The 63,859-nt window shown below is 47.3% G+C and overlaps 3 protein-coding genes across 4 annotated transcripts in view; 1 reads left to right on the forward strand and 2 right to left on the reverse strand.

The window, feature by feature from the left end:
• Positions 1 to 499, forward strand: part of CHD3 (chromodomain helicase DNA binding protein 3) — a 122,735-nt gene extending 122,236 nt beyond the window's left edge. The window contains exon 40 of the mRNA XM_070954356.1: positions 1 to 499. This exon is cut by the window's left edge and continues 426 nt beyond it. The gene's annotated coding sequence lies outside the window, so the exon portion shown is untranslated.
• Positions 500 to 2,960: 2,461 nt separating this feature from the next.
• RNF227 (ring finger protein 227) lies at positions 2,961 to 9,066 on the reverse strand. The gene is made up of 2 exons (XM_070954355.1): positions 8,493 to 9,066; positions 2,961 to 4,253 (listed from the first exon to the last, which is right to left on the reverse strand). The coding sequence occupies exons 1-2, from the start codon at positions 9,064 to 9,066 to the stop codon at positions 4,201 to 4,203; spliced, it is 627 nt and encodes a 208-aa protein (XP_070810456.1). The 3' UTR covers positions 2,961 to 4,200.
• A 21,690-nt stretch (positions 9,067 to 30,756) lies between these two features.
• On the reverse strand, positions 30,757 to 60,096 carry KCNAB3 (potassium voltage-gated channel subfamily A regulatory beta subunit 3). 2 transcript variants are annotated; one of them, XM_070954298.1, is made up of 14 exons: positions 59,840 to 60,096; positions 54,522 to 54,565; positions 53,737 to 53,774; positions 52,373 to 52,452; positions 48,225 to 48,269; positions 47,616 to 47,660; positions 47,122 to 47,165; positions 45,871 to 45,957; positions 39,177 to 39,262; positions 38,957 to 39,077; positions 37,316 to 37,410; positions 35,836 to 35,956; positions 31,999 to 32,087; positions 30,757 to 30,846 (listed from the first exon to the last, which is right to left on the reverse strand). In XM_070954298.1, exons 1-14 carry the CDS (start codon positions 60,094 to 60,096, stop codon positions 30,757 to 30,759), a joined length of 1,242 nt encoding a protein of 413 aa, XP_070810399.1. The 2 variants fall into 2 exon arrangements, with proteins under 2 accessions (XP_070810399.1, XP_070810401.1); XM_070954300.1 differs by lacking the exon at positions 45,871 to 45,957.
• Between the last annotated feature and the right edge of the window lie 3,763 nt (positions 60,097 to 63,859).

Raw genomic sequence — 63,859 nt, forward strand, 5'->3', positions numbered from 1 at the left:
CCGCGTGGGGCTTGGACAAGGGAGGGGGGCAGCCTGCTATTAGGGGGGGGGTCTCTGCTGTCCCCCTACCCGGTGTCGAAACTTTCGAGAAGCACTGCAAAGGGACTCTTATAAATATGAATATATATATAATGTATACACACTCATGCTGTATGTTTAATCCCCTTCCCCCCCCCCTTTTGGGCCTGTCTCCCCGTGGGACGGGGAGAACGCAGAGACCCTCCTCCCCAACCACGGTCTGTTTGGGGAGCCCCCCTCCCCTACCTCTCCAGCCAGAACTTTGGGGGAGTCTGCCCAGATATGCCCCCGCTTTGGGAGGGCAGGCCCGTTTCTCCCCTTCGCCCACCCTCCCCCTGTGAAAGCAAGCCGGTTTTTTTGGGGGGGGAGGAAATGGGGGGGGGAGAGGCCAACCTGCACTCCACGACGGGTTGCCGAATTTCGAGTCACTTCTTGTTTAAATCTTGCAGAATAAAGGCACTGTTTCCTTGGCTACATAAAAGCCCAGTCGCGCCGGCCTCTTCTGTCTAGGGTGAACACACACAGACACACAAACGAATGCACACCACGCAGAGGCATTTTAGTTCTGTCCCAATCTTTTTTTTTTCCGGCCCCAAAATTGGGAGGGGTGCAAATAAAGATGCAGTTGGTTATGGGGGGCGAAGGAACAAGCTTGTTCAGGTCTAGCCGTTGGGGTCCCTGGCGGCGTTTCTCAAAGATCGGCGACTTTTTAAGACAGATGGACTTCAAGAGTTCCCATAGGATACTGCAAATGTACTTATTGGAAGGACCCCCTTTTCCCAGGGACATTTGTGATCCAGCAGAGCAGGGAGGCGGGGGATGTTAGGGGATTCCCTCTCTTGAGGAGGTCCATCTGGTGGGACCGAGAAGGAGGGCCTAAACTCCATGGTGGCTCCCTCCCTGTTACTTGAAGAACTGTCATGCCCCCATCAGCCTGAATCTGCTGGGGAGGGGAGTGGGGAGACGAGCTGGAACCTGAGGAAAATGGGGAAGGGCAGGGCCAGTCAGGCCAAGACATTTCAGGATTAGGACAGTTTGTAGACAGGGAGGAACACGAGGCAGAGCTCAGGCGATGAGGAAGGACCACCTCTTTCCTGATCCTCGAGCAAGGAGAGTGGAGAGAAGCCGAGAACAGCGCAGACTGAGCAGGCTACACAGGAGGAGAGTGCCCCAACCCTCTTCACAAGGCACACCTGGGGAACGAGGCTTAACGAGGCACACCTGGGGAATGAGACGTTGTGGGGGAAGGGGCATTTGTCAAGAACAAACACCGAGTCCCTGAAGCGTTGAGTGCCGACGTTTGAACTTTCCAAGAGTCCTTGCGCGTTCTTTCTGGACTAATTAACTGGATCCTTTGCTTTCCCCTGAACGCCTTGATTTGCCCTGCTGGATTTCTTGCTGTGCAGCCTTGGTTGTACACAGTGCTGGGCTGGACTATTTGCAGCCAGAGGCTGCTGGAGGTTTGTGTGTGTGCCTGTCATCACTTTGTTCTGGGGACTGGCCAGAAACGTGGGAGTATTGGGGAAATTTGGAGCAATAAAGGGACAGTTTGAACTGCCAGCTGCTTGTGTTATCTCTGTGCTGTGCCCAGGGTCATCACAATCTACCAGGCCTATCAGAGTGGGGAGATGTTATGGGTCCCGTCTCTTAAGGAGACCCATCTGGTGGGACCAAGAAGAAGGGCTATCTCTGTGGTAGCTCCCTCCCTGTTATTTGAAGGACCATCTTTTCCCGGTTCCATCTATTTCCCAGAGCAGGGAGACAGGGGATTGTTAGCGGTCCCCTCTCTTGAGGGCCATCTGGTGGGACCCAGGAGGAGGAACTTCTCCGTGGTGGCGCCCTCCCTGTGGAACATCCTCTCCCTGCAAGGCCTGGAGACTCCAGAGTGGGATGGCGCCATCGTTGCTTTTTAAGGTTTTTATATTGGGTTTCTCTTCCAGCATCACCGAGAGCAAGTTAGGTGACGATATAAATTTCCTTAAACGGTTACCGTCACATGACTTGGGGAGGCTTTAAAAAAACTTCAAAAAAAGTCACAAGTACTTTTTTTGGTCTCTTGTAACAATAAGCAAGCAACCAGTCGTAAGTCAAGAACTGCCTATTATGTAGCACATTATGGGCCAGCCTATTGTGGCAATTAAAAAAACCAATTAGCAGGGAAAACTGGTTGAACGTGGTGAAGTGTGACCTACGGCCACAGCCCAGATTAATCGCTGTAAAAGTTTCCATCTGAACGAGATGTACAACTAATTGCAAGCACAGGAAATAGGAATAGCTGCTCTTACGACATGTTCCTCGGCCCCTATTTCTACCCAAATTGTCAATTTCCATGACTCTTCTTCAGAAATCTGGAAGCTTCCGGGTTCCCCCTCCCCCTCGACGAAAACTGGGGGCTGACTGTCCAATTAGCTTCCTCCCACCCCCCCAAGGCGTTTTCCCCAATTGGCAGTTTGGAAACGAGAGGCTCTTTTTTTGGCCTCCAAACGCTTGAGTCACACATCCCGCCGTGCAAAAAGTGGCCCGTCGCAAAGCCCCAGGGCCAGGGTGTCGTCTTCGCGTCGAGTGATTCAGTGACCTCCCACACACGTCCATCCAAAGCAGCATCTTTGTTGCAGGTAAGGTCACGCGAGGCTGGGGAAGATTATAGGTCCAGAGCGGTGAACAAACAGGATATGATCGGAGGAAGCTTGGAGCAATCTTTTCTATGGAGAAATCAGGGACCGAATTCCAGCTGAATCAAAACTCGAAGCTGCAGGAAGACGGCATTCCAAAATTCTTCCAGTTCCTTTCTTCACCCGTCGTTAAAAAATAGAGGAGGGACCCATCGTGGCACGTGGCCTGGGGGAATTTTATCGATGCCAACTATGGAAACCACAACGCCGGCTGGCGGTGTGTTTCTACCTGCGGAGGGAATCCCTCGCCAATCATGTCACCAGCAAAGCTTTAAAATCCTACGTCTTTTATTTTAACATCAAATAACTTAACAGCTGCCAAACGACGAAAGCAAGAATATAAATATGAAGTTAGGAAGGCCTTCAAACACATTTCACAGAAATGGATTCCTTTTTTAAAAAAAAAATGATATATAGATACAAGCATTTGAAACTCAACAAGGTCACAAGATCTCACACGATCTCTCTGTCTCCAGAGGCAAACTCTTAACGTAGGGGGGCAATAAAAGGACCGTTTTCCAGCCGTGCAACCAAAGAAAAAGATTATCCTGACAAAAGACACAACCCGGAGTGACCTTGTCGAAAACAATCACAAGGGTACATTTGTCTTCGAAAATGAAGTTATTTTCGCGGGAGCTGTTCTTACTTCAGGCCTATTTCATTTCAATTCCTCATCTAAGAAACTAAACAAGCTCAAAAAGGTCAAGTTTCCTCCTTCTATGGACCAGAGATGCTCCTAAGTCAGATTTGATGGCTTCTCATTTTTTTTTTCCATTCCAGGTCTATGGATGCGAAGAAGGTTCCAATCCAACCAGAGAAATAAATAAAATTAACTAACAAAAACGTCCATTCTACTTCAGGGGCAAAAGGCCCATTGTACCATCGTTCCAGAGGCAACAATTAATATGTTTTAAACGTACTTCGTGTTCTCTGCAGGTTGGAAAGATGCCGTGCAAAATATTTCAAGCCTCTCAGATTGGAAGAAAAAGAACAAAAAACACCGTAAACAAGGATGGTAACCGATCGCCCAAGTACTCCTTTCTTCTACTTCTCCAAGGAATCAATGACCCGTATCAAGTCGTATAAAAATTAATATATTATTATTTTTTTAGTCACGTGGATTGTTATCATTTTGCCAGGGTATCCGAGGGAGAAGCACTTCCACAGAATCGTGTCCAGGAACACATTTAATATCTTTGAAGAATAATTTTTTTTAAAAAAATCAGCTCTTTTAAGACGATTTCCTTGAAGGAAATACCTTCTCACAAAACGTGGCTGGTTATAGAATTCTTTCCCTTTGCTGCAACTTCTGCATTTCCCAGTGAGAAGGGGCAAAATTATTTCGGTCCATGCTTCTTGTCAACACTGCCCCCATTGGGAACGCAAAAAGACAACAGACTGCCGTATCTATGTGAAATGGAGAGGGCACTGCTACCTTCCCCAGGTAGCCGGTCCCCTCGATGCAACTGACCACAAAGTAGTTCCTCCGTGCATAGTGACCGTTGCCTTTTCAGATGACGTAGCAAGTCACGAGGGCCAAGTCCTTCGTCTCAGGACCGTAGGCTGTGGGAGACAAGAGAGAACGACTGATATTAGCAGAGAAGTAGTAGTAGTAAGCCTGCTTTGCATTCGAAAGCTAGGCGTTTAAATTCTGAATTTTGCAGAAAACATGTATATACTTTTTTTAAACGATTCAGTCAAAACCCTCATCTTGGTCCACCTCCATCAAATGCTCAATTCCTGGCACTGAATGCCTTTCTAAACTCCGGAGATGCCAGGTTTCCAGCTCCAAAACGGATGCTTAACCGCGCTTCCCTGATTTAACCTGTTAAACCAAATCTCTCTCAAATAAATATACATGGAAAATCTCTTTAGCTCCCAAAGAATTGCTTGCATAGGAACAGCCTTTCTTTATCTCCAGGCCCCTTTCATTGTCAAGTTAATTTCCCCATTAAAAAAACACCCACCAAATGCAGAAATCAAAACAAAGGATAACAATTACAAATTGGACAAATGGAGTGATTGTTCTGGCACTTAAAGAGGAGGAGATGGGCAGTTTCTGACTGGGAAGAAGTGGATTTTGGGCCCAGTTGTAAAGTTAAAGACAGACACTTGTGTCTTTATACAACACAAAGCACTGAATTGTCTAATGGGACTGACAGGTTTTCATAAAACAGTTGCAACTAACTGGCCAAGAGAGAGAGTAGTTGACTCTGGCCTGGGAGAACGAGAGTTGCTTTCCTTTTGGAAAAGTTTTTTGTGGTGTTCTCTCTGAGCTTGGTTGTTTTCTTGCCGCGCACTGATGATGTTGCCTAGTTTGGTTGTGAAATGTCTGCAAGAAAAGAACCAAGCTCAGAGAGCACCCAGGACCCCTCATTTCAACCCTGAGCTACACATATTTTCCCTTATTGGACAAATGTTTGCTGTCAAACTGAAAGCAGAAGGGAGCCTCCATTCCTTGCCTTTTCACCGCAGTCTTGTTTAGAATAAGAACGGAATGGGAATAGGAATAGAATAACAGAGTTGGAAGGGACCTTTGGAGGTCTTCTAGTCCAACCCCCTGCACAGGCAGGAAACTCTATCATTTCAGACAAATCTTTTCTTTAAAAACTGGAACGTTCACAACTTCTGGAGGCAAGTTGTTCCACCGAGTAGCTTTTTATCACTTTACCCCTGACATCAGTCACGGTTACCGAGATGGGATAAAAGAGCAGCAAAAAGCTTTATGGCTTTTATCTTATTTGTTATTTATTTTATTTGTTCCTATTTCTATACCGCCCTTCTCCAAATAGGACTCAGGGCGGTGAACAGCCAAAGTAAAAAACAGTACATACAAAATTTAAAAGCAGTTTAAAATAATTAAATATTTTGGCCGTAAATTAAAACAACCCAATTTAAAATCAATTTAAAATTTAACTCAAGCCAGCCCAGCTAGTTGAAATAAATGGGTTTTCAGGGCCCGACGAAAAATCCGGAGGTCTGTTATTGTATGTATCTCTGGGGGGAGGTTGTTCCAGAGGGTGGGCGCCGCCACAGAGAAGGCTCTCCCCCTGGGAGTCGTCAGCCGACATTGTCTGGCGGACGGCACCCTGAGGAGGCCCACTCTGTGCGAGCGTACTGGCCGGTGGGAGGCTATTGGTGGCAGAAGGCAGTCTCATAAGTACCCCGGCCCTAAGCCACATCAGTCACAAAACTAAGCAACTCTCATATTTGATCACTACAAATTCACTAAAATGTGTCCACCTAATCCATAATTACATTTCAGGCCGACTACCTCTCATTACAGCTGAGACCACCACTCCAGATGTGTTGTTTTTTTTGGGGGGGGGACAGCCCAATTTTCAACAGCTTGCTTAAAAGTCAGGAATGCTTGTTTTGATGTTGTAACTCAAAGGGTTTTTTTTTTTTTTTAAGGAGAGGCATCCTGCTTAAGGCATTCTGCTTAAGAGATGCAGGCCGCTTCCAAAGCGTGCAGCTCATTGCGAGTTTGTGAATCACCCCTGACGATTAAAAAGCAGGACACGGATCTAAATACCCAGCACCCTAGAATACTTTAATTAAAACCCAAGCATTGCATGTGTTAAATAAAAGTACTTATTTAGAATTGGTGACTCAAGAATTAAAAAATACACGGAAAAGCTAACTGAATCATCTTCATCTCCTGCTTGATGCTGCTAAGGTGGAGGCTTGATACATTCAGGACCATTTATAAAACATGTGAAACTCCGAGAGGGAAACATGGATGTATAGTCAGAAGGGAAGAATAGACAGAAGAAATGCAATGACAAGAGTTTGGATGGTGGCTTGAGAGAATTGGAATAAACCTGGAGGGGAAAATTTCAACAGGTGGGTCTCTGGTAGGATGAGAACCATCTCTGCTACTTCTCCCCCCCCTACCAAAACTTTGTGGAATGTCCTGCCCCACAAATGAGGAAAGGCCCATCTCTTGGCCTTCCACAAAGGGGTCAAAAATTATGACCTTGTGTGTGGGGGCAGAGGACCAAGTAACCGTTGTAATGGCTGCTCCCTTCCGCACCTGTAATAATCCCAACATTAAATGGCCATCTTAGAATTTCTCTCCCCCTTATGTCTCGTCATTCTATCGTTTCAAAATTTTTATCCCTAATTTTTTAAATTTTAATGTACATTTTATTTATCGATTATATTTTACAGAGCCCCCCTTTGACAGGGATTGCCAGTTTAGAAATACACTCACTATATATATTCACGACAAACTATTTTGTATCAAATTTATATTTGCTGATATTTCTTTATCAGCAAATACAAATTTGATTTATAGACTATATATATATATATACACAGAGAGAGAGAAAAGATTAGATAAAGCAGGTTTTAATGATGCTCGCCAACACAAACTAAATTTAAATTTACAGGCCTCCGCCTCATTTCAAGGAACTGTGGGCAGCTTACAATCCTCAATTATAATTGACATGCTCAGCACTGAAATGTCGAGACCGGCGGCATATAAAGTTAATAAACCTTAACTGAATTCATGCACTTGTCACAATGGAGGGTCTCCCACCGCCTTGAGGCATTTCATCCCACCCGTTCGTTCCAGGGTGGCTACCCAGGATCCCCTCTGCCTTCAACTGTTTTGAATGTGATGAAAACCCCACCCTCCCCAAACCTGCCTAGGGACCCCAAGGAGCCTTTTTCCCAATCCTGAGCTTCCTTAACACCCGAGTTAAGGTGTTTTCATGAACGAAAGCAGATCTACACATCTCCCACCTATCCGACTAGGTGGCTCAGCAGCTAAGACACTGAGCTTGTCAATCGGAAAGGTCGGCAGTTCGAATCCCTAGTACAGGTCTCTTCCTGTACTAGGGATTCAAGGGGTTGGACTAGATGACCTCCAAGGTCCCTTCCAACTCTGTTACTGTGCGAAGGATAATGTTTCAACATCCAATCTGGGTCGGGCCCTGGGGACCAGAGGTTTTGCCTTCCGACTCGTGCTGGAGCCCATCCACAGCGAACTTCTCTCGAGCCTCAAGGGCTTCTCTCTGCATGGCCCACAACAGCTGAACTTTCAGCCCCCATCGCTTTTCAGGCAGGAATCTCCAAAACTTGGCCACTTTTTTTTTTTTTTAAGACCAGTGGACTTTAACTCCCAGAATTCCCCAGCCGGCAAAGGTTTCCCAGAATTCAGCATGGATAATAGGACAAGGACAAATATGGCCAGAGTACCTTGGATAACTTTATAATAGACGGTGGGAATGCGGTTGACATAATATATCTTTGACTTCAGCAAAGTGGGTAGAAAAAAAAAAAGCTGGCTGGGGAATTCTGGGAGTCGAAGTCCACCGGTCTTAAAGTGACCAAGGTTATAGACCCCTGATTTAAGACTTCAACTCCCAGAATTCCCCAGCCAGCTCTTCCCCCCCCCTTTTACTGAAGTCAAGATATATTACGCTTACTGCATACCCTCCATCTATTAAGGAAGTTACCCCATGTGGCTGCCAGGGGAATTCTGGGAGTTGAAGTCCACAGGTCTTAAAGTGGTTTGTTGGCTGGGTAAACCTGGTAGCTGCACACAATCCTGGTTAACATGGAGCCAAATTCAGCAGAGTTGGGGGGGGCAAGCCAGGTTGGAGGGCTTAAAACAAGTGGGAGGGAGAGGGGTGGGCTATTGAGGTCACGACCCTCCCCAAAACACGCGTCCTCCCCCCATCCCAACCTGTCAATCAATTCCTATTCCCCCCTCCCTCCCAATAAAGCAGGAATAGGCTGGAGTCTGTCTCTGGGACTTCAATCCCCATCATGCCTCGCGGGAAGGACACTCACGGTTGATTGGTTGCCGCCTCCGCCACCTGGAGCCGGAGCCGCCGCGGCTCCGCCCTCTCCCGTTCCGCGCATGCGCTTGGCCGCCTCCCTTGAGGAGTTTCTTCAGCGTCCGCCAGGGGCGCCATTGCACGTCCTCGCCGCTCTCTTGCTCCTCCTCCTCTTCTTCGAGGTCTTCTTCGTCGTCGTCGCCGGCTAAGCGCTCCACGCGGCCGGCCTGCTCCCGTTCCCTCTCCCGGAGCACGACCCGCTGCCAGAGCTCGGCGTCGATAGGCGGCAGGACCAGGCGGCGCCTCCAGCCGCCGCTGCTTCGCCTCACGCCGGCCGCCAGCGGGTTCCCCCGCTCGCGGAGGGAGGTGACGGCCCGGCAGTAGGGGCACGTGACCTCCTCCCACCAGCCCTCGCGCGCCAGCTGGCAGACGCAGGCGCTGCAGATGACGTGCCGGCAGCGCGAGGGCTTCCAGGAGCCGCGCGCGCCGCCCAGCCGCCGGGGCGCGCGCCCGCAGCGGTCGTAAGGCATGCAGCAGATGCCGCACTCCAGCTCCGACGCCCCTTCGCTCTCGACCTCCTCCGCCATCTTCCCCCCTCTTTCTCCTTCTCCCGCCGACGCTGGCCGAACGCGCTCGCCCGCTGCCCCTACTTATATAGTCGCGTGGAGCCCTCCCGAGCCACGCCTCTGAACGCTCCATCCAATGAGGAGAGGCGCGCGCGGAGACCGAGCCGCGCCCCCCCACCTCTTGTTATCCAATCAGGAGCGGGGCGCGCGGAGACGAGGACACGCCCTCCGCTGCTCCCTTGCTCGCGCGCTCTCTTTAGGCGGGAAAAGCGGTTTGCTGCCGTTATGGGCGGTGAAAGCGAAAAAACAAAACAAACAAAGGGGGCGGGGCTTGAGCTGAGGCGAATGGAGGTTGGTTTGGTCAGGCCGAAGTCGGTCTGGTGAAGCTCCCTGATGGAGAAAGTTCGATTTTTGCCTGCTTAGCTTAATGACTCCTTGCAAGAAGGCAGAGCCATTTTTAGGTCTGCCTCTAATTTAGCATTGGACACAACTAAGATAAATTAATGCAGGTCTCCTCTATGTATTGTGGAAAGCCTAGAAGAATGAAATATTTTGGGAAATATTACTTAAAAAAGGCGGCAGGATATTATATTTCCCTAAAGGAGAAATGGAGAAACATGTTTTTTTTTTTAGAGGCAGGCACAGCAGATACAGGGGATAAAGAGCTTATTTGAAAGAGGAAGCCAACTATCTAGATGGCTCTATCCATAAGCAAAGCAAAATACTGCCAGGAGAAATCCATTCAAGACCGGATATTTCCCAACCGCTTGCAGCAAAGTTTGACAGCTAACAAAAAGCAGAGTTGATAGGATTAGAAGCAGCTCCTCACCCAAGATCCAAGAGTTTATTGAAAGAGGAAGCAAACTGTTTAGATGGCTCTATCCATAAGCAAAGCAAATGCTGCCGGCAGAAATCCATACAAGAGAGGATATTTCCCAACTGCTTTGCAGCAAAGTTCAACAGCTAAACAAAAAGCAGAGTTGATAGGATTAGAAGCAGCTCCTCACCTAAGATCCTATTGAAAGAGGAAGCCAACTGTCTAGATGGCTCTATCCATAAGCAAAGGAAAATACTGCAGGCAGAAATCCATTCAAGACCGGATATTTCCCAACTGCATGCAGCAAAGTTTGTCAGCTAACAAAAAGCAGAGTGATAGGATTAGAAGCTGCTCCTCATCCAAGAGTTGATTGAAAGAGGAAGCCAACTGTCTAGATGGCTCTATCCATAAGCAAAGCAAATACTGCAGGCAGAAATCCATTCAAGACCAGATATTTCTCAACTGCTTGCAGCAAAGTTCGACAGCTAACAAAAAGCAGACTGATAGGATTAGAAGCAGCTTCTCACCCAAGATCCAAGAGCTTATTGAAAGAGGAAGCCAACTGTCTAGATGGCTCTATCCATAAGCAAACTATAAAGATCCATTCACTCGCTCAACCATTTGTTTAGCTGACCCAGAACCGTCTTTGTTGATTCTGTTGAATAAACCATCTTTCCACTCAGCCTCCATGTTTCCAGTGCCTTTCTCCCGGCTTGGAATGGAACCAGATGGATTTTCCTTCCAACAGTATATAACCATTCATTAAAGTTACAAAAGCCCTGCAAGAAATGATTTTTATGACCGGTCCTCACACTTACGACCGTCAGAGCATTTCCCCATGATCATCATGTGATCAAAATTCAAGCAACTGGCACATATTGATGACAGTTTCAGCATCTTGATTACCATTCGCAACCGTCCCAGCCAGTGTCCGACAAGCAAAGTCAATGAGGGGGAAGCTGGACTCGCTTAATGACCACGGGATTCACTTTATCAACCCCAGTGATTTATTTAACAATAAATAAATAAATTTATTTAACAAGTGTGGCCCCCCCAAAAAAAGAGGTTATAAAATTGGGCAGGACTCACTTAACAACTGCCTTGAATTCAGCTTTCCTGGCACTCCGAACTAAGTCAGTAGAGAATTTGCTTAATGATTTCGAGATTCACTAACAGCTTGAGTGACTTGCTTAACAAAATTGGCACAAAAAGGTTGCAAACTTCGTTGCAACTCACTTAACAACTGTCTTGCTTAGCAATGCAGGTTCTGGTCCCAACTGTGGTCATAAGTCAAGGACTCCCTATATACTGTTCAACATAACCAGTATAAATAACCATTTATGGTTATTACACTTAACCATAAATGTAACCAGTTACGTTACATTTGCAGAACATAATGCAAAAATCCAAACAGCATTTCTTACTGCAATATGCTGTACCAGGTTCCCTCCGGGCTGAGATGACTATACTTCCCAGTATTCCCAGTCAACCCAGGCTGGGGATAATGGGAGATGGTGTTGCCCAGCTACATGTGGCTACTGCCGCCCCCCCCCCCCCCCAATGCTCTGTGGCTCTGCTTCTACTTTTTATTTAAAATTAACTTAGACTGGGGTTTTCTCCACTACTACTGATTAAATTAATGCAGCCAAGATAGGAATTTTAAATAGTTTCTAATTATTGCAATTGGGAATAGTCGCTGGCTGGAATCTCACTGGTCAAGTATCCTGTAATACACACACACACACACACAGTGTCTTCCTATCATCATCATCATCATCTTTTAAGGACCCCCAAATTCCTTGCAGGATGGAGTCTGGGCAACTGAATGGAGCTAGCAGAGTGTTTTAATGGCCGGATGCTCTTCCTCTTGCCAACACGGAATTTTGTTCAGACACACAGTGTCTTCCTATGTATCTTTTAATTGTCTTGTCTATCTACAGGTAGTCCTCGACTTATGACTATAAGTGAGCCCAAAATGTATATTGCTAAGCGAGACGTTTCTTAAGTGAGTTTTGCCCCATTTTACGACTTTTCTTGCCACGTTTGTTAAGTGAACCGCTGCAGTTATTAAATTAGTAACCCGGTTGTTAAATGAATCTGGCTTCCCCATCGACTTTGCTTGTCAGAAGGGCATCACATGACCCCAGGACACCGCAACTATTATAAATACATGTCAGTTGCCATCCAAAATCCATTCAATTTTTAAAAATTTCTTGAAATCAGTTCGGAACATAAATTTGCAATTCTGGCTAATTTTGTAGCTCAGAAACTCTTACGTTGCTCCAGAAAGTTGCTGTTGGAGACTATACTATTTAACATTGGCAGAAAAGGTAGAAGGATCCCATCGGTAGGAAATAAAAATATTTAATGCATTGTTTCTCAACCTTGGCCACCTAAAGATGCATGGACTTCAACTCTCAGAATTAACTATGCTGGCTGGGGCATTCTGGAAGTTGAAAGACGACTAGACTAGACTAGACTAGACTAGACTAGACTAGACTAGACTAGACTAGACTAGACTAGACTAGACTAGACTAGACTAGACTAGACTAGACTTGACTTGACTTCAGAATTGGAATAGAATAGAATAGAATGGAATGGGATGGGATGGGATGGAATGGAATGGAATGGAATGGAATGGAATGGAATGGAATAGAATAGAATAGAATAGAATAGAATAGAATAGAATAGAATTCAGAATTAGAATAGAATTCAGAATTAGAATAGAATTCAGAATTAAAATAGAATAAAATAGAATTCAGAATTAGAATAGAATTCAGAATTAGAATAGAATTCAGAATTAAAATAGAATAAAATAGAATTCAGAATTAGAATAGAATTCAGAATTAAAATAGAATAAAATAGAATTCAGAATTAGAATAGAATAGAATTCAGAATTAGAATAGAATTCAGAATTAAAATAAAATAAAATAGAATTCAGAATTAGAATAGAATAGAATTCAGAATTAGAATAGAATAGAATTCAGAATTAGAATAGAATTCAGAATTAAAATAAAATAGAATAGAATTCAGAATTAGAATAGAATAGAATAGAATTCAGAATTAGAATAGAATTCAGAATTAAAATAAAATAAAATAGAATTCAGAATTAGAATAGAATAGAATTCAGAATTAGAATAGAATAGAATTCAGAATTAGAATAGAATTCAGAATTAAAATAAAATAGAATAGAATTCAGAATTAGAATAGAATCAGAATTAAAATAGAATAAAAGAATTCAGAATTAAAATAGAATTCAGAATTAAAATAGAATTCAGAATCAGAATAGAATAAAATAGAATTCAGAATTAGAATAGAATTCAGAATTAGAATAGAATTCAGAATTAAAATAGAATAAAATAGAATTCAGAATTAGAATATAATTCAGAATTAGCATAGCATAGCATAGCATGTTATGTTATGTTATAGCAAGAGTTGGAAGGGACCTTGTTGCTGGAGACCTTATCCATCATGGAAGACAGACACGGATTTAGCGAATTAAAGCATATCCACTTGGTGCTGGCTCTGCCCAGGATGAAATTGTGACTCTGGCAAGCTGGGAAAACATGATTTTCTGCCCTGCTACTTGAGTTCTGCTTTCGCAGGGCCGGAGCCAGGTACCTTCAGCAGTCCCCGTCAGTCAGGTAAACAGGAAGCCATCAAACCGGTTCAGCACAGAAGCTGCTGCCAATTCCATTCCTGGAAGCTGGAATGATCTCTGACAAAGGAGTTAAACACCCAGCATTATCACGAGGGCTTTTGAAATAGCGGGGAACGGCTGCAAGGTGAGGTCTCTTTCTGGCGTGTGCATGTGTGATGAACAATTGCATATTTTGTTCTGGGGGGGGAGTGTTGTGAAATCTGCAAACGTACCTACTCATAACCCATCTTGTGATGTAAAACGGTGTTTCTGAACCTTGGGCATTTGAAGATGGGTGACTTCAACTCCCAGGATTCCCCAGCCAGGATGCTTTAAGATGTGTCCCCAGCTAGGCTGGCTGGGGAATTCTGGGAATTGAAATCCATCCCAGTTTAAAGTGGCCCTGGTTGAAAAAAAATATTGCGCTGGTGTAAATCCACTGGTGGGATTCAGCCGGTTCGCACCACTTCGGGAGAACCGGTTGTTAACTTTCTGAGCAAACTGGTTGTTGGAAGAAATCATTTGGGCAGAGAACCGTTTGTTAAATTGCTTGAATCCCACCACTGTGTAAATCTCTAGATGATTAGATTGGATTAGATTAGATTAACAGGGGTCCTCGTAGGTCATCTAGTCCAACCCCCCGCCCAAGCCGGAGACCCTACACCATTTCTGACAAATAGATGTCCAATCTCTTCTTTAAAAACCTCCAGGGATGAAGCAGCCGCAACTTCTGGAGGCAAACCGTTCCGTTGATTAATTGTTCTCGCCGTCAGGAAATTCCTCCTCAATTCTAGATTGGATCTCCCTTTATTTATTTATTTATTTATTTATTATATTTCTATACCGCCTTTCTCCCGTTGGACTCAAGGCGGTGTAAAGTCAAGAAAAATATAGACACACAAACATCATAAAATTGCTAATTAAAATTATTACTTAGTTTGGTCAATTAAATAAAACCCAGAATTAGATAACATTTAAAAAATCATTCACATGTTTATATGTTTAGCCCTGCCTGTTGGAACATCAGGGTCTTGAGGGCACGGCGGAAAGCACGGAGATCAGGGATATTCCGTATCTCCGGGGGCAGTTCTCCTTTGTTAAAGCTTCCATCCGTTACTTCTTCTCCTGCCCTCGGGTGCTTTGGAGAATAGGGTAAACCCCTCTTCTTTGGGGCAGCCCCTCAAATATTGGATCATGTCACCCCTGGTCCTTTTTTTTTTGCATTAAACTGGACATGCCCAATTCTTGCAACCGTTCTTCGTATGTTTTATCCTCCCGTCATCCCCTAATCATCTTCGTTGCTCTTCTCCGCACTCTTTCTAGAGGCTCGACATCTTTTTTACCCTACCTAGACAGGGACGCCCTTCACACAGTCACTTAGGCTCTCGTTATCTCTCGTCTGGACTACCGCAATGCCCTCTACATGGGGCTACCCTTGGGGTGCACCCGGAAGCTCCAACTGGTCCAGAATGCAGCCGCGCGGGTTATTATGGGAGCTTCCCGATACTCCCGGATTTACACCTCTCCTGCGCGAGCGGCACTGGTTGCCGGTGGTCCTTCGGATCCGCTTCAAGGTTTTGGTTTTGATCTATAAAGCCATGGCATAGGCCTGGGATATTTGCAGGACCACCTCCTACCGGCCTCCCACCGCCTAGTGCGCTCACATAGAGCTGTCCTCCTCCGGGTGCCGTCGTCCAGACAATGTCGGCTGACGGCGCCCAGGATGAGGGCGTTCCCTGTGGCTGCACCGACCCTCTGGAATGAGTTACCCACCGAGCTCCGGACGGCCCCCGATCTCCGTTCCGTTCCGCAAGGACCTGAAGACATAACTCTTTAAGCAAACTGGCTGAGTCTGTTCTGGGAGTTTTAATTCATTGTGGGTTTTAAACTGAATTTTAAGTGTTAATTTTAATCGTATTTATTATTGTGGTTTTTATTGTGATTTTATTGCTGTGAGCCGCCCCGAGTCCTTCGGGAGAAGGGCGGCATATAAATTTTAATAAACTTACATCGTGGCGACCAAAACTAGATGCGGTATCCCACGTGTGGCCTTATCAAGGCATTATAACGTGGTCTTAACTAAAGTGGTACTTTACATTTATTTACTAAAGTGGATTACATTGCCTTTTCTGACACTGATGTCTCGTATTTAAGTGACTGTCATTCGTTCTCCTACGTCCCTTTCACAGTCACTGCTGTTGAGCCAGGTACCACCTGTCCTATACTACACCTGTGCATTTATTTTATTTTAGTTTTTTTCTTTCCTTGCCATCCTCCTCATTCTGTTCCCCTTTCGTTTGTAGGATCAGCTGCTTTCATGGAAAAAGAGGCCAAAATAGGAAGGGAAAAAATTGAGCAAACGAATGAAAGAAAGCCCAATTTTGCAAGGCGGTTAAGCAGGACAAGGTTGGGTGAGTCAACATCTTTCTAAAGAAGAAGAGAAGCTTTACGAAACCTAGATTTGCCAATCAGCACATGCCAGTCCCATGACTTATTTCGTTATTAAATGTACATATTGATAATTAGGTACATATTGAGTCCCTCGGGAGAAGGTGCGGTATATAAATTTGAAATAAAATAAAAAAATAAATAAATGAAATAATTTATATGTCAAATTACCGACAATGCATTTTAAAGCTTGCCTGCGCTTCTTATTACTAATCTTAGACAACGTTCGTGTCATGGATTCCGCACTGCAAATTTTGCCACCACAATCTGAGTTGTGATTCCTTGGGAGGAGGGGTGGGGGGACCGAAATTCTGATGGGGGGGGGTGAATTCTGGCCTAGATAACCCGTGTTAAAGTGGTCTTGTTCCCCCGCTGTAGAAGGGGAGCTATCTTAGTCTGTGGGTTTGCCAGAATTCAAATACAGGTAGTCCTTGCCTTATGACCGCAATTGAGCCCAGAATTTATGTTGCTAAGTGAGAAATTTGTTAAGCGGGTTGTGCCCCATTTTACGACTTTTCTTGCCGCAAAGGTTCAAGCGAATCACTGCAGAACGTTCAACAAGTAGCGTGGTTGTTAAGCGAATCTAGATTTCCCATTGTCTGTGCTTGTCAGAAGGTCGCAAAGCGGGACACTGCAACTGTCATAAATGTGAGTCAGTTGTCCAGCATCCAAATATCAATCACGTGACCCTGGGGGGGGGATGCTGCAACGGTCGTAAGTTTGAAAAATGGTCCTAAGTCACTTTTTTTTTCCTGGGCCGTTGTAACTTTGTGAATGGTCACTAAGCGAACCTGTTGTAAGTCGAGAACGACCTGTGGCACCTTTCTGACAACTCCTTTTACGAACAGCAGCAGCTGTTAAAAACCTCCGGCTTTAAATAAAATGGGGAAAAGATGCTACCAGGTTTGTTTTCTGTAAATATCAGAACATCAAAGTTATTCTCTTTAATGAGCATCCAATGTGAGTTGGACGGTTTTATATCTATCTATCTATCTATCTATCTATCTATCTATCTATCTATCTATCATCTATCTACCTATCTATCTATCTATATATCCCCCTGCTACTCAGACTAACCTGAGCACAACCAAGCCCCCACCTAAACAGAACACACACCTAGCCAATCAGAGCACAGCCAACCCCCCATCCAATCAGAGCACAGCCAAACCCCCAACCAATCAGAACACACCTCCGCCCAATCAGAACACAGCCAAGCTCCCACCCAATCAGTTCACACCCCCACTGGCAGTTAAAAGGAAGAAACAGCTGCGATCACACACATTGCTCCTAGAAGCACGAAGCCGAGAACACCAGCCTGAAGATGACGAATGAGACTTTGTCGAAACGTTGCCAAGACACCTCCAATTTTACACGGGAGAAAACCCGAATAACCAAAGACCTACATACAAACACCCGCGAAAACCTCAGAAAACATATATATATATATATATGAATATAGGTAGTCCTCATCTTACAACCGTTTGTTTAGTGACCATTCAAGGTTACAACAGCACTGAAAAAAAATGACTTACGACCATTTTTCACACTTACGACCGTTGCAGCCTCCCTGTGGCCATGCGATCAAAATTTGCACACTTGGCAACTGGCACGTATTTAACAGTATATAACAAAATTTGAATGGGACCTTGTAGGATCTTCTAGTCCGACTCTACGCTCAGACAGGAGGCCCCATGCCCTTGCAGCCGAAATCAAGCGGGGAAGCCAGATTCGCTTAATGACTGGGTCATTCACTTAACAACGGTGGCAAAGGTTGTGCAATTGGACCAACCGCCTGGCGTAGCAATGGAAATCGTGGGCTCTACAGCCGTCGTTAAGTCAAGCAAGGACTAAGAGCAATCCATATTGTGATCGTGAAATAATGACGAAAAAAAATCGATGTATTATTATTATTATTATCATACCAAGAGCCTTGGTAGTACAGTGGTCTAAGGCACCCTGTTATTAAGCTGGTTATTAAGACCAGCTGCCTGCAATTACTGCAGGTTCGAATCTCGCCAAGGCTCAAGGTTGACTCAGCCTTCCATCCTTTCTAAGGTAGGTAAATTGAGGACCCAGTTTGTGGGGGCAATAAGCTGACTTTGTATAAATATACAAAAGGATGAAGGCTACTGCTTAGCGCACTGTAAGCCGCCCTGAGTCTCCGGAGAAGGGCGGCATATAAATCAAATTAAAAAAAAAAATTATTAGTTCAATTTTATATGCCACCTTTCTCCGGAGACTCAGCCCAAGTGCAGAAACGAAGTTAGTTTGATGCCTCTTCAATAAGAAGCTGGGCACCGCAAAGGATCGACATTTCAGAATGAATAAACTCAGGATATGCCAGCTAGCCAGATTAAAACCTCAGAACCGAGCCTGGCTGGCAGCAAGGAAAATGAAGTGGTTTTATTGTCCAGGAGTGGTTTAACCAGTTAAAGAAAGACCATTCAGCTGGGTTAGTCATCCGTTATTCAGACTGCACACTTGAGTGAAAACAAGCACCCAACGCGCGCTGGCTTTGCTTATTTTCTGCTCAGATGCGTCGGATTAAAAAACCCGAAATCCTGTCATAAGTAGTTTACGGTTATGGGTGTTGATCGGCACGCTTCCTGCCTGGCGTTCATTTCCCTTCTCCTCTGTCGGTTTTGAGACACGCGTCCTCTGGTTTCTTCCGATAAACTACCTAAGCAACTCGGTGCCTCTTTGTGACTTTCTCTGCTTGGATCCAGCCGACCGTTTTTGGATTGCCAGTTTGGAATAGTGATGAAAGCAGCAGGCTAGAAACTAGGAGACGGGGAGTTCCAGTCCTGCCTTAGGCATGGAAGCCGGCTGGGTGACTTCAGATCAATCATCAGGAGACGGTAAATTCTAATTCCGCCTTAGGCATGAAAGGCAGTTGGGTGTCTTTGAGCCAATCACCAGGAGATGGTGAATTCTAGTCCTGCCTTAGACATGAAGTCGGCTGGGTGACTTTGGATCAATCACCAGGAGATGGTGAGTTCTAGTCTTGCCTTAGCATGAAGTCAGCTGGGTGACTTTGGCCAATCACCAGGAGATGGTGAATTCTAGTCCCACTTTAGGCATGAAAGCCAGCTGGGTGACTTTGGATCAATCACCAGGAGATGGTGAGTTCTAGTCCTTCCTTAGCATGAAGTCGGCTGGGTGACTTTGGCCAATCACCAGGAGATTGTGAGTTCTAGTCCTGCCTTAGGCATGAAAGCCAGCAGGGTGACTTCGGATCTATCATCAGGAGACAGTAAATTCTAGTTCCCCCTTAGGCATGAAAGGCAGTTGGGTGTCTCTGAGCCAATCACCAGGAGAGGATGAATTCTAGACTTTCCTTAGCATGAAGTCGGCTGGGTGACTTTGGTCAATCACCAGGAGATTGTGAGTTCTAGTCCCACTTTAGGCATGAAAGCTAGTTGAGTGTCTTTGAGCCAATCACCAGGAGATTGTGAGTTCTAGTATTTCCTTAGCATGAAGTCAGCTGGGTGACTTTGGCCAATCACCAGGAGATTGTGAGTTCTAGTACTTCCTTAGCATGAAGTCAGCTGGGTGACTTTGGCCAATCACCAGGAGATTGTGAGTTCTAGTCCTTCCTTAGCATGAAAGTCGTCTGGGTGACTTTGGATCAATCACCAGGAGACGGTAAATTCTAGTTCCGCCTTAGCCATGAAAACTGGCTGGGTGACCTTGAGCCAATCTCTCTCTCTCTCTCTCTCAGACCAACCTATCTTACAGGGTTGTTGTGGGGAAAATAGAAGAAAAAATATCAGTGGGATAATGATTTCTCCTGTCCAGTCGTGTCTTAACTCTCGGGGGTGGTGCTCATCTCCATTTCTTAGCCGAGGGAGCCAGTGTTGCCCATTAACATTTCTGTGCTCATGTGGCCAGCATGACTATATGCCGAGGCCCACAGGATGCTGTTAACTTCCCACCGAAGTGGTACCTATTTATCTACTCACACTTGCATGCTTTTGAACTGTTAGGAGGAACAGGAGCTCACCCCATTGTCTCGATTTCCAGCTGACAAGCTCAGCGTTTTTAACTACCGAGGAGGCATCACACCGCCTACAAAGGTGGGATAAAAGGGAGGGAGGGAGGGAGGGAGGGAGGGAGGGAAGGAAGGAAGGAAGGAAGGAAGGAAGGAAGGAAGGAAGGAAGGAAGGAAGGAAGGAAGGATGGAAGAGAAAAGACAAGAGGGAGGGAAGGAAAGGAAAGGAAAGGAAAGGAAAGGAAAGGAAAGGAAAGGAAAGGAAAGGAAAGGAAAGGAAAGGAAAGGAAAGGAAAGGAAAGGAAAGGAAGAAAGGAAGGAGGGAGGTTGTTTGGATTACACGTTCTGCTATCCTGGCTGGCGACCTAACACCCATCATCCCCAGCTTATAGGCTGCCAAGCAGTTCCTCTCTCTCTCTCAAGCCCAATCCACCTCACAAGGTTGTTGTGGGGAAAATAAAAGGAGGAAGGAGCCTGCGTTTGCCACCTTGAGTTATTTATACGATTTGAAGCAAACGAGGAAGTTGGAATACAGTTTGCTGGGCTTTAGTCAGACTCGACTTTCTCTACCAGGCTGTGGCGGACGCCATGTGGCTACTCCAAACTCCCCGTTTCCTTCCCACGGGCCGCTAACGCAAGCCACTCTTTTCTCTTAAGAGTCAGCAGAACTAGCCTCCTCCTCCTCCTCCTCCTCCTCCTCCTCTTTACGCTCCAGGTGAGACAGACAGCTGCTTCCACCATGCCTGCAGGTATGTCCCCAAAAACGAGCCAATAGCAAAACCTCTTCTGCCGAAAGGCATCCAGTTCGTGCCCGAGAAGCCTGCGGTTACTTCCTTTTGAATAACGTTAATTGCAGGGCGGGTGGAGAGGAAGTGCCAGCTGCCCTTACTTAGAGGATACTCGGCACGTGCTCTGCTTCTCCAGCCCGGGAGGAAGATCCTCATCACATGAAGAAGATGCTTTTGTTACAACACGATCCATGAAACGCCTCCGGGAACCTGAGCTCCATTAGGGCTGCGTAACCGAGTATAAATCCCTGAAGCAGGTAGCCAAAAATTCAGCTTCACACACATTTATTTTGTTTTTAAATTCACTTGCTAAGCAGGGCAGGGGGTGAGTTTTCACGCCAGCTTAGAGATCCCAGGCAGTCCTCGTCTTAACGCCCGCAACGGAGCCCCGACGTTTCTGCGGCTAAGCCCGACCTTTGCCCAGCGAGTTACCATACGTCCCGTTTTATGACCTTCCCCTTGCTGCATTCGTTAAGTGAATCTGGCTTTCCCCGCTGACTTGGCTGATCGGACCGTCGCAAAAGGGGATGGCGTGACACCGCAACCGTCATAAATACGACTCCCGCTGCCAAAATTTCGATCTGAATTTTGATCGCGTGGCCACGGAGATGCGGCAAAGGTCGTCAAGGGTGAAAAACGACCGCTTTTCACACTTAACGACCGTTGCCGCATCCCCGTGATCACGGGATCAAAGTCCGGCCACTAAAAGGATGGTTGTAAGTCAAGGACTCCCTGTATTCATCTGGTTAGTGACAGTGAATGCAGACAGTGGGGGTGGGGGTGGGGGTGGGGGGGTTCACCCGCCCTATGAAAAAGGCAGAAATAATTTGGTACAGTCAGCATCACCTGGACAGGCTAAATTTGTCCCGATGCTCCTAAGCGCTTTGGCTTCGCTCATTTTTCAGGGCAGACTTGGAGGCCTTCCAAGGAATTTGCCAGCCTGCAGTTCCCCATCCTTTTTATTTTCATTTTTGGCATCCCTTCTCTATGCACGGCTTGCAAGCTTCCTGCTTTAAGGACCACGTTGGAAGCTGGTAATTTGCACTTTGTCCGGTATTTCCTTTCCTCCTTCCCTTCCCTTCCCTTCCCTTCCCTTCCATCTTCCTTTCCTTTCCTTTCTCCTTTTCTTCTTTCCTTTCCTTTTCCTTTCCCATCTCCTTTTCTTCTTTCCTTTCCCTTTCTTTTCCTTTCCCTTCTCCTTTCCTTTCACTTTCCCTTTCCTTTCTCCTTTCCTTTCCTTTCTCCTTTCCTTTCCTTTTCCTTTCCTGTCTCCTTTTCTTCTTTCCTTTCCTTTTCCTTTCCTGTCTCCTTTTCTTCTTTCCTTTCTCCTTTCCTTTCCTTTCTCCTTTCCTTCTTTCCTTTCTCCTTTCCTTTCCTTTTCCTTTCCTGTCTCCTTTTCTTCTTTCCTTTCTCCTTTCCTTTCCTGTCTCCTTTCCTTTCCCTTTCCTTTCCTTTCCCGTCTCCTTTCCTTTCCTTTCCCTTTCCTTTCCCTTTCTTTTCCTTTCCCTTCTCCTTTCCTTTCACTTTCCCTTTCCTTTCTCCTTTCCTTTCCTTTCTCCTTTCCTTTCCTGTCTCCTTTTCTTCTTTCCTTTCTCCTTTCCTTTCCTTTTCCTTTCCTGTCTCCTTTTCTTCTTTCCTTTCTCCTTTCCTTTCCTTTCTCCTTTCCTTTCCTTTTCCTTTCCTGTCTCCTTTTCTTCTTTCCTTTCTCCTTTCCTTTCCTTTTCCTTTCCTGTCTCCTTTTCTTCTTTCCTTTCTCTCCTTTCCCTTTCCCTTTCCTTTCCTTTCCTTTCCCGTCTCCTTTCCTTTCCTTTCCCTTCCCTTTCCTTTCCCATCTCCTTTTCTTCTTTCCTTTCCTTTCTCCTTTCCTTTCCTGTCTCCTTTCCTTTCCCTTTCCTTTCCTTTCCCGTCTCCTTTTCTTCTTTCCTTTCCTTTCTCCTTTCCTTTCCTGTCTCCTTTCCTTTCCCTTTCCCTTTCCCTTTCCTTTCCCCTTCCCTTCCCTTCCCTTTCCATTCTGTCTCCTTTGCCTTCTCTTCTCTTTTCTTCTCCTTTCCTTTTCTTTCCCTTCCCTTTCTTTTCCTTTCCTTCCCGTTCTGTCTTCTTCTCTTCTCTTCTCTTCTCTTCTCTTCTCTTCTCTCTTCTCTTCTCTTCTCTTCTCTTCTCTTCTCTTCTCTTCTCTTCTCTTCTCTTCCCTTTCCGTTCTGTCTCCTTTTCTTTCTCTTCTCCTCTCCTCCCTTCTTTCCTTTCCCTCCCCTCTTTTTTCTTTTCTGATTATTTTCGTCTGCTCAGCTGTGTCTGATACTTAAGAGATTGCCTGGACAAAACTGGTCCTTGCAGATTTGCTGGCAAGGTTTTTTTCCCCCCCAAAAAAAGTGGCTTGCCATTGCCTACTTCCTAGGGTTGATAGCAAATGACTGGCTGATGGTCACCCAGCCATCTTCCATGCCTAAATTAGGACTAGAATTCCCAGTCTGCAGATGATTGGCCCAGAGTCACCCAGCCGCCTTCCATGCCTACAGTGGGACTAGAACTCCCAGTCTCCTGGCGATTGATCCAAAGTCACCCAGCCGTCTTCCATGCCTAAAACAGGACTAGAACTCCCAGTCTCCTGGCGATTGGTCCAAAGTCACCCAACCTCCTTTCGTGCCTAACTCTCTCATTGTATTCATCCCAAGAATTTGAGAACAGCCCCAGGCTAAATCAGCTTCCCCGCCTCTTCAGAAGGGACGCCAGAACGAGGAATATCAAACACACAGGCCAGCTGCATTTGGTTTCGTCGTCTGCTGTTTATTTCAACAGTTCAGATCTTCCCACCCACCCACCCACCCCGACAATCCAGAAGAAGAAGAAGAAGAAGAAGAAGAAGAAGAAGAAGAAGAAGAAGAAGAAGAAGAAGAACCCTAGAAGTTAGCTAGATGGGCCCATTCTATTGATATCAAGCATGTCTTCCCTCAAAAGCGGTCTCTGCGGATGGCGGCGGAGCCATCCCTAACTCAGCTCCTGGACTACGGTGCCCATCACCCACCCACCCCCAAGCTTCAGCCCAGACAGGTAGAGTTGGCCAGGTTGCAGAAGCAGCTGGAATGAGAAGGCGGCTGTTTGGCTTGAGGGAAGAAGAAGAAGAAGAGGAGGAGGAAGAGGAAGAAGATGAATGACTGACTTCTCTTTTATTCCCCCCCCCCTCCTCCCATCGTCATACTTTTCACTCATTACAAGCTTGGTTACTTCCTTGGCTAACTTTTAACTTTTGGGAAGAGGTCCCAAAAGTTTTTTTTCCAAAGGGGGCAACTGGACTATGTTTTTCCTTGAAGACATTTCGCTTCTCCCCCGAGAAGCTTCCTCGGTTCTGACTGAATGGCGGAGGACGGAAGGATTTATAGTCCTCACAGTCCTCTGGTCCTTGAGGACTCTTATTGAGGGTTGTTGAGGCCGCTTGGAGGTTTATCTGTGTCCTCAGGGTCCCCTGAGTAGTGCAAATGGTTGGGTATGTCTAGTTTAATGAAAAGAAGGACCAGGGGAGACATGATAGCAGTCTTCCAATATTTGAGGGGCTGCCCCAAAGAAGAGAGGGGGCTCAATTTATTCTCCAAAGCCCCTGAAGGCAGGAGAAGAAGGAACGGTTGGAAAGCAATCATGGAGAGAAGCAACCTGGAATTAAGGAGAAAGTTCCTAACAGGGAGGACAATTAACCAGTGGAACAGCTTGCCACCAGAAGTCGTGGGTGCTTCATCACTGGAAGTTTTTAAGAAGAGACTAGACAGTCAGTTATCTGAAATAGTATAGGGGGCTGGACTAGAAGACCTCCAAGGTCCCTTCCAGCTCTATTCTAGTCAACCTTCTTGGAACTGCTGTGCTGTAAACAGGAGATGGGGGTGTGTGTGTCATATCCCTCCCCCCCCAACTGAAAATGGAAGAGGGCGACCCTGAAGGCTGAGATACTATAAACCTCCAAGTGGCCTCAACAACTCCCAGAGGGAGTACTAACAACCAGAGGACTGCAAGGAATATAAATCCTTCCATCCTCCGTTATTGAACCAGAACCGAAGAAGCTTCTTGGATGAGAAGCGAAAAGTCTTCAAGGAAAAAAACAACAACAAAGGAAGTCCAAAAAGCATCTTTGGGCCACCGCGATAGACAGCCGGGAGAGATATTCACACACCCCTTTTTTCTTCGCCCGAGCCTCAAAATTCTTCATTTCCTTCTCACCGGAGCCCCATTACGTGCTTCCGTTTTTATCGGGCTTCGGTTGGTTGGTTCTATAAGTGAATTTATGTCCCCTGAAAACATAATATATTCCCTTTTATTCCCTTCTCCTCTGTCGTTATGCTCAATAAATCCAATAAATCCCCTCTCCTCAAAACAGTTTAAAAAAATGCATTGTCCTGGCTTTTCAGCAGGTACAAATCTGGATCAGATTCTTTTAAAAGTTCTTTTAAAACTTTTTTTTTTTTTTTGTAAAAACATACATTTCTCCCCCGCCCCCCAAAACAAAGCCAGCCACATTTTTCAGGTAAGGGTCTGTCTGTGTTTTATAGGTAGAAAGAAATGCTACTGGTGCTGGTCTCCGTCCCACCCCCCCTACCCCCAGTTTTAATAGCTCTATGCCGAGCTACCTCCTGAAACTCTTCCTAGGTTATCAAAAAGTCGAACGCTCCAGAAAACGGGGAGCAGTCTTGCTAAGGGCGGCCAGCCACCACAATCTGGGGGTGGGGGGGTGGGGGCGAGGAGCAGAAGTGGCTCGGGAAGCAGGTGTGATGGGACTCACCTGGAAAAGGTTTGGGGATTGCATGCAAATTAGACTGAAGATTTCGGAGACTAAGAATGAAGGTTTCTCTGCAGACCAAGTTGAATCCCAGGATTTTTCGAACCTTGGTGGCTTTTAAGACCCGTGGACTTCAACTCCCAGAATTCCCCAGCCAGCTCTTTTTTTTCTCCCCCCACTTTGCTGAAGTCAAGATATATTACATTTACTGCATACCCACCATCTATGAAGAAAGTTACCCTATGTGGCTGGCCTGGGGAATTCTGGGAGTTGAAGTCCACAAATCTTAAAGTGACTTGAGGTGGGAGACTCCTGATTTAAGACCTGTGGACTTCAACTCCCAGAATTCCCCAGCCAGTTCTCCTCCCCCCCCCTTTGCTGAAGTCAAGATATATTACGCTTAAGAGAGGAGGAAAATATTCTTTGTTAAGATTATGGAAATTAGTTGTCATTTAAAAGAGGTACAAACTCGATGTAATGGGTCTTAGAAATGAGGAATATATATGAAATATTGATTGTTAAAATGACAAAGATTTGGAATGATGTCTATTTGGAAATAATTGTTTAGAATTTAGGGTGACATAGTAGAATGTTTAAAATCTAAATGTTTAGAATAAGATTGTTTTTCTTTTCTTTTTCTTTCTTTCTTTTTTTTTTAAAGAGGTAAATGGATAAAAATTTGGAACAAAATTGGTTGAGGGAATGTGAGTAATTGTATTTACTTTATACCGGATCAAATCCTTGCTCTAAAAAGATGTATTTTATGTTTCAGGTTTTAAAAAATAAAAAAAACTTTTCAAAAAAAAAAAGATATATTACGCTTACTGCATACCCACCATCTATGAAGAAAGTTACTCTATGTGGCTGACTGGTGAATTTTGGGAGTTGAAGTCCACAAGTCTTAAAGTAACCAAGGTGGGAGACCCCTGATTTAAGACTTGTGGACTTCAACTCCCAGAATTCCCCAGCCAGCTCTTTCTTTTTTTCCCCCCACTTTACTAAAGTCAAGATATATTACGTTTATATTACGTCTATAATGTTATAGTATAATGTCTTTTTTTTTTTTCTTTTCTGAAATGTATGGATAAAGGGGGATGTTATAATATTAATAATATTTTTAGCAAGTGAAGGTCAATATTTAGAGGAGGGAGTAAGTAATCTATTATGAATTAGGTTTTTTTTTTCTTGTTATGAAGAAGTCATAGGGGGGATGGGTGGGGAGGGGGGGTTAGGGAGGGGGAGGGAGAGGGGGGAAAAAAAAAAGGGGGGGGGAAATTTGTATTTGAAAAAAGATGTATTTAGAAGATATACTGAATTATTGATTATGTATTGTTTGTTTGTTTGTTTATAAAATAAAAAACAAAGAACAAAAAAAAACATGAAAAATTAAAAAAAGATATATTACGTTTACTGCATACCCACCATCTATGAAGAAAGTTACTCTATGTGGCTGACTGGTGAATTCTGGGAGTTGAAGTCCACAAGTCTTAAAGTAACCAAGGTGGGAGACCCCTGATTTAAGACTTGTGGACTTCAACTCCCAGAATTCCCCAGCCAGCTCTTTTCCCCCCCCCACTTTGCTGAAGTCAAGATATATTACGTTTACTGCATAGCCACCATCTATGAAGAAAGTTACCCTACGTAGCTGGCCAGGGGAATTCTGGGAGTTGAAGTCCCCGTCTTAAAGTGACCAAGGTTAAGGAAAAAAATCTGCTTTTTAAAAAATTTCTGGTGCAATATGGCTGTGCCAGAGTCACGCCCCGGACAGAAAACCTACCCAAATGCAAGACTCCACATGAAATTTTAACCAAGCAGCATCTTTTGTCAGTTCAAAACCGGGAAACCCTGAAGTTATTGTCATTTCCAAGATGGAAATAAATGGAGCCTCTAGTTTGCATGCAAAAGGGGATTGGGGGGGGGGCGTGTTTTTTTTTTTGTGAGAAAGCCCACCGTTGCCTCCATTCTGACCAGCAGATGCCCAACTCCGTTGCTGCCCTCCGCAGAGACCCAGGGAAGAGGCTACTCTAGAGTAAATTTCACAGCCAGCGCAAGGCATTTGGACCCAAAGCAATGAGAAGTGCGAAAAGGAGGGAGGGGTTCCCCAAGCGAAGCAGTGGGGCAGGGTGGGGAACTGCGGTAGCTGTCCTTCCTTTCGCCCCACGTGACCCTTGACCCCGAGGGGCACTTTTATTATTGCTTTTAAAAGAGATGGCTCATTCCTTAGGAATAGATTGGAGGTGGGTGGAAAAGGGAGAGGAAGAAAGGGAGGGAAGAGAGAGAGAGATAAGAGGAAGGAAGGAAGGAAAGAAAGATGGATGGGAGGGATGGATGGATGGATGGGAGGGGAGGGAGGGATGAAGGAAGGGAGGGAAGAGAAATAGATAAGAGGAAGGAAGGAAGGAAGGAAAAAAAATGAAAGGGACAGGAAATGCCAATAATGGAGGGAGGGAGGAGAAATAGACAAGAGGAAGGAAAGAAGGAAGGAAGGAAGGAAGGAAGGAAGGAAGGAAGGAAGGAAGGAAAGGAAGGAAAGAAGGAAGGAAGGAAGGAAGGAAGGAAAGAAAGATGGATGGGATGGATGGAAGGGAGGGAGGGATGAAGGAAGGGAGGGAAGAGAAATAGATAAGAGGAAGGAAGGAAGGAAGGAAGGAAGGAAGGAAGGAAGGAAGGAAGGAAGGAAGGAAGGAAGAAAAAAAATGAAAGGGACAGGAAATACCAATAATGGAGGGAGGGAGGAGAAATAGACAAGAGGAAGGAAAGGAAGGAAAGAAGGCAGGAAAGATGAATGGGATGGATGGAAGGGAGGGAGGGAGGGAGGGAATGAAGGAAGGGAGGGGAAGAGAAATAGATAAAAGGAAGGAAGGAAGGAAAAAAATGAAAGGGACAGGAAATACCAATAATGGAGGGAGGGAGGAGAAATAGACAAGGAGAAGGGAAGGAAGGAAGGAAGGAAGGAAGGAAGGAAGGAAGGAAGGAAGGAAGGAAGGAAGGAAGGAAGGAAGGAAAGGATAAGGGGAAGGAAGGGGCAGGAAATACCAATAAAGGAGTATATTTGTAGCTCAGAGTTGAAATGAGGAATCCTTGGTGCTCTCTGAGCTTGGTTGTTTTCTTGTACACATTTCATGACCAAAAGTAGGTATCATCATCAGTGCTAGTGCTGATAAACTGAGGATGTTTCCTAGTTTGGGTAATGAAACATCTGGAAGGAAGGAAGGAAGGAAGGATGGAAGGAAGGAAGGAAGGAAGGAAGGAAGGAAGGAAGGAAGGAAGGAAGGAGAGAGGAACAGAAAGGACAAGAGGGGTTAAAAGAAATAGGATGGAAGGAAGGAAGGAAGAAAGGAATGAGTAAGGGAGGGAGGGAAAGAAATAGGAAGGAAGGACAGGAGTAAGGGAATGGAGGGAGGGAGGGAGGGAAGGAAGGAAGGAAGGAAGAAAGAAAGAAGAGAGGAACAGAAAGGACAAGAGGGGTTAAAAGAAATAGGATGGAAGGAAGGAAGAAAGAAAGGAATGAGTAAGGGAGGGAGGGAAAGAAATAGGAAGGAAGGAAAGGAGTAAGGGAATGGAGGGAAGGAGGGAAGGAAGGAAGGAAGAAAGAAAGAAGAGAGGAACAGAAAGGACAAGAGGGGTTAAAAGAAATAGGATGGAAGGAAGGAAGAAAGAAGGAATGAGTAAGGGAGGGAGGGAAAGAAATAGGAAGGAAGGAAAGGAGTAAGGGAATGGAGGGAAGGAGGGAAGGAAGGAAGGAAGGAAGGAAGGAGAGAGGAACAGAAAGGACAAAAGGGGTTAAAAGAAATAGGATGGAAGGAAGGAAGAAAGAAAGGAATGAGTAAGGGAGGAGGGAAAGAAATAGGAAGGAAGGAAAGGAGTAAGGGAATGGAGGGAGGAAGGGAAGGAAGGAAGACTGAGGAGCTGAGAACCAGAACTCGTTTCCCCACCCTTAGGAGTCCTCCTGACCCACAGGAGCCCTTGGGGGGGAGACGTGCGTCCCAGGAGGAAGGGAGAAACTCTCTTCCCTCCCAACCGATCCCTGCCGCAGGGGAGCCAATTTTCCTTTCCTGCCGATGCCGGCAGAGGGAATCCCAATCCCTCCGTCACGAACCAGCTCAGTTTCCCAAGCTGGCCGCTTTCCGACGGGTGAAACCTCAACTCCCAGAACCCGGAGACGGGGACGTCCTTCACGTCCTGACAACCAGACAAGAAGTCCCTTGTCCCTTTTCTTCTGGGGGACGGCTTTCCCCTTCCTTATCGAGTCCCCTGCCTTGACATACCTGGTGGTCTCCCATCCCCAAACCTTTCTCAAGCCCGGAACCCTTTGGCTTCTGAGATCGGGCCGCAAGCCAGCAGGTCGTGACTGACCAAGAACCAGGAAGACACCCCCCCCCCCAAAAAAAAATACTGATCAGAAAAAAATTAAATTGGGAGTTTAAGGGGAGGGGGTGTCTGTTTTTCTTCCACCGTGTGCGGGATTTTTCGTCCTGATTTAGGCCAATCTAACCCTGGGGCAATGCCTCTCTTACGACAATGCTGGTGTTCACCCCGGATTTGTATTGCAAAATTGGGACGGTTTTGTGGTGCCTTGAGCTGGCTCCTTTCAGACACGCATTGGGACTACGACCTCCGGGATCCGTTCCCCCCCTCTCCCCTCCGGCATATCCCAAAAGGAGACCCCCGATCGGGGAAAGCAGCTCGCCGCGTCCCACAAAGCCACGGAAACGAGAGAAATGGGGCGTAGGGGATCCCACGCGAGGGACAGTGGGGTTGCAGGTCAATCGAGATTATCTTACATCCCAGACGGATCGAGGTCCTCTTAGACCAAAATTGTGCTTATTTCTCTAGCTTGTTCCCCCCTCACTTCCGACAACCCCTTTGGAGGAAGCCAGGCCCTCCCCCGTACAGAAAGGGGTCGCAGTACCCCCCAGGCACCAGCCCAGCCAGGCCAAGGCGGTTGGGGGTGGATGGGTAGGTGGTCAGCCCTACCAAAGCGCGAGATTGCTCATAGCCGTAGATTTGAACTCGAGACTGTAAGCAGGCCTCCGCGGAGAGCCAGGATGAAGCTTTCCGCTTCACCTGTCTTGGAAGAATACGGATATTTGGTTCATGACGCCAAAGCGGCTCCTCTCGGCCCACTCCCGCCTTTGTCGAAGGCAGCAGCTGGTGGGTGGCGGGCAGGCGGGGCGGGCGCGGGACGACACACACGGGACACGGGGGTCCACGGAGGAGCAGGAAGGAGGCAAGTCCGGTGGGGGGGGTGTCCCACGGCAACCCGTACTACGCCCGGGACTCCTTCTTGGCGTTGGGTTTGTTCCCCAGGACTGCGTCGATTTCCTGGGTGACTTGAGGAGTCAGCTGGGTGAGGACCTGTCGGAGGAGGAAAGAGGGGGGGGTCAGCATTAAAAATTTGGTGCATGCCCCCCCATTTGTCACATCTGTATTGTTGCGGCTGCAACTTCTCGGTTGTTCTCATAAAATTTCATGGGTGCAAAATGACAAGCCGTCTTAAAAATAGCTTTGGAGGAAGGGCAGTGTGGGCAGCCCCCTTATGCTTGAATTTCTCTGTGGTTTGGGGAGGCTTGGGGAGGGGGCTCCATGGATGGTTGGAAGCTGGGGGGGGGCGGTTTCTCCAGCTTTTTTACCTGTCTTCATTCGAACCACCTTGCTTGGTGGGGAAAAAAAGCTTCAGGTGAATTTATAACATAGATAGCGGAGGAGTGCGGGGAGAGAGAAAGACGGCCCTCACCCATAGCCTCCACCTTTACGGGGTTAAACGCAGCCCCCCTCTCCCACTGAGGGATTGATCGCCAGATCCCTGGCCTCCTCCTCTTCCCCTTCCCATCTCCACAAACTCCACTCCCTCCTAGCACTGATAGTGTTACCTAGCTGGGTCAGGAAACGTCTGCAAAAAAAAGCTAGCAAGCTCAGAGAGCACCAAGGACCCCACAGTTCTCCTCCTCCTCCTCCTCCTCCTCCTCCTCCTCCTCCTCCTCCTCCTCCTCCTCCTCCTCCTCTCCTCCTCCTCCTCCTCTTCCTCCTTCTCCTCCTCCTCCTCCTCCTTTTGACAAACCCCACTCCCTTCTAACACTGATGACGTACCCTACTTGGGTCATGAAACGCCTGCAAGAAAACAGCTCAGAGAGCACCAAGGACCCCACAGTTCTCCTCCTCCTCCTCCTCCTCCTCCTCCTCCTCCTCCTCCTCCTCCTCCTCCTCTTCCTCCTTCTCCTCCTCCTCCTCCTTTTGACAAACCCCACTCCCTTCTAACACTGATGACGTACCCTACTTGGGTCAGGAAACATCTGCAAAAAAAAGCTAGCAAGCTCAGAGAGCACCAAGGACCCCACAGTTCTCCTCCTCCTCCTCCTCCTCCTCTTCCTCCTCCTCCTCATCTCCACAACCCCCCATCCCTTCTAGCACTGATTATGTTCCCTAGTTGGGTCATGAAAGGTCTTCAAAAATAAAAAACCTACCAAGCTCAGAGAGCACTAAGGATCCCACAGTTCTCCTCTTCCTCACCTGAATGGATCCCAGGTTCTCGATGAGCTGCTCGGCGCTAGAGACCCCCAGAAGCACGGAGCTGACCCCTTCCGAGCGAAGACACCAGGCTGTTGGGAAAAGAGGATTCCCCCGAAATAGGTCAGAAAGGAACAAGTTTAGCATCTTCTAAAATTGGTGCCTTGTGTGTAGGTGTGAGTGTGATCATCTCTGGTGCATTCGGAGACCGTTTTCTGCAGGTCCCTCCTTGCTGTGAATCTGCTCCGGGGGGGGCCTGCGCTGATTTCTCAACCCCAAAAAAGGTCACAGCTAAAGCTTCAGAAGCCAAAAATAATTATATATATTTCGTGATATAATCGCATCTGTTCACACCTTCACTCGTCTCTGATGTTCTTTCCAGTGACGGAGCATCTCCACAACTTCGGGAGGCAGGCAGTTCCACTGGTTAATTGTTCTCCCTGTCAGGAAATTTCTCCTTAGCTTTTCAAGAACAGCCAAAATCATTAGGGAACGACATGGACGTGGGGCTCGCTAGGTAACAGCATGGAGGTAGCTTGCTACTACCAGTTTTGGGATTCCCTCAGAGGTGGTATTCAGCCGGTTCGCACCGGTTCATGCAAACCGTTGACAGAAATTTGGCCAAGGTCGCCGAACTGGTAGTGATGGTCGGCTGGCCATGTCCCCAAACTGGTTTCCCGTTCACCGCTCACTTGCCCCGGCCGCCATGTTCATCGCCGCCATGTTCTTCGCACACACGCATCCCATTGCCTTGCAATGGGATGCACATGCGCGAAGAACATGGCTGTGACGGCAGCAGCTTTTTCCGCCGATACTTTTCGGCAGCCCGCAGCCAGCCACCGCAGTTGCAAAGCTTTCCAGCAGCAGCGGCTGGCTGGCTGGGGGCTGCCGAAAACTCCGGTCAGCTTGCCTTCCAGACTCTGGACCAGCCGCCACGGAAGGTAAGCAGCCCGAACAAAGAGGCAGTGGTGGGGAAGGAAGCGGAGTAGGGCCGGGGCCGCTAAAGGAGGGGAAACGGGGGTTACTGGGAAAGGGAAGGTGGGGGCAGATAGGTGGAAATTCCAAAAAAATTCCTACCTTTTCCTGTGGGCGTGGCTAGGTGGGGTGGGTGGGTCATGTGACTGAGTGGGTGTCAAATTGGCCACACCCACTCAGTCACATGGCCCTTCTGTCAGCACTTCAACCTGCATTTACTCTAGTGCTGACATAAGAAGGAGAAGAGGGGGGCAGCTGGCAAGAGGACGCTTGACTTCTCACCTACTTATTTTCCCTGAAGATAATATCCCCTAGGAGATGAGATGGGAGGGGGGGACATTCCTGGGAGCTGAAATAGTAGATATGGGGAGAGTGATTTGGAAGATGGCCAATGAGACGCAGAGAATTGGGGAACGGAAAGGGAAGGTTTGGGGTCAGGAAGTCAGTGTTGGCTACGCCACAATCGGGGACAGATTGTCGTGCTTAATAAATGAAAGATTTCATCAAAGACTATTGGTTTGGAAATGCAATTTATTTTATTTGAGACGACATCGAAACCTGACACCTACTATCTAGCCACGCCCACCAAACCGGTAGCAAAAATTTTTGAAACCCACCACTGGATTTCCCCCCCCCCCCAAATTTCTGGTTTAGGCCATCACCCTGAGATTTCCTAATGGTCCCCCATCCCAATACTCCACCAGCTGCCACCAACCCAGCAATTTAGAAACATCATCCCAACTTCTATCTGATAAGCTGTTGATTCTTCTCTCCTTGAACCATCTGTCTCCCTTTCACTCTCTTAGGTTTATTATTATTTCTGTAGTTGTGACTATTTTACACCAGAGCTGTGCAACACCTTCAGTTTCAAGGGAAAAGATCTTCGGAGCACGCCAAGCCCTAAATACACCCCCTGGCACAATTCCCCCCCCCAAAAGAGACCTGTGATTTAAGGAGCTGCAAAGAGCTGCTCATTCACCTCTGGGACTGGGTTTTTCATTCTGCTGTCCAAAAAAAATGGGAAACTGGAAGCGTCGCGGTGACACAGGCTGGGAAATAGCAAAGCTCCGCTGAGCTTTGCGAAAACCCGGGCAGACAAACCACTGTCGGGGGGAGAGGTCTTCGGACCAGAACCGTCTTGTAGGGATGGGGGAGACAACATTCTTAAAATCCTCTGGTGTTCGAGCGCCCACAACTCCGTGCAAAAGAATCCCTTTGCAACCAACACCCGCTGCGAAACACGATAAAAATGGCCGCGCAAGATAACCGATTGGGTAGCCTGCAGTTGTGCACCCCTTCGAAACTGTTTTGAAAGATATTAACACGTTGCTTGGAGAACGTTTCGCCTGGGGGCCATGTGGCTACCCTGAAAAAGCTGGGTCTGAGCCCCGTTCCCAATAGGTGGGAGCCCCACGGAGAAGGCCTTGCCTGAATTCCCCGACAGAGAGGGATGACGCCTGCCTTGGGGTGTCGTTATGAAAGGACACAGTGCCACGACTCAATCTAACCTTTGCTATTGGCTCCTGTTAAGAGCTGCTCGTGCTATTTTGCTACTGATGGGCTGTATGCTAAAATAAAGCCAGGTCATGATACACACTTGAAAGTAAATCAGGAAGCCTGTAATTGCGGTGTGTATCTGGCAAGAACAAAGAATGTTTATCTACAGGAAATGTGCACGTGTAAATCTTGTAACAATTCTGGGTAGTTAGAAAGCTGATAAAAGTAACAAGAGTTAGACAACCTGCAGGCCTCAGCTAAAAATTAGGAATACAGATGGCCTGCAGCCAATTAAATGTGTATTAGATAACTCCTGAGGCATTCATTAGCCAAGGTTTAGGAACAGGGACAGCTACCCCCAATCAAAAGCAATCAGAAAACCTGCATCTCGTGTCTGGCGTCCATCATTGGCTTCGGCACCAGGCTCAGACCCGAATTGGGGACAACACCGCAGTTAGGAATTATTTATTAGGAATTAATTCTGCCACCCTCGCTTGTTAAGAATGGTATCTTTTGCTATCTGGTTTCTCGCTTCTGTTATTTGCTTCAGAGCTAGGAACATCCTTGGCGGTAGAGCAAAACAGTTACCTGGGAACATCCTGCTCCATAGATAAATGGGGCCAGAGAAGGGGACTGCCTAGGAGCACGAGAACAAATAAGGGCTGTTACTTTTTCACACCTCTTCATGAGCCTCGCTATCTTTGGCACCTCGGTGACTCAGGTAAACTATGGGATCTTACTGTTGCCTGAGCCTGGGCTATCGACAGATGCGGACTCTGAGAGTGAGGGAGAGGAGTTGGCAAGGCCTCCCTCTCCAGGACCCTCCTCTCTGGCAATGCCTCCGGAGGACACTGAAGGCCAAAAGATAGGCCCAGAGCCAAGCACGTCCCCGCAGCCACAGGTGGACAGCGACAAAGGAGATAAGTGCTGGCTGGACCCTCGGCAGAGGAAGGCGTGCCAGGGATTAGCTGAGTCACTGGACCACACCCCACAGGGTATAAATGTGGTTGTGGTGGCCGGTTCAGTTTGTGACGAGCAAAAACTAGAAATAATCCATGATCTCTGCGTTACTGGACTTTGCCTGCTTTATCGGACTGCATTTGGATTAATCCTTGTATTGTTGAAACTCTGCCTGCTTTATCGGAATGCTTGCAGTCTAATCTTTGTTTTGTGTGAGTAAAGTCTGAATTGGCAGCTAGCCACTGGGTTGCTGCCAGCTTTATCTTCAAAGAGTTTTGTCGTGTGGCTTATTAACTCCGGGCCGTCTGTGGGGGTGCGTGAGTGGGACGGGGACAGAACACTTACAGTTACAAAAAGACAGGTGCGCAGAGACATGCACACATGCACCCCCCCCTCCAGCGTCCTCACCAATGGCCAGCTGCGCCACGGTGCAGCTCAGGCGTTCGGCGATGGGCTGCAGCGCTTTCACCTTGCTTTGCTGCTTCTTCCCGTCTTCGCTCTGCAGCTTCTCCTTCAGCCACTGGTACCCCTGAAAGAGGAGGAGAGGGCCAAGATAACCATCACGGAGGGGGTCTTGTGGAACAGCAGGGCGTAAACCTCAGCCCAGCCACCGAGCATCCGTTTGGAGTAAAACCATCCCTCTATTCCCTTCTGATCAAAATAAATGTAACCGTAAGAGAAAACGTGGAATAATTGAACAATGACAGACTGCAACTTATTATAATGGTGTATCATTATTAGAAATATGTGAGTTGATTGAACGTAATAACTATGATCCATTTTACTAGTTTTATTTGTATTAGAATGTACGACACTCAGATGCCACGCATTGTTTGACATGTTTGTAAAAAAATAATAAAAAACAAAACTTTGGTTTTGCCGATTAGATATATGTTAGATATATTATATATATTGGTTGTTGTAGATAGATAGATAGATAGATAGATAGATAGATAGATAGATAGATAGATAATTTTATTTCTATACCGCCCCTCTCCCGAAGGACTCGGGGCGGTGCACAGCCAAGTAAAAAAACACAATACAAATCCCAATTAAATTTAAAAATTATTAAAATTCTTACATTTACGGCCGAGATTCGTGAAAAACCCCAAAAATTTAAAAACTCCGAATTTAAAACTCCTTTACAAAGATAGCTCTGCCTGTCGGAAGGGCAGGGTCTTGAGGGTACAGCGAAAAACTCGGAGGTCAGAGATTGTGCGTATTTCCGGGGGGCAGTTCGTTCCAAAGGGCAGGAAATTGTAGAAAAGGGCAGGAAATTGTAGAATTGTAGAATTTCTGGCAGGGCACTTGTAGAAATGGCTAGCGATACACTAATGTGTAAAATGTGTAAAAGTAAACGAATGTGTAAAAGTAAAAAGTTGAGGTTGTAATGTTGTCCTACTGTGCTAAAAAGAGTTGAAAATCAATGTTTTTTTTTTCTCTTTCCCCCTTTGTCACTCATATTTTCCTTCCCTCTCTCCGTTTCCTTCCCCTCGTTTCCTATGTTTTATTTTCCTTTGCATTTTATACTTCGACGAAACAATAAAAGTCCCGAGAGGAAGATGGGGAGAGACCTGACCCACAGAATCACCAAAAGCCGGACAAGACTGAATGGATATCACACCATCATCATCATCATCATTCGAAGGCAGAAGGACTCATTCTCAGCCAATTCCAGAGGTTATTATGGACTCACCTCCAGGATTCTCAGCTTTGGCCCTGCTGACCAGGAGAATCTGGGAGACCACCACACCTAACGGTAGAAGACCACCTTCAGTCCCCAAAAATTCTTAGCGAAGGAGACTCTGAGCTTTCAAGGAAGACTTGAGAAACCCAACTGGAAGAGATTGTGCTGTATTTTGGCGGTCAAGAATGATCAGGATCCTACCTTCATGGCTGCCCGGCAGTTCTCCGGCACGTGTTCTTCATATTTTCCCGTGATGAGTCCACACGCCAGTGGAGACCAAGTTATAGCTCCTACACCTGAAGAAGGTAAATGGGGCAGGTGGGGTCAGGATGGACCTGCTCTCACTAAATCTTCAGGTATCACTCACAGCCTTCCCTCAAAAGCTTACTATGACCCTACAGCAAGGGGCCTCCAGATCCTTCAAGCATCAGTCGGTCGGTCACTTGAAGGGGTTTAGCCCATTAACCTTGGGCTAAAATAAGCCACCTTCACTTCTGCAGTGTGCTGTGTTTAGGAATCATGGTTTGTCTCTTAGGTAGGAAAACCCATGAAAACACAACTGGACTCCGCTTGTGTTCATTGAGGTCAACGTTTCCCAACTCAACTTTAAGATGGTTGGACTTCAACTCCCAGAATTCCTCAATCAACATGGAGGTCATTAACCTCGGCAACTTTTAGGGTGGGGTGGGCTTCCATTCCCAGAATTCCTCAGCCAGCTCTTTTTCCCCCCACTTTGCTAAATGAAGTCAAGATATATTACGCTTACTGCATACCCACCATCTATTAAGAAAGTGGCTGGCTGGAGAATTCTGGGAGTTGAAGTCCACAAGTCTTCAAGTTGCCAAGGTTGGAGACTCCCTGATTTAAGACTTGTGGACTTCAATTCCCAGAATTCCCCAGCCAGCTTTTTCCCCCCACTTTGCTGAAGTCAAGATATATTACGCTTACTGCATACCCACCATCTATTAAGAAAGTTATCCTACATGATCAAATTATCTCCCCTGCCAGGTAAGTATTAAATTAAATTGAAAATGGATACAACAAAAGAAAGGGAAAGGAGAGAGGAATAGAGAGAGGGAAGCAGGGGAGAAGAGAGGAAAGGAGAGAGAGGGATAGAAGAGAGGGAAAAGGAGAGGCAGAAAAGAGAGGGGAAAGGAGTAGGAGAAAGGGTTAGAAAGGGAGGAAGAAGAGAGGAGTGGGGGAAGGGGACGGGAGGAGAGGAGGAATGAAGAAAGTAGAAAGGGACAGAAGAAGGAAGAGGAGGGAAGGAGAAGAGGAAAAGTTGCGGTAAAACGAAAGAAGAGGAAATGGTAAAAGAGCAGCCCCGAACAAATAGAAATGAAAATGAAAGGAAAAGATGAATGATGAATGGTTAATGATGGATAAGAGACTGTACACTTAAATATGCTTATGAGAAATAAAAATAAAAAATTTATTAAAAAAGAAAAAAGAAAAAAAAAGGAAGTTACCCTACGTGGCTGGCTGGGGAATTCTGGGAGTTGAAGTCCACAAGTCTTAAAGTTGCCGACTGATCTAGGTCAAAGCAGGGTTGCAATGAACAGATCAGTGTTTCTCAACCTTGGACGCTTGAAGATGGGTGGACTTCAACTCCCAGAATCCCCCAGCCAGCGCTGCTGGCTGGGGGATTCTGGGAGTTGAAGTCCACCCATCTTCAAGCGTCCAAGGTTGAGAAACACTGGAATAGATGGAGAGGAGGACAAGGAAGAACCTTATAATGCAGGAGGGGAAAATAGGGGGGGGAGAAGGGCTCTCTCCCTGAGACCCACTCCTCCCCTCCTCCTCCTCCTCTTCCCCAATCCCTTCTTTCTCCTTCCTTCATACCTATCTTGTGATACAACTCCGGAAGCTGAGTTTCCACCTTTTCTCTCTGGAACATATGATATTCCGCCTGTTCGCAGACGGGAGGGATGAGGTTGAACTGCCGAGCTACCGAGTAGGCTTCCTACGTTGCGGAAAAGAAAGAGGGGAAAGGAAGAAGAGATTGGGAAAATGAAAAAGAGAGGAACCACTCCCAACAAAAAAAAAACCCATCAGAATTTACCATAATCTCCATGGCGCTCCAGCGAGAAGTCCCCCAGTACATGGCCATGCCTTGGTTGATCACGTAAGTCATGGCTCGGACGATCTCTGGCGGGAAGAAGGAAAATATAAAGAGGGATCAGCACTAAAGTTATTTTTCCCCTCGCATTTCGAAGATGGGGAGTCTTTCGTACTCCAAAAAACAGGCCAGGGGAGGAAAAAAAGGGAACGAAGGCAAGCCGCTTGATGCGGACGTTCATCTGAACAGAATGTCATAGTTCTGGAGGCAGGCAGTTCCACCGGCAAATTGTTCTCCCTGTCAGGAAATGTCTCCTTAGTTCTAGGTTGGTTCTCTCTTTGGTTAGTTTCCATCCGTCGTTTCTTGTCCTGCTTTCTGGCGCTTTGGAAAAAAATAGGTTGAATGTCTTTTTAGAAGGTCCATCTTGTTCTGCTTCGGCTTCAGAACCTGGCGGGAATCCCATCCTGACACGCGGAGAGGAGTTTTAAGAGCTTTCCCCAACAAAGCCACTTCGAGATGACTGGACTCCAATTCCCAGGAGTCCCCCTGACGCTGAGCCTCTTGGGAGTTGTAGTCCCCCATCTCCTCCAATCCAGAAGTTGGAAAAGACAAGTGGTTTTTTTTTTTTTCCTTTCAAACTTGGTCACTTGAAGATGCGCGGACTTCAACTCCCAGGAACTTCCAAGTTGCTTTAAAAAGACCCCGATTTAAGCAGCTGCTTCGAAATCTACAGCCTGAATGTTAACATTCAGGGAGGGGATCCAAGTCAAGATAGCAATCGCAGTCACAAATCCATCTTGACGTTTCCGAGCAATTTCGCGGACATCTCTACTTTTAGCAAACTCTGGGAAATTGGGAAATCTTTGTCCAAGATTTTCTGTCAGAAAGTCCCTGCAGGCAACGTATTTATGCATCAACAGGATTTGTTTTGGTGAATGAACCCAAATGTTGGGGTTGATTCAACAAACCACAGTTTGGACAAAAAAAAAAACCACCTACACATACACACATTCCTGAGTTTAATGCATGAATGCACAAGTCCATTGCCACCTTATATTTTCAATTTAGCGCCACCTAATGAAAAATAGGCTGGAGGTGTTTGATTTTTTTTTAAAAAAATCACTTTTCATAAAGAAAATAATCCCCACTTTTTAAAAAATCATTTTTCCTTAAGGAAAATCAAGAAAGCGGAAGAGGAAGTGTGAAATACATTAAAGGAAATCTTTGCAAAGAACATTGCAAAATGTCAGTCCGCTATTAAAAAAAGCCTCTGACGATCCCAGCTGACTTGCCTGATCATCAGAGGCTTTTTTTTTTTTTACTTTTAAAAGCATTTTTTCGGCCAAAGAGGTTGTAGAAAAAATGCTTTTAAAATTTTTTAAAAAAGCCTCTGATGATCGCGCGGCTCAGCTGGGCAATGGGGGGGGGGCAGGGATTTTTGCTACCGGTTCTCCGAACCACCCGTCTCCATCGCTACCGGATCGGGCGATCCGGTCCGAACCGGGAGCATTTCACCCCTGAAAAACACCCTATAAAGCTGCCAACTCTTTCAACTCCTCATAGCTTGATTTTAACCCTAAAATACAACAGGGTATTTTACTTATTTTTGACTTATTTCAGGTAGTCCTCGATTTACGACCCACAAGTGGAACCCAATATTTTTCGTCGCTAAGTCAAACATTTCTTAAGCGAATTTTGCGACAGTTCTTTCCACAGCTGTTAATCACTATAGTTGTCACACACTTGTTAGGTGAATCTGGTTTCCCTATTGATGTTGGTCGCAAAAGGGGATTGCGTTACTCCGGGACACTGCGACCGTCATAAATATGAATCGGATGCCAAGCGTCTGAATTTTGATCACATCGTGGAGATGCTGGACAGGTCGTAAGTAACCGCGAAAAAGGCTCCTTTTTTCAGTGCAGTCATAACTTGGAACGGTCACTAAGTAACCTGTTGTAAGTGGAGGAGTAACTAAATTTATTTCACAACAAGATACTTTCCAGGCAGAACGACGTTTTTGTGATCAGGATTTCTGGATTAATTGAAACAGTGGCTGAAATGATTAAAAAGCAGCTAAACCGGAGTCTCAGGTTGTCATTGGAAACACAAGCCACACACAACTTCAGATGTGGGGGTGTGTGGGGAGCACAATGCTTGCAACTACACACTACGCACATCTGCTTCCTACATAGAAGGGTAAGGGAGGATTTGTCATTCTTGACCCGTTTAAGACGGGTGGACTTCAACTCCCAGAATTCCCCAGCCAGCTGTGTAGAGTAACTTTCTTAATAGATGGAGGGTATGCAGTAAATGTAATATATCTTGAGTTCAGCAAAGTGGGGGGAAAAAGAGCTGGCTGAGGAATTCTGGGAGTTGAAGTCCACAAGTCTTAAATCAGGGAGTCTCCAACCTTGGCAACTTTTAAGATTTGTGGACTTCAACTCCCAGAATTCCCCAGCCAGCCACATAGAGTAACTTTCTTAATAGATGGAGGGTATGCAGTAAGTGTCATATATCTTGACTTCAGTAAAGTGGGGGGGGCGGGCGGGCGGGGAAAGAGCTGGTTGGGGAATTCTGGGAGTTGAAGTCCACTGCTCTTAAAGTTGCCAAGGTTAGAGACCCCTGATTTAAGACTTCAACTCTCAGAATTCCCCAGCCAGCTCTTTTTCCCCCCCACTTTGCTGAAGTCAAGATATATTACATTTACTGCATACCCTCCGTCTATTAAGAAGGTTACCCTACGTGACTGACTGGGGAATTCTGGGAGTTGAAGTCCACCCGTCTTAAAGGGGCCAAGGCAGGAGACCCCTGATTTAAGACTTGTGGACTTCAACACCCAGAATTCCCCAGCCAGCTTTTTTTTTTTCACTTTGCTGAAGTCAAAGATATATTACGTTTAGTGCATACCCACCATCTATGAAGAAAGTTACCTTATATGGCTGACTGGGGAATTCTGGGAGTTGAAGTCCACCCGTCTTAAAGGGGCCAAGGTTGAGAAACAGTGAATTAAGGGGTTAGAAAATACAGCTGGCTACAGCTAGGAGGCTATTATGGACAGCAAAGAGAAGTCCTGGGTTCAAGACAAGAGGCAGGACAGACCTCTCAAGCCGGATCCCAGATTCTACGACAAGCAGTCCTCGATTTACAACAGTTCATTTAATGACCGTTACAACAGCACTGGAAAACGTGACATATGACCGTTTTTCACACTTATGACCATTGCCGCATCTCCATGGACATGTGATTTACATTCGGAGGCTTGACACCTGCTTCACATTTATGACGGTTGCAGTCTCCCAGAGTCACGTGACCTTCTGACCAGCAGTCATTTGGGAAAGGCCGAGTCATTTAACAACCGGGTTACTCACTTAACAACGGAAGAGATTCATTAACAAACGTGGCCAAAAAAAGGTCGTGAAATGGGGCAGAATTCACTTAACGAATTTCTCACTTAGCAACGTAAATTTTGGGCTCAATGGTGGTTGTACTTTTTCCCTTGTTTTTAAGCCCTTCTGATTTATTTTATATTTTATGATAAGTATCGCATCTTCACCTTTTGGTCCTTTTGGCTTTTTTTTTTTTCCTTTTTCTGTGATTGTTTTAAAAGCAACGCAAATTATTTCCAGTAGTCCTTAGAAAGTTTCACTGCTAGGTGTGAAGAGAGTGTTGCCCCCTTTTACGACCTTTTTTTTTGCCACCGTCGTTAGGCGAATCCCTGCAGTTGTTAAGTGAGTCACACGGTCGTTAAATGAATCTGGCTTTCCCCATTGGCTTTGCTTGTCAGAAGATCGCAAATTTTGATCACGTGACCACGGAGGGATGCTGCCACGGTCGTAAGTGTGAAAAACGGCCCTAAGTCGCTTTTTGTCAGTGCCGTTGTAACTTCCGACGGTCACTAAACAAACTGTTATTAAGTCGAGGACTACTTGTGGTTTTAAAAAAGCAGGCTTTGTACTACGGTCCCTGCCCCATCTTGGTCTAGGGAGAACCCCCCCACCCCACCCCACATTTCCCCGATTCGAAAGAGCCCTCCACCCCACAGCCTTTGTCTGGAAAGGGATGGTCGTAACAGCGAAGCCCGTGAAATGGGAACAGGTTTGGTCGCACTCACATCGGCCATTTTGACTTTTTTGACTGCACTCTAAAGCCCCTAATTACAGTATGAGAGACTTCCCCAAACACTGGAAGTTTTTAAGAAGAGATTGGATAACCGTTTGTCTGAAATGGTTCACGGGGTTGGACTAGAAGACCTCCAAGGCCCCTTCCAACTCTTGTTATTCTATTCTATTCTATTCTATTCTATTCTATTCTATTCTATTCTATTCTATTCTATTCTATTCTATTTCTATTCCAATTCTAATTGATTCTGTTTCTGTTTCTGTTGCTATTCTATTTTATTCTATTATTCTATTCTATTCTATTCTATTCTATTCTATTCTATTCTATTCTATTCTATTCTATTCTATTCTATTCTATATTTTATTCTTTTCTAATTCTATATTTTATTATCTATTCTATTCTAAATTCTATATTCTGTTCAATTCAGTTCAATTCTATTCTATTCCATTCTATTCTATTCGATATTTTATTCTTTTCTAATTCTATATTTTATTATCTATTCTATTCTAAATTCTATATTCTGTTCAATTCTATTCTATTCTATTCCATTCTATTCTATGTTTTATTCTTTTCTAATTCTATTTTATTATCTATTCTTTCTAAATTCTATATTCTGTTCAATTCAGTTCAATTCAATTCTATTCCATTCTATTCTATTCTATATTTTATTCTTTTCTAATTCTATATTTTATTATCTATTCTGTTCTAAATTCTATATTCTGTTCAATTCAATTCAATTCAATTATCTATTCTATTCTATTATTCCATTCTATTCTATTTTATTCTTTTCTCATGCTATATTTTCTATTCTATTCTATTCTATTCTATTCTATTCTATTCTATTCTATTCTATTCTATTCTAAATTCTATATTTTATTTTCTATTCTATTATTTATTCTATTCTATTCTATTCTCTCTTCTATTCTATTCTATTCTATTCTATATTTTATTCTTTTCTAATTCTATATTTTATTATCTATTCTATTCTATTTCTATATTTTATTATCTATTCTATTCTATTCTATTCTATTCTATTCTATTCTATTCTATTCTATTCTATTCTATTCTATTCTATTCCTTCCAGCTACCCTATAATCAGCATGAGTTCAGACAACAAACCAATAAATAATAATAATAAAAAAAAATAGAAATAGGGCACTTTTTAAAATTCCTGGCTGGAATGTAAAACAAATACATTTAAAACCGACCCATTGAACTTAACCGCTTTCTACTGAAAAGCTGTGGGGGGAAATCCCCATCGAGAGGCGACCCAAAAGACCCCACCTCCACCCAAAGAGCCCTTCCTAGAATTTGGGGGTCTCTCTCCCCACTGAAGTTGCGACGAGGACAATTGGGGACCCACAATGTTTCCCACCCCCAAAATGCCATTCGCTCTTGGGAAGAAAAAAAAAAAATGCAGATTTAAAAGCACCTGCAAATTTGTTGGTTCATTAGCCTCGGGCCCCTTTAAGACTTCAACTCCCAGAATTCCCCAGCCGGGCTATGAATTCTGGGAGCTGAAGTCCACCCGTCTTAAAGGGGCAGAGCGGTTGAGAAAGACTGATGTATTATACACCTGTTTTTTGTTCGTTCCCCCCTCCCCTTTTCTAAAGGCTTGAGAGGTTCGGGGTGCAAGAGACAAGTCACAAGAGGGGGAGCAGGAAATTGGGGGGGGGGGCTCACAAGGAGGGGATCTATATAGTACCTTCCAGCAAGAATATTCGGAAATTCAGGTCGCCCTCTGCAGCAAGGAGAGAACCAGTGAGACGGGCTGGAGTTTGCAAAGCCAAGCCTGGTTGACTGGATACCAAAATTTGGGGCTGGGGGTGTCACCCCCTCCCCTGCACCCCCTCCCTAGAAAAAAAAATGGGGGGGAACAGAGGCCGTCGGCTTCACCAAGGAGGGACGTCTCCGCGAGAGCAGAGGCAAACTGCGGTTGTTAAGAGAGTCGCGTCTGGTTTTACGACCATTTTCCTGATGGTCGTTAAGCGAGTCGGGGACGGTTGTTAAGCGAATCCAACATTTCCGCTCAGCAAATCTGGCCTCCAGCCAGAAGGTCATAATATAAGTGATGGTTGCATGACCTGTCGTAGATACCAGCTGGGTATCTATGAATTTTGACGACATGGCCACGGGGACCGTCGTAAGTGCGAGGACCGGTCATAAGTCCCCGATCTAGCCCCCTTTTCCCTTTCTTCTTCTTTCTTCCTGAGCAGTTCTTGGCTTTCCCTATTTCTTATTTCTTTTCCGCATGTTTTTTTTTTCCCCCTCCGGAACGAAAGCAGCGTCGTAGGGACAGAGCGACAGGGTCAGGTCAAAAAAGTCAAAATGGCTGCCACAATCTGCAAAATGTGGTTCTGGAATATGGGAGACAATAATTAAATGTGTTTTTTTTTTAAATTGTGGTGGGATTATCCTGGCAGGTGGTTAAAAAAAAAGGCATTTTGTCCAGGGTAAACGGAGGCAGAGCCCTGACTCAAAATGGGAAGGCTGGGAAAGTGGGGGTTCCTGAATCCTGACCCCCCCCCCTAAAGTTTGATGTGGGGAGGGGGAGAAGAGAAGGTTAGAAGCCACCCACCTTCCATGGGGCTGTTGGCATCCATCCGGTTGGCAAAGACGATGTCGACGTAGCCCAGCTGAAGCCTCTGCAGGGACCCTTTCAGCCCTGGGAAATGGAAGGAGGGAGGGAGGGAGGAGAAAGGTTGGAATTGCAAGCGCCAAAGTGGGAGGGCTGGGGATGATGGGAGCTGGGGGTCACCATCCGGGACTGCGGAGGTTGTAGGCCATCCTTCCATCTATCCATTGGCTCTTCCGTCCATCCATCCATCCATCCTCCCATTCTTCTGCCCCTTAATCCATCCTTCTATTCATCCTTCTTTCCTTCCATCCCTCCATCCTTTCATCTGTTCATCCATCCATCCCTTCCACCCATCCTTCCTTCCTTTCTCTCCTATTTCTTTTCTCTCTCCTTCCACTCTTCCTCTTATCTACTTTTCTCCTTCCTTCCTTCCTTCTTTCTTCTCCCTTCTATTTTTCTTCTCCTTCCCTCCCCCTTCCTCTTATCTATTTTTCTCTTTCCTTCCTTCCTTCCTTCTTTCTTCTCCCTTCTATTTCTCTTCTCCCTCCCTCCCCTTCCTCTTATCTATTTTTCTCCTTCCTTCCTTCTTTCCTTCCTTCCTCCTTCCTAACTTCCTTCCTCTCCCTTCTATTTCTCTTCTCCCTCCCTCCCCCTTCCTCTTATCTATTTTTCTCCTTCCTTCCTTCTTTCTTCTCCCTTCCATTTCTCTTCTCCCTCCCTCCCCCTTCCTCTTATCTATTTTTCTCCTTCCTTCCTTCCTCTCCTATTTCTCTTCTCTCTCCCTCCACTCTTCCTCTTATCTACTTTTCTCCTTCCTTCCTTCTTTCTTCTCCCTTCTATTTTTCTTCTCCTTCCCTGCCTCTTATCTGTTTTTCTCCTTCCTTCCTTCTTTCCTTCCTTCCTTCCTTCCTTTCTTCCTTCCTCTCCTATTTCTCTTCTCCCTCCACCTTTCCTCTTATCTATTTTTCTCCTTCCTTCCTTCCTTCCTTCTTTCTTCTCTTCTATTTTTCTTCTCCTTCCCTCCCTCATCTATTTTTCTTCTTCCTTCCTTCCTTCTTTCCTTCCTTCCTTCCTTCCTTCCTTCCTTCCTCCCTCCCTCCCTCCCTCCCTCCCTTCTATTTTGCTTCTCTCTCCCTCTCTTCTTCTTCTCTCTCTTCCTCCTTCCCTCCCTTTCCATGAATTGCCCCTCCCCCCTCCCTTGAGACTCATCTCCCATCCCATCCCATCCCCAGCCCCCTCCCTCCTTCTCACCCTCAATGATGTGTTTCCGTGATAAGCCCCTTTCCGTCTCAGCCCTTTGAAGAAAAGTGGGGAGAAAAAAAGAGGTTAAAGATTCACATCCAAGGCCCAGCTGCCCCCCCCCCCAAATCCCCAAGGGGCAGGTAGATGTTTTGAGGGGGTCCCCTAGAAAAATACCGCGGGGGTGGGGGGGCTCCGTTCCTGTTTTCCACAAGGCCACAATAAAAAAAACCAGCCCTATTCACATGCAGGGGCCTTCCTCCCACCCACCCACCCACCCACCCCCAGCTACCACTTGTCGGGGGAGGATGGGCCTTGTAGTCCAATGCCATCCGAAGACACCCTTTGGAAAAGACGGCACTGAAGGGGGGAAAATCTGATTTTTCTGCAGACGAGCAGGTCTGGGAGACGGGGGTGGGGGTGGGGGTGGGGTGGGGGTCCCTCCCTGTTTCCCACTGCCCAGCTGAGCCCCCCATTTCCTCCCAAGCTTCCCTCGGGGCACTTACTGGCCTCCCCAGTAAATTTTGGTGGTAACCACGTAACTGGAACGCCTGCAAAAGAAGTCAAAAGAGAAAAAAAAGTGAGCAGACGGAGGCCCTCAAAACCCTACGGCGAGAAATACAGGCAGTCCTCGACTTACGACGTTTCATTTAGCGACCGTCCGAAGTTCCGTCACTGAGAAAAGGGACGTATGACCGGGTTTTTTTTCACACTTACGACCGTCGCCGTATCCCCAGGGTGCTCAAATGCCCGTGATCAAAACTCAAGACGCTCGGCAACGGACTCACACTTATGACGGTGGCAGCGTCCCTGGGTCATCCCCTTTTGCGACCTTCCGCCAAGCCAAGTCCCCGGGGAAGCCGGGTTCACTTAACAACCGCGTGACTCACTTAACAACCACGGCGATTCGCTTAACCACAGTGGCGAGAAAGGTCGTGAAATGGAGTCGAACTGGAGTCCAGATCCAGATGCTGTGACTCCGCCCCCTTCGATGACCTCACAGCCCCACCCACTCTCACCCTCTCCGCCCTTCCAGGAAAGGACCCAGCTGCCAATCTGGGTTGGGGGCATCCTTGGTGCCACCTGCCAGCAGGGACCGAGTGGGGGCACCTTACCTCCATCCTTTGCTCTTCAAGATGTTTCCCAAGGTTTTTTCTGCTCTGGAAAAAAAAGAATGGAAGAGAAAAAAGGTGGATGGAAGGATATGGAAAAGAGGAAAGAAAGAAGGAAAGGAAATAGAAAAGGGAAGGAAGGAAAGAAAGAAAGAAAAACAGGCATAATCATGAGAAGGAGGGAAGGCGTGAGAGAGGGAAAAAGGATGGGAGGGAGGGGAGACAAGAGGGGAGGGGAAGGAGAGAGGGAGGGAGGAAGAAAGGAAGGAAAAACGGATGATAATGAGGGAGGGAGAGGAGGGAAAGGAAGGAAGGAATAAAACAGGGATGATCATGAGAAGGAGGGAAGGAGGGAGAGAAGGAAAAAGGAAGGAAGGAAGAAAGGAAGGGAAGGAAGGAAGAGAAAGAGAAAGAAAGAAAAGAGAAGGAGGGAGGGAGGGAGAGGAGGGAAAGGAAGGAAGGAATAAAACAGATGATCATGAGAAGGAGGGAAGGAGGGAGAGAAGGAAAAAGGAAGGAAGGGAGGGAGGGAGGGAAGGAAGAAAAAGGGAAAGAAAGAAAAGAGAAGGAGGGAAGGAGGGAGAGGAGGAAAAAGGAAGGAAGAAAGGAAGGGAGGGAAGGAAGAGAAAGGGAAAGAAAGAAAAGAGAAGGAGGAAGGAAGGGAAAGAGAAAGAAAGAAAAGAGAAGGAGGGAGGGAGGGAGAGGAGGGAAAGGAAGGAAGGAATAAAACAGATGATCATGAGAAGGAGGGAAGGAGGGAGAGAAGGAAAAAGGAAGGAAGGGAGGGAGGGAGGGAAGGAAGAAAAAGGGAAAGAAAGAAAAGAGAAAGAGAAGGAGGGAGAGGAGGAAAAAGGAAGGAAGAAAGGAAGGGAGGGAAGGAAGAGAAAGGGAAAGAAAGAAAAGAGAAGGAGGGAGGGAGAGGAGGGAAAGGAAGGAAGGAATAAAACGGATGATCATGAGAAGGAGGGAAGGAGGGAGAGAAGGAAAAAGGAAGGAAGGAAGAAAGGGAAAGAGAAAAGAGAAAGAGAAGGAGGGAAGGAGGGAGGGAGAAAGGAAGGAAGGAAGGAAGGAAGGAGAATCAGGAGTCTCTCCAATTAATAAATCTTATTAAAAGGCAGAATCTTGCATCAGCTCCCTCCCTCGTCCTCCTCCCCCTTTCCGTCCTCCCCTCTTTCCCCCCTTCCTCTGAGGAGGGCAGGGAGCTTCTCGGGGCTGTAAGAAAATCGCTTGGAGGCCTCCCTTCCTTGATCAGCCGCTGTGTTGGGAAACGGCGTGTGGTTTCCAGTGGGGTGAGAAAAAGGAGGAAGCTGTACAGAATTTCTCTCTTCTCACCCCCCCCCCAAGAATTACACACTCCGTAATAATGGCTCCCTTCCTAAGCAGGGGGCTGGACTAGATGACCTCCGAGGTCCCTTCCGACTCTTGCAATTCCCTTAGTCGGGAGGAGGAGGAACATGGAAGTTCCTTTGCTGACTACCAGGACAGAAGCCTTCGGGCAAAGCTGCTGCCGGGATCCTGATTTTTGTTGTTGTTGTTGTTGTTTGTTTGTTTGTTGTGTTAGCATTGCAAAGGAACACAACTCTCCTCTTACACCGTGGACAGTTTTGCAGCCATTGCTAAGCAGCTGAAATGGCAACCCCGTAAGAAGCCTTCCGGTTGACCGATCGCCCGTTCGTGAATTGGTGTGTGTGCGAGAGAGTATACAACTCTGTGTGTGTGTGTGTGTGTGTGTGTGTGTGTGTGTGTGTGTGTGTGTGCGCCCTGTGCGCTACGATTTGTGCAAAGGCCCCGTCGGTCTGGTTGTCGCTGACGGGATTGTGTGCGATTCAGCTCCACCTGAATCAACCTTTCTAAGTTTTCCATCATCCTTTGGGAGTGTATGTATGTATGTATGTATGTATGTATGTATGTATGTACGTACGTACATACATACATATATTATATATCTTTTCTTTCTTTTTCTTTCTTTCTCTTTCTTTTGTTCTCTCTCTTTCTTCCTCTTTTTCTCTCTTTTCTCTCTTTCTTTCTCTCTCTTTTTCTTTCTTTCTTTCTCTCCCTTTCTTTCTTTTTTCCTCTCTCCCTCCCTCTCTCCCTCTTTTTCGCTCTGTCATTTTCTTTCTCTCTCTCGCTTCCTCTTTCTCTCTCTCTTTCTCTCTTTTCTCTCTCTTTCTCTTTCTCTCTTTCCCTCTTTCCTTCCCTCTTCTATCTATCTTTTTCATTTTCTCCCTTTCTTTCTTTCTCTCTCTCACTTTCTCTTTTTTCCCCTCTCTCTTTCTTTCTCTCTCATTCTCTCTTTCTCTCTCTCGTTCTCTCTCTTTCTTCCTCTTTCTCTCTTTCTCTCTCACTTTCTCTTTTTTCCTCTCTTTCTTTTTCTCTCTTTCTCTCTCTTTCTCTCTCTCTCGTTCTCTCTTTCTTCCTCTTTCTCTCTTTCTCTCTCTTTTTCTTTCTCTTTTCTCCCTCTCCCTCTTTCTCTTTCCCTCTTTCTCTCTTCTTTCTCTCTCTCTTTCCTTTTCTCCCTTTCTCTTTCTCTCTCTCTTCTCTTTTTCTCTCTCTCTTCTCTTTTTCTCTCTCTCTTTCTCTTCCTCTCTTTCTTTCTCTCTCTCTCTCCCTCCCTCTTTCTCTCTCTCTCTTTTTCACCCACACTCACTCACTCACACACACACACACACACTTTGTTTGGACCGATCCCCAAATCCGGAATGACAGAATCGTGTCACCGACTCTGAAATTGGCCCCATTATAGAGGGAAACGCTCCCAGCCAATGCTCGGCTTACGAAGTGACATGCAAGGGGGAAAAAAAATAAAAATAAAAACGGAAGGCGGCTGGTCTCGTGGAAAGACGGAAGGCTCCAGCAGGGATTAAACCATCTGCATTAGAACAGAGTCCTTCAAGAGAAGGGGGCCTCTGAGCATGGGGTGAGTGGGAAAAAGCACCTTCAGGGCATGGAAAAAGCACCTTCTCTCCCTGCAAAGCGGCCAAGAGGGTTTCTGAGCATGGAAAAAGCGCTTTTTTTTTTCATGCACAGTGCACAAGAGGGCTCCTGAGCATAATAAAAGCATTCCCCCCCCCAATCCGTGCACGGTGGGACTATTTGATAGATCTCCCCCGAACGCAGAAAATAGCCACGGGGGAGTTGGAAGCTTTTTATCTTTTTATTTCGATTATTCGATTTATATGCTTGGGAGGAGCCAACAGGCCAGGCACAGAAGGAAGGGAGGGGTTGGCTCAGGGTTGGGGTGGCGCCCAGAACGCCTCGTGTGTGTGGGGGGGGCTGTGGTTGAGGTGCCCCCTTGGCCATGCCGACGAGAGTTAAGGGAACTTGGCAATGGCTAACCTTTTTGCCATCACGTGCCAGGAAGGGGGGAGGCGGGGGAGATTTCCGCAGGCGTGTGCCCACATCCATAATTCTATGTGCCCCGCCACGCACATGCAAGCGTGACCCTCCTTCCCCCCCCCCCACTCCTGGCACGCGATGGCCCGGTAGGCCCGTTTATCTTTCTCTATGCATCTGGGGAGGGCAAAAACAGCCTTCCCCATCCCCTCGGCGGCCGGAAGTTGGGAAACGGGCCGTTTCGGGCCTCCGAGCGGGTGGGGAAGGCTGTTTGCGCCCTCCCCAGATGCATAGAGAGGATCTGGAGCCAAGGAGAAAGAAAAACGGGCCTTCCACCACCACCCCCGGGCCCTCTTCTGGTGGGCCCAAAAGGGCCGAAAATCAGCTGACGGAGCTGAGCTGGCGTGCCAGGCAACATGGCTCTGCGTGCCATAGGTTGGCCATCACGGGCCGAGACAATTCAGTTCCTTTTGCAAGGGAGAAATATTCCTTTTCCCCCTCTGGATTAAGGAGAGAACACAGAATCCCAGGGCTGGAAGGGCTCTCTAGAGGTCCTCTAGTCCAACCCCCTAGTCCATCTTGCCGGGTGAGAAGCCACACCGTCTTACCGCCCTCGTACGCCATCCAATCGTCCCAATTCAAACCCCCGAAGGGAGAGAATCTACACCGGTTGAATTTCTTCCCCGGCCCAAGTGACGCAGCTGCAGCTCAGTCGGCAAACCCTCGGGATCCTGTCTGTTCCCCGTCCCCGCCCCCCATTTTCTTTCCCCCCCCTCCCCAACCCAAAGAAAGAACAAGGGAGCAGCAGCCCAACCTACTTGCCAGAAGCGTAGACTTCGGCCGTGTCGAAGAGGTTGACCCCGTTTTCGTAAGCGATGGTGAGCACGTTTTCAGCCACCTGGAAGCAGAAAAAAGGGGGGGAAGGGGGTTTCGAGAAAAGTGGAGGGGGGCTTTTTTTAATCTGAGAGGCTTCACTCTCCCCCCCTCCTTCTAGAAAAAGCTTCTCTTGCAGAGATAGAAAAATCTGTCACCAATCGGTTAACTCCTGCCTGGTAACAGTTCAGAAGGAGGGGAAAAAAAAGATTTAGGAACTTCTCTCTCTTTGGATTTTAGGGACACACAATTATGTGGGTGGGGGGGCTAGGGTGTTGGGTCTATTCAATTTTGAGACTTGGAGAGGAAGCCGAGGTCAATCTACACCTCTTTTTTTAAAAAAACAAAACAAAAAAACGAGCAACTTTAAGATGGGTGGACTTCAACTCCCAGAATTCCTCAACGGAGGTCAGTAACCATGGCAACTTTTAAGACGGGTGGGCTTCAGTTCCCAGAATTCCCCAGCCAGCTCTTTTTTTTTTTTTTTCACTTTGCCGAAGTCAGGATATATTACACTTACTGCATACCCACCGTCTATTAAGAAAGTTACTCTACATGGCTGGCTGGGGAATTCTGGGAATCGAAGTCCACAAGTCTTAAAGTTGCCAATGTTGGAGACCCCTGATTTAAGACTTGTGGACTTCAATTCCCAGAATTCCCCAGCCAGCTCTTTTTTTTTTTTCACTTTGTTGAAGTCAAGATATATTATGTTTACTGCATACCCACCATCTCTTAAGAAAGTTACACTATATGGGTGACTGGAGAATTCTGGGAGTTGAAGTCCACCTGTCTTAAAAGCTGCCAGCTTTGAGAAACACTGATCTGATATTGTGTCCAGTTCTGGCACCCCATTTTAGGAAAACCAGAAGAAATTCAGCAAAGGGCGAAGAGAAGACCTCAGGATGTTTATAGCCTACAAAACTTTAATTGTTCTTAATTCTGCCGAATCGAAATAGATTCTCTCTGATGGTTGTAGGGCAACGGGGCATCTCACTGCTGCAAGAGTCCAACAAGGTAGACCAGAGTAAAACACCCAATCCATATTTAAAAATGATCATAGCTAAAGACTCTTGCATGTCTGAATGTGCTTTGTGGTCGTCTGAAAGAGGGAAGGATTTAGCTGAGTTGTTTTCTCCTATTAGGGTCTCTTGCTTCTGTTCATCTGTAAATCTGCATGTTATGTTCTTGGCTGGGACTTGAGACCCTCTTCTCTGTCCTTGACAGTCAGATCTTCTTCCTGTCTTTTACTCTATTCCACCTTTCCACTGCAGTCATGAAATGGGTAGGCGGGCGGAAGTTTGAGACTCACCTCATCGGAGATCTGGGATCCAAACGTCACCCACGTACCTACAAGGCAAAACAGGCTTTTGAAATAGGATTATCGAGTGGGTCGCCCCCCTCCTGCTAATAAAAGATTTGCCAAGCTGCTCTTAAGCGGCCTAGAACCGAAAGCAACAGAATCACAAGAGTCGGAAGGGATCTTGGAGGTCCTCTAGTCCAACCCTCTGCTCAAAAGGAGACCCAATAGAATTCCAGACAAAGTGGCCAAGGTCAGAGAGCCCTGAATTAAGACTTTGGACTTCAACTCCCAGAATTCCCCAGCCAGCTCTTTTTTTCCACTTTGCCGAAGTCAAGATATATGACATTTACTGCATTCCCACCATCTGTGAAGAAAGTTACCCTATGTGGCTGGCTGGGGAATTCTGGGAGTTGAAGTCCACAAATCTTAAAAGTGGCTAAGGTCGGAGAACCCTGATTTAAGATTCGTGGACTTCAACTCCCAGAATTCCCCAGTCAGCTCTTTTTTTCCACTTTGCCGAAGTTAAGATATATGATGTTTACTGCATTCCCACCATCTGTGAAGAAAGTTACCCTATGTGGCTGACTGGGGAATTCTGGGAGTTGAAGTCCACAGACCTTACAGTCTCTTTGACACCTTATCTGTGGTGGAGCTGGAAGCTGGTTGGCGAAGGAGGAAGCGACAAGCACGCCCAAGACAGTTTCCCAAAAACTGAGGGAACCTCCCACCTTTCAGAAGGATTCTGCGCCACCGAGGCCCACCCAGTTCATTGTTTCTCAAGCTGCGGAACTCACCGAGGCCCAGACAGGAGACACGCAGACCAGACTTCCCGAGGTTCCTGCAATGGGAAGAAACGGGAAAGTGAAATTGAGGTGGGGGGTGGGCGCAACTTTCAGTTAAGCCTTTGGCACTGGGGATGGCAACGGTGGTCTGCCAGGGTCTGTGGAAATGGCCTTGGGAGGCAGGAAGAACAGGTGCGGAAGAAGCAAGATAAGAGGCAGCTGAGCCCTCAGAAGGAAAGTGACGGGAAAATGTCTATGGAGATTCTCAGTCCTCCAGGTCACAGTTGTCCCAAGAGGCAACTGGACTTTCTTAATAGCCCCAGAAAGACTGGGCCAGCTTATCTACAGGACAAAAGACTGGGCCAGCTTATCTACAGGACAAAAGACTGGGCCAGCTTATCTACAGGACAAAAGACTGGGCCAGCTTATCTACAGGACAAAAGACTGGGCCAGCTTATCTACAGGACAAAAGACTGGGCCATCCTATCTACAGGACAAAAGACTGGGCCAGCTTATCTACAGGACAAAAGACTGGGTCATCCTATCTACAGGACAAAAGACTGGGCCAGCTTATCTACAGGACAAAAGACTGGGCCATCCTATCTACAGGACAAAAGACTGGGCCAGCTTATCTACAGGACAAAAGACTGGGCCAGCTTATCTACAGGACAAAAGACTGGGTCATCCTATCTACAGGACAAAAGACTGGGCCAGCTTATCTACAGGACAAAAGACTGGGCCATCCTATCTACAGGACAAAAGACTGGGCCAGCTTATCTACAGGACAAAAGACTGGGCCAGCTTATCTACAGGACAAAAGACTGGGCCATCCTATCTACAGGACAAAAGACTGGGCCAGCTTATCTACAGGACAAAAGACTGGGCCATCCTATCTACAGGACAAAAGATTGGGCCAGCTTATCTACAGGACAAAAGACTGGGCCATCCTATCTACAGGACAAAAGATTGGGCCAGCTTATCTACAGGACAAAAGACTGGGCCAGCTTATCTACAGGACAAAAGATTGGGCCAGCTTATCTACAGGACAAAAGACTGGGCCATCCTATCTACAGGACAAAAGATTGGGCCAGCTTATCTACAGGACAAAAGACTGGGCCAGCTTATCTACAACACAAAGGACCTTCAACCTCAGGACATAATAGGATTAGCCCTCTACCCATCTCATCACACGGCACCTGGGAAGATTACATCACCCAGCGGGATTCAACCGAGCCTGGGACTCAAGACAACCTACAAAGTTGCCCCTTGCATGGCCCCCTGGGAGTCTGACAACCAATCAGGATACGTTTCTTTCACAGGAACAGGAAGCGAGTTCAAAGCCAAAGAGAGGGTATAAATCAGAGGTGGTATTCAGCCAGGTCGGACCGGTTCAGGCGAACTGGTACTGGCGACCTGCGGGTGGGGACGCAAATCCATCCTATATCGCTGTGTTTTGGGTGCTGCATGAATGTGTAAACAACTGCTGTTGTTTGACATCTCACTCGTGTGCAGACGGTACGCGCAAGTGAATTGCCGTATTGCATCCGTGAATTGCATCTCTCTCCCCCCCCTTTACAGTCCAAGAAACTAGGGAGAGTGTCTTCCGAGAAGCTTCTTCCAGAGGTGGGATTCACTTACATTCCCTACCGGTTCGGAAATGTTGAGAGCGCGTGTGTCCGCTCACTCGCTTCGCTCACACGCGCCATCTTCCGTGCATGATCAGCCTTGTGTGTATGCTCTTTGTTTGCGCAGGCGCCTTCCGCGGATATGCACAGCCTCCAAAATGTGGTGAAATAGGACGGCATTATGTCCAGGCGGGCGGGTGGGTCCTACTGGAGTCGCCGCTACCGATTCGCCCGAACCGGACAGAACCGGCTGAATCCCACACACTGGCTTCTTCCCATGTCCTCATTCTTTCCGTGGGCTCAATTGCCTCTCAGCTGCCTCTTGCCTTGTCTGCAGCTCTTCCTGTCCCCTCCAAGATCATTCGCACATGCCCTTACGGGTAGTTCTCGACTTACGACCACAATTGAACTCCCCCAAATTTCTGTTGCTAAGCGAGTCGTTTGTTCAGTGAATCCAGACCCCATTTTTTAACGGCCTTTCTTGGCCTTTCATTGGTTAAGTGAATCACGGCGGTTGTTACGTTAGTGACACGGTCGTTAAATGAATCCAGCGTCCCCATGGATGTTGCTCGTCAGAAGGTCGCAAAAGGGGCTCGCGTGACCCCCCCCAGGACGCTGCAACGATCATAAATACGAGTCAACGGCCAAGCGTCTGAATTTTGATCCACGTGACAATGGGGATGCCCCACAACCGTCCTAAGTGTGAAAAATAGTCACAAGTCCCTTTTTCCAGTGCCGCCGTAACTTTCAACGGTCACTAAACGAACGGTCGTACATCGAGGACTACCTGTACAAGGTCCCTGAGTGAGGTTTCCTCCACCAACACAACAATTGTGTTTCACATCCGCTTTCTTTTAAGGACAGAATGCCGCCCTCCATACAGCATGCAACGTTGTTCTGGTGCTGCCCAGCATGCTGGGAGTTGTAGTCCAACATATTTAGAGGAGAAATCCAGGCCGAACCCCCACAAGGGATGAGCAAGCTGCATTTCCATTCATTTGTTGCTTTGGGGGGGATGGACCAACCAGGAATATTACGGGTACCCAGAAACTTCTGACACTCGTCCCAAGTTCCCAGCGTACCCCGAAAGGCTGCAGCTGCTCCTTCTGGGTCGTGTTCCTCCCCTGCTTTAGTGCCCAGGGTGACTCTCGCCTGTTTTATTAGGGAGTCACCCTTCTGAGCAATAACAAAGTTAAAAATAGATGCCGGTTTGCGCCTGGCGCTTTCGAAACCGAGTCACTCCTGCTTCTAATTGCTGGGAGGAAAACAGGCCACGAACCATCCTGGTTTCATGTGGGCAGCTATTCTCATTTCTTTTTTAGTGACGTCGTGCTCCAATCCTTTATATATATATATATATATATCCTATTACCATAATACACAACGAATATTAATCCTCTGAAAAGCAGGGAGGAAAAAAAACCCAACATCAAGCCACAGATCACCGCTGGAGATTTAAATGTGGGCCACGCATCCCCGACATTAAATCCCAGGTTTTTTTTCCCCGTCCCTCCCTCCCTCTTCTGTCTTTAAGAGAAACGAGATGAGTGTTTGCAGGACGTTGAGCGAGTCTCAACCTCTCGGTCGGATCTCGCCGTTCCGTTAAGCGACCTTCATCTGCTGGATGTGGGTCCTGCCCTCCTCCCAACCCTCACCCAAATCCAGAGGCCAACGTGACCCACGTCAAAAGTTTGTCAACCCCGGCTTTTAATCTGCCCGCCTGGCCGTCTTCCCGGAACCGATGCACCTTAGCAGCGATGAGGATCAAATTGGGATGGTGGGTTTGGAAGCTAGCCAGATTCCCGACAACGGATCTGATTTGTGGGGGGGGGACGATGACACGAGGGAGTTGGATCTCCCAGCTGGGCCGGTGGCCAGCCCCACAGTCGGCCAGCCCCCCCCCCAACCCCAAGCCTGATTCCCGTTGGGACCTTTACCGTCTGTTCTCCTGGCACGATGCCACCTGCCTCTTAATCCTTTCAGAGGTGCCCATCACTACCCCTCCTCTTCCCCCCCACCTGCATGCCAAGCGCCTCTCCTCCTCTTCCTCCTCCTCTTCCTCACCTCATTTGCACCTCTTGCAAACACAACCCAACACCACAAGGACACAATCTCGCCACAAAGGCAGGAGTTTTGCAGCCCGCAAAGCTTCCGTTATAAAATATTCTTTGGGGCACGCAGTGGAAATCTGGGGGCCTGCTAGTGGAGCAAACTTGGACTCTTTTACACACACACATTTTGCTACCTCTTGCACAGGGCAGGGGAGAGCGGCAATCCAGCACATCTGGATTTCACACCTGAGCCAGGTGGGAGAAAGTGGGGTTTTTTTCCCACCGGCTGTCCAAGTCACATCTCTTTAGGGGAATGTGTAGGGTTTTTTTTTCCACCACTCACAGCCCCTTCTCTTTTTACAGGGGAACCCCAAAGACTTGGATCATTCTTCCCCCCACCCTCCCATGCCCCCCATCTGCAAGAACCCCAATTTTTTTTTTCCCCTTTGCCTTCTTGGAACGAGACAATTAACTTTCAGGTTCAAAAATTCCCCCCATCTAACTTTAATGAAAAAGGCACAAATGAAGCAGGAGGTCGGAATGGGGTTTTTGGAAACGGAAAGGTTGGGGGGCAATCGGGGAGGAATGTGGGGTTTTTTTTGGTGGTGGGGGGCTTGGCACGATTTTCCTTCCTCATCCCCCCCACCCTCTGGCAAGGAGGGGGACACACAACCCCCCCCCGCCTTTCCCTACTGTCAAAGTGTCCCAGAAATCCGGTGGCCTGGAACGCAACACACCGCAACTCATCTCCCTGCCTACCTCGGTCCCAGCAGCCAATGGGACCCCCCCCTCAAAAAAAAAACTTTAGACTGTAATCTTCAGACTGTGTGGCTGATGGGATTTGTAGTCGGGCATCCCTGGGGACTGGCACAACGCGGCTCCCTTCCCCTCCTTAAGAGGGTGATTGTAGACTGTCAGTTTGGCAGGCAGTCGGCGGCCGATGGGATCTGTAGTCCGGCATCCCCTTGGGGAGGGAGGGAGGGACCCTCCGGCACACTCCCATCCCCCCCCTCACGCTCACTTCTCTTCCCCCCATCCCACCCAGATCAATTTTCTCACCCGCAATCTGCTCCTGCCTCCCCCTGCAATGTTCAGCACCAACCGGCCAGCTCGGCTAGTCCTGTACGGCCAATGGGATATGTAGTCCGGCATCCCCTTGGGGAGGGGAGTGTTCCCCGCCAACCCTAATCAGCAACCCCCCCGTTCCTCCCCCCCCATCCCTCACAAGCACAGACTCCAACCTTCAGCATCACTGGCCGCTTGTCAAGTTGTTGCGGCCGATGGGCTTTGTAGTCTGGCATCCCCTTGGGGAGGGGTGTTCCCCAGGGCGATCCTTCCTTCCCGCCCCCCACCCGCCCTAAACAACCATCAGCCCCCCCCCCAAGCGCAGACGCCAAACCTTCAGCATCACTGGCTGCTGGTCAAATCCTGCACAGCCGATGGGCTTTGTAGTCCGGCATCCCTTGGGGAGGGGTGGGCTCATTACAGCTCGACCCTCCCCTCCACCGTAATGAGCCCCTCCCCCCAAGCACAGACTCCAAACCTTCAGCGTCACCGGCCGCTGGCCAAATCCTGCGCGGCCGATGGGCTTTGTAGTCCGGCAACCCCTTGGGAGAGATGATTCCTTCCCCCGCAGCCCGAGAAGCCCGCTTACCGATAGTTCATGCCGGTGGCTCGCCCGGTGGATTCCCGCAGGAGGAAGGCGAGCTGGTGGGGTAGGGTCTGCCCGGCCGTCCGGCCGACCCCCGCCAGCCGGGACCCCTTGGCCGGGGGCTGGAAAGCACCGTTGTTCCCCTGGCCGGGACCCCCGCCCCCCGCCGCCGCCGCCGCCCGCCCGCCGCCCCCGCAGAGTCGGTCATCGCTGCTGCGGCTCCGCAGGTTCTGCTCCGTGCAAGCGATGGAGATTTGCATGGCTGGCTCCGGGAAGGTCGCTCCGGAGCCGTGGAAGGAGCGTCCAGGCAGGGCAAGCTAACCCGGCTCGGGGCTCTGGCAGGCTGCCGGCGGGGCACCACGGGACGGAGCCCTGGCAGCCGCCGCGCTTCGGGATGCCGGGCGCCCCCCTCCCCGCCCGCGCTGCGCCTCCGACCAGCCTCATTTGCATCCCGGCTCCGCCCACAATGGGGGGGAGGGGGGAAAGACAAGACAAGCTGGGGGTGGGAGGTGGGGGGGGGGGAGAACGACCGGAGGGGGCTGATCCCGGCCAGCAGATGCTGCGAGGACTCAAGAGACCCCCGACCGATGGACCAAATCTCCATCGCTTGCACGGAGCAGAACCTGCGGAGCCGCAGCAGCGGCGACCGACACATCAAGACTTTCAAGGGCTTTGAATGGATGGATGGATGGATGGATGGAGGGGCAATCCCAGGACCTGGAGAAAGGAGGGTGGGGGGCGCAGGGGGAGAACAGCTGCGGGAACCCCCACCCCCCCAAAAAAAGAGGCGGGGGGGACACACACAGGCTCCTCCCCCTGGGAAAGGGAATTGATGGGAAAGAAAGGATTGCGAGTTACGCACATTGGGGAAGGGATGGGGAGGGGAAGAGAAGGGAGGAGTGGGGTGGGGGGGACAGGCGTTTCTTGGGGGTGGGGGAATAAGGATAATGAAGTGCGGGAGGGGGGAGGATGAAGGGGAGGGGGGCCGGCTCTAAGCGCAGGATTAGAATCGCGAGCCTGCGCTGCCCTCTGTTGGCGGCGGATGGGAAGGGCTGCACCGTCTCTGCTGCGCCCTGGGCTCAGTGAAAAAATTGGGGGGGGGTCTCCATCCAGGCCCCCCTCCTCCTCCTCCTCCCACCCCAAGGAAACGGGATTGATTCCCCCCACATCCCGAGTTCCTCCCTCTCTTCAAACTGCAGAGGGCGTCCTTGGCAGGGTGTTTTTGAGGGGGGGGTCCAGATTCTCCTCACCCCCCCCAAGATGGGCAGTTTGGCGGGGAAGGGGGTCAGACCCACCTGGTTGAGGGGGAAGTTAGGGGCTGCCCACCTGCAATACAGGTGAATAGGGAAAGCTTTATCTGTTCCATTTTCAGCCTGAAACTCGGTTGCTCGGAAATAGAATATAGAATAACAGGGTTGGAAGGGACCTTGGAGGTCTTCTAGTCCACCCCCTGCTGAATAGAATAGAATAAATAGAAGAGAAGAGAAGAGAAGAGAAGAGAATAGAATAGAAGAGTTGGAACTTTTTTTTTTTTACTTTTAAAACCATTTTTCTACAACCTCTTTGGCTGAAGAGGTTGTAAAAAAATGCTTTTAAAAGCCTCTGACGATCCCAGCTGACTTGCCTGATCTGCAGAGGCTTTTTTTTTTTTTTTTTACTTTTAAAAGCATTTTTTTCAGCCGAAGAGGTTGTAGAAAAAATGCTTTTAAAAATAATAAAAAAAAGCCTCTGATGATTGCACGGCTCAGCTGGGCATGGGGGTGGGGAGGGATTTTTGCTACCGGTTCTCCGAACCACCCGCCTCCATCGCTACCGGATCGTATTTATGACCGCTGCTGTGTCCCAAGATCCCGTGATCCGCTTTTGCGACTTTCCAACAAAGTCAAGGGGGGAGAGCCCGATTCACTTAACAACCGTGTGACTAACTTATCGACTGCGGTTATTCACTTAACGACGACGGCAGGAAAGTTTGTAAAATGGGGCAAAACTCACTTAAGAAATTTCTCTCTTAATCAGAGAAATGTTGGGCTCAATTGTGGTCATAAGTTGAGGACTACTGGTAATAATCCTTCAGGTCTATTACTTTTCTAGCCCGACAGCATCTGGTGCTGCCCAACATCTGGTGGGTCGGTATTGTAATGTAAGAGATTGGGAAGCCCCCCTCCCCCTCCCCCCTAGGTTGGGCCAAGTGAATTCTAGCATTCAAGAGCGAGTTTGGTCTAATGGTTAAGGCAGTATGCTACAAACTGGGAGACTGTGAGTTCTAGTCCCACTATAGGCACAAAAAATGGCTGGGTGATTTTGGGCCAATCACCAGGCGACAGTGAGTTCTAGTCCTGCCTGAGACATGAAAACCATCTGGGTGACTTTGGGCCAATCACCAGACGACAGTGAGTTCTAGTCCGACTATAGGCACAAAAAATGGCTGGGTGACTTTGGGTCAATCACCAGGTGACAGTGAGTTCTAGTCCCAAAATAGGCACAAAAAATGGCTGGGTGACTTTGGGCCAATCACCAGGCGACAGTGAGTTCTAGTCCCACTATAGACAGAAAAAATGCCTGGGTGACTTTGGGCCAATCACCAGGCGACAGTGAGTTCTAGTCCCAAAATAGGCACAAAAAATGCCTGGGTGACTTTGGGCCAATCACCAGGCGACAGTGAGTTCTAGTCCCAAAATAGGCACAATAAATGGCTGGGTGACTTTGGGCCAATCACCAGGCGACAGTGAGTTCTAGTCCCAAAATAGGCACAAAAAATGGCTGGGTGACTTTGGGCCAATCACCAGGCGACAGTGAGTTCTAGTCCCAAAATAGGCACAATAAATGGCTGGGTGACTTTTTTTTTTTTTTTTTTTTTTAATTTGATTTATATGCCGCCCTTCTCCGGAGACTCAGGGCGGCTTACAGTGCGTTAAGCAATAGCCTTCATACTTTTGTATATTTATACAAAGTCAGCTTATTGCCCCCACAAACTGGGTCCTCATTTAACCTACCTTAGAAAGGATGGAAGGCTGAGTCAACCTTGAGCCTTGGAGAGATTCGAACCAGCAGTAAATTGCAGGCAGCTGTGTTAATAACAGGGTGCTTTAAACCACTGTAGTACCAAGGCTCTTTGGGCCAATCACTAAGCGACAGTGAGTTCTAGTCCCGCCTGAGACATGCAAGCCATCTGGGTGACTTTGGGCCAGTCCCTCTCTCTCTCTCAGCCCAGCCCACCTCACCGGGTTGTCGTTATGGGGAAAATAGGAGGAGGAATTCCTGTCTTACGTCCGCCTGCCTTGATTCATTGGTGAAAAGTAATAAAAGTCGGGATGGAAATAAAATCCGAATAAATCCAATCTTGCGACTCCACCGGTGACATAGCGCCTGCTTAAAACCCAGACTCAACGGGGCCCTTTTCCTCGCTCCACGGCACCGCTTGTCTTGGCCCCAAAGGGAGCGCCGTTCCCCGGTCACAACTCAGCGGGAAAAAGGGAGAGTCGAAGAAGCTCCATTAGCCGCCTTGATTAAGCTTTGCAAACGGAGCAACGGCTCCTCGGGGACAGCTAAAGCGGGAATTAAACTTTTCTCCTCGTGAAAATAAATGACTCCGGTTAATCACTCGTCGGGAAATAATTCCGCTCCGTCTGAAGGCGTTCGGCTTTCGGAAACGAAAATGGCACACGGGGGGTCTCCGGGTGGCCTAATCAGCGCCTAATCCATTTCGGCTCTTCGGGAAAGCAAATCGGAAAAACAGGCCCTTAAGGAGGATGGGAAACGGCGCCTGCCAGAAGTCCCCGCATCCCGTTCCTTTTTTCCCCCCCACCTCAAAATGGCATGAAAAGAACAGAGGCCGGATCTGAAGAGAATGGAATGGAATGGAATGGAATAGAAAATAGAATAGAATAGAATAGAATAGAATAGAATAGAATAGAATAGAATAGAATAGAATAGAATAGAATAGAATAGAATAGAATAGAATAGAATAGAAGAATATAATATAATATAATATAATATAATATAATATAATATAATATAATATAA

The sequence above is a fragment of the Pituophis catenifer genome, unplaced genomic scaffold (genome assembly GCF_029215685.1).
Source record: "Pituophis catenifer annectens isolate HBS135680 unplaced genomic scaffold, rPitCat1.0.hap2 SCAF_15, whole genome shotgun sequence".
NCBI lineage: Eukaryota > Metazoa > Chordata > Lepidosauria > Squamata > Colubridae > Pituophis > Pituophis catenifer.

Bases quoted from the DNA above. Each gene is read 5' to 3' on its own strand.
- RNF227 (XM_070954355.1), bottom strand. From the start codon at position 9,066: ATGGCGGAGGAGGTCGAGAGCGAAGGGGCGTCGGAGCTGGAGTGCGGC. The intron at 4,254-8,492 runs GTGAGTGTCCTT...TGTCTCCCACAG, and splicing joins GAGGCGGCAACCAATCAACC to CCTACGGTCCTGAGACGAAG.
- KCNAB3 (XM_070954298.1), bottom strand. From the start codon at position 60,096: ATGCAAATCTCCATCGCTTGCACGGAGCAGAACCTGCGGAGCCGCAGC. The intron at 54,566-59,839 runs GTAAGCGGGCTT...TTCCCATTGCAG, and splicing joins GCCACCGGCATGAACTATCG to GAACCTCGGGAAGTCTGGTC. The intron at 30,847-31,998 runs GTGAGGAAGAGG...CTCCTCCGACAG, and splicing joins AGAACCTGGGATCCATTCAG to GTCCTCACCCAGCTGACTCC.